The 72,089-nt window shown below is 39.9% G+C and overlaps 2 protein-coding genes across 4 annotated transcripts in view; one reads left to right on the plus strand and one right to left on the minus strand.

The window, feature by feature from the left end:
• The window catches only part of drd1b (dopamine receptor D1b), a 5,986-nt gene extending 2,798 nt beyond the window's left edge, over positions 1 to 3,188 (minus strand). The window contains exons 1-2 of one of the 2 annotated variants that reach the window (XM_030746035.1): positions 1,421 to 3,188; positions 1,175 to 1,356 (exon numbers count right to left, since the gene is read on the minus strand). In XM_030746035.1, coding sequence (XP_030601895.1) covers positions 1,315 to 1,356; positions 1,421 to 2,503 — 1,125 coding nt within the window. In that variant the 5' untranslated portion in view covers positions 2,504 to 3,188 and the 3' untranslated portion in view covers positions 1,175 to 1,314. The other variant, XM_030746034.1, reaches the window with a different exon arrangement.
• Positions 3,189 to 21,537: 18,349 nt separating this feature from the next.
• rad50 (RAD50 homolog, double strand break repair protein) lies at positions 21,538 to 56,876 on the plus strand. 2 transcript variants are annotated; one of them, XM_030747130.1, is made up of 28 exons: positions 21,538 to 21,771; positions 22,709 to 22,846; positions 23,014 to 23,097; positions 23,579 to 23,730; positions 23,859 to 24,044; positions 24,170 to 24,374; positions 25,751 to 25,879; positions 27,295 to 27,460; positions 28,841 to 28,899; positions 29,197 to 29,331; positions 30,028 to 30,234; positions 31,375 to 31,557; positions 31,811 to 31,968; positions 32,080 to 32,255; positions 33,224 to 33,461; positions 36,215 to 36,404; positions 36,952 to 37,078; positions 39,277 to 39,470; positions 39,757 to 39,867; positions 40,274 to 40,366; positions 40,645 to 40,758; positions 41,013 to 41,140; positions 41,322 to 41,423; positions 42,845 to 42,967; positions 55,023 to 55,108; positions 55,216 to 55,358; positions 55,526 to 55,659; positions 56,224 to 56,410. In XM_030747130.1, exons 2-28 carry the CDS (start codon positions 22,718 to 22,720, stop codon positions 56,408 to 56,410), a joined length of 3,939 nt encoding a protein of 1,312 aa, XP_030602990.1. In that variant the 5' UTR covers positions 21,538 to 21,771; positions 22,709 to 22,717. The 2 variants fall into 2 exon arrangements, with proteins under 2 accessions (XP_030602990.1, XP_030602991.1); XM_030747131.1 differs by lacking the exon at positions 21,538 to 21,771 and having other exon boundaries at positions 22,718 to 22,846; positions 56,224 to 56,876.
• The last annotated feature ends 15,213 nt before the right edge of the window (positions 56,877 to 72,089 follow it).

Genomic DNA, 72,089 nt, shown 5'->3' on the forward strand with positions numbered 1-72,089 from the left:
AAAGGACTCTGCTGACAGGGAGAAGAGTGGAGGAAGGAGAGAGGTTGGTATTACTCAAGAAATAAGGGCAGCATGAAGGGGGACAGGAATTTGCTGACTGACGAGAGGAGAGCAGGAAAACAGATAGGAGAAGCAACTGGAGGGCTCCAGAGAGGTTTTGCTGAAGAATGGCTGCGTGGAGACAAAGCCAATGAAAATAGAGAGTAAGCAGAAGAAAATGGAAGGAACTTCAGGTGAGCCAGCCCGGTCAGTCCCAGTTGACCGTGGACAGCTCACAACACCATACATGGACAGTAAAGACTTTCTCCATTTCCTTGTCTCTTTCTCTCTCAAATACAGATCATTGGGATAATAGTGGGTGGTGCAGAGGTGGGAGGATTTGTTAAAAATTGCATTTTTGACAATTTGTCTTATGGTATCAAACTCAGTTGTTGGTTTCAATTAGAATGAGAACAGTGTCTCTTTGGTGTCTGTATTTTTTTTTACCTCAAATAAATTGCCACTGGACTATAGCTATTTTGCTTTTGCAATAATTAGAAATGCACTACAGGGAAAAAAAAATGCAATAACAATACTGACTAACAATACTGTAGCAAAACCAATTTACCCACTCCGTTTGCTCTTTCATGAAACACATACAAAGCACCTACCTACAAGATATTTTACTAATGCTATATTTTCTCCCACTGTATATACTGTGTTTGAGTCCCTCCAGAATAGTGTCATTACTGTACAGTATACACATGCAGATGTATACATCTTTGCAAAGACTAGAAAAATGTATACATGTGCACATAGGTAGTCTTCAGCTGTTAATATTCACATTATCAACATTTATCATCGAATATGTCAATGTCATCAATAAATGCTGAACGTATTTTGCAGATAGTTATATCCAATATAAAGTGCCTTTACTTTAGAACATTCTGTAGGTTTTTCCATGTAGATTTTTTTCGGTTTGACAGTCTTAAGGTCTCGTATAACACAGTCACTGGTTTCTTGTTCTTATAGACATCGGTGTCCCTTTGTTTTTGCTGTCCTCCTGTGTAATCGTTTCTTCCGTGTGCATACGCACATGCCTCACTGTATTTCAATTCACCTTTGCCTTTTCTCAACATGACACGGCTTTATGCTGTCCATTCTGTGTTATGGGATTGATCTTTTCCAGTGTGACTTCAGCATCGCTGTCTAAATTCCCAGAGATGGCTGGTGAGTGTTTCTCAAGGGCATTGTTTGCCACGCCCACCTCAACCTCCCCTCCACATCCATCTTTCTTCTGTAATTCCTCCTCCTGACACAGGATGCTGTGAGGAATCACATAACTGGCCGAACTGTTGCCTTCCTTTGGGATGTGACTCTTGGGCTCATACTGACAGTTGGGGTTCGAGGTAGGGGCACCCATATTGTTGTTAATACTGACGATCTCAATGGCGTTACTCCCCGGGCACAGCCGATGGCAACCCAGGAGGATGGAGAAGGCCTTGCGGAAGTCGGCATTGAAGGCATAGATGATTGGGTTGAGTGAAGAGTTTGCCCAGCCAAACCACACAAACACATCAAAGGTGGTGGAGCTGATACAGGGGAATTCTGTGGACCCATCTGGCAACTGTGTTTCACAGAATGGAACCATGCAGTTAAGGATGAAGAAGGGCAACCAGCAGCACACAAACACACCCATAATGACTGACAGTGTCTTTAAGACTTTGGTTTCTCTTTTGAATGACATTTTAAATGAGCTCTCACTGTCCATGTTTGAAGTATTTCCCATGCTGCTGTGACGGTTTTTGGCACTCTCTGCTGCTCGCTCCAGAGCAGATATTCTCCGTATCTGTGTCTGGGCAATGCGGTAGATCCTGGTGTAGGTGACAAGCATAATAGCCACGGGGATGTAGAAGCTGATAAGGGAAGAGGAGATGGCATAGGTCCTGTTAAGACTGAAGTCACAGTTGTCAGGGGGCAAATCATCAGGGTAGGTTCCATTTAGCTCCGCATAGCTGGTGGTCTGAGCTTTGTGCCAATCAAGCTGAACAGGAATGAAGGAGATTAGAATGGACAGGGTCCATGCCACACTGATCATCAGACACGCTACTTTAGGGGTCATCTTGCGTTCATAGCGGAATGGACTTGAGATGGCCCAGTAACGATCAACACTAATCACACACAAGTTCAAGATGGAGGCAGTGGAGCACATTATGTCAAATGCCACCCAGACGTTGCAGAACGCACCAAATGGCCAAAACCCTACAATCTCTGTAGCTGCCTTCCATGGCATTACCAAAATAGCTACCAGGAGGTCCGAGATGGCCAGCGAGATGACAAAGAAATTGGTGACCTTCGACCTCAGGTGTCGGAACTTGGTGACGGCAGCGCACACAAGGGTGTTGCCTAGCAGCGTGGTGAAGATGAGCAGGGAGAGAAAGCATCCTGTCAGAACACGTTTAGATGAGTCTCTCTCTGGTGTGAACTGCTTTCCATCTCGAACCGTTGAGAAATTCAGATCCATTGTTTATAATACAGTGTTAATAAAGTGAGAGAGGGGATGGGTAAGGGGGATGTCAGCAGTCACCCCATCACATCCCCAGCCTGCAGCAGCTGTGCTTCTCCGAGGAAGACTTTCAGATGGAGAGCGTAGCCGGTGGAGAGGTGAATTGTCTTGGCACCAGCTCTCTCACTGACTGGGTCATCAATAGGCTTCTTGTCACAACCACCATTCTTGCACAAGAGATGCTATAAATACTTAAAAATTCTCTCTTCAGAAATTTTCCACTCAAAAATCTCTGCTTCATAAACTCTTGCAGCAGCAGTACAGACAGCAGACATTCTAATTTGCAAAGGGAGAAGAATATTCCAGCTGTTATTTGCAATTGTTTTGTTGTTGTTGTTGCTGTTGTTGTTTTTTGTTTTTTTTTTCAGTCACCACTGGAGTCCTAAAAAACGAGTAAAGCAGCAGTAAAAATGATTTTAAAGAAAAGTTCTCGCTGTTTGTTCTCCTGGCATTGCCTCAGCTGTAAAGCCCTCAGCAAAAGTTTCACAGCATATTGTTGCTAACCTTTTGTAAACAGAGCCTCAGCCAATCATTAGCCTTATATACCAACTCATCAATAACTTCTATTGATGGTTTTCACGCTGCGTTTATCTGATTTGTTTAATGATCTCCGAGGCGTGTCCCTGTGATTATATTGGTCCCAGTATTGACGCTGATCCACCCGTCTACGAGTTATTGTCCTTTATGTTATTCTTTTTAATTTATCTTTGAATGCTGCTCTCTCTTAGTAAATGGCACAGTCCCCAGCTAAAAATAACACCTGAGTGGTGAGCAAAAAAAAAAAGCATTCAAAAGTCAGTTCGTTTTGAAAGCAGCGAGATACAGATTAAATGACAAAAACATATGCAAGAGAGATCACTATTGCAGCTCTTTATATACTGACATGTTGCTCCAATCCAAGCGCGTTTTGCTTCCTTTTGGTTTAATTTGTGGCAATTTTCCAAGTCTCCTTTAAAAACATTTAGGTTTTCCCTGCCCACCAGCCCAAATTATCTGCCAGTGTATTCCCTGTGTCGACGTTTTTTGAAACAAAGGCTTCATTTATTTTTGTTATTATTTTTCGATTTTTCTAGACCGAGTGCGCTTCGCTCTTTGGATGTGGATAGCTCCGGGCAGGTTTAAGCGTCTTGAGTTAGCTTTGAAAATAACTGAATCCAAAATGAATCAATCATATCATCTCATCTAATTTAGCGAACTAATAAAAAAAAAAAAAGTTCAGTCCCGAATCCACATTTCTTCGGCATACATCCAAGTTGTATCTTGATAGTGAAGGAGAAGGAGCTCACCCTCTCTGCGCGCTCCTCCGTGGCAAGCCAGTCACGCTGTCCCCTTTGCGACGTTTCCTTAGGTGTTTAATCAGTCTTTATGCTTTTCTTTTTTGTGGGGGGGTGTCATCCTTTGTGGTGCAACATTCAGATATTCTGCGCTGTGTCTTCGGTCTGAGTGATCGGCGGAGAGAGACGCGAGTGACTCTGGTCTCTCCAAGAGCGTTTTCCTGCGCGCTCCTCTCTCTCCGCTCAGCTGCTGCTGTTGCTGCCTGCTGCTGCGCGCCACGGTCCCTGCCACAACTGTTCCATCTATCCAAGGAGGATGAGAAGGGTAAAGCTGCACAAATTCACCCTATACCGCACTCGTGTTTAACCACACAATTTACAGTGACCTTTAGGACTGGAATTTATAAGTGTCAAACAGATGCAAGGTTAATTCTGACAACAAAAAAAAAAAACAAAAAGAACAATGGAATTTAGGTGATTCTTGTTTTATGGGCTGTTATAAACACATTTAATATTATTTTCTAGTAGGCTACCGAAAACAATGGCGTTGCCGTCTTCTTTTTCTTCCTCTTCTTTTTTGTTGTTTGTACCTCACCTACACAGACCTATAGAAAACTACCACTACCATAAAAGAAAAGATGAGCTAAAAACGAAGGTGCTGCGATGTCCTGGGATGAACTTGTAGCCAGCAGGCACACAGAGGCACAATGAGGCCATCTACAGGATGCAAGACTGTAGGAGGTTAATGTGAGAGTGGGAGCTGACAGAATGAGCCGCAGCGTTGCATTAACGTCACCTCAGTAAACATGACTGACCAACTTTGAATTAAATTAGATTCCCAGGAGCCGAGCTGCAGCAGGAAGACCTATGAATTAAGAGGTACAGAGTGTTGAGGGGTGTGTGTGCGTGTGTGTGTGTGTGTGTGTGTGTGTGTGTGTGTGTGTGTGTGTGTGTGTGTGTGTGTGTGTGTGTGTGTATGTGTGTGTGTGTACTTGTGTTACCTATGTGGATACAATTTGTTTACACTGTTAGTTGTGGGAACATCCGGTTGGGGACAAAAAGCAAGAGGCCATGAAGTAAAATGTAAAATTTTGGCTTTGGTCATCAAAAGGGTTAGGTTAAGTTTTCAGGAAATACATATAAGTCAAAGTAATGTCCTCTGAAGTGATGTTTGTGTGTGAGTCAGTGACAGAGAGAGACAGAGAGCTATGCTATCATGCCACTGGCTGCCTGGCAGGCTTGGCCGATTTGAATATTAACTATTTAGCAAGATGAAATCCTCAATGGATGTGCTCCCACTGTGTGTGTGTGTGTGTGTGTGTGTGTGTGTGTGTGTGTGTGTGTGTGTGTGTGTGTGTGTGTGTGTGTGTGTGTGTGCATGACTGTGCACATCTGTGTGGGGGTTTGCAGATGTGCATGTGTGTGTGTGTGCACGTGTGTGAGTGAGTGAGTAATGCATGTAGACAAGCCAAGTGTAAGAGGCCTAGCAGACACAACGCCCACATTTCCCTGTAGCACAGAGCCAGGGTGTGCGTGCAGCTGAAAAAGTTCAAACCAAGACCACATCACACACGCAAACACACACGGTCTCGCTCATTCACTCACACATGCACACACAACCAGCCATGCAGTGTAATTTATGTCTGCTCCAAAAAGCAAATAGAATAGAATAGAATAGAATAGAATAGAATAGAATAGAATAGAATAGAATATGGTTTTCAGAATAAGTTTCTGGTCTTTAAAATTTCTCACAGGCATGTATTAAAATTTTTTTTTTATATTCTGCCTTTTTATGAGTATGATGCCTTATTTTATGTATCCTTAAATATTTATAAGTATGGCTTTACTATTATATTCTCTGTATATACATCAGAACACATTTCAGTTGTAAGCATCAAAAGTAATTTTGAAATCAGTGCAATATTGTCTGTGAGTTCTGTGAGGTCTGCTGTTTTATAAGACACGAAATTCTATAAGCACATGCTAATAAACAGACGCTGCAAAACTTTTCATGACACCAGAGTGAAAATACTCTGCTGACCCTCAGTTATTCCTAGAGGCAATGATTTAGAGGAGATAATCTAAAAACTGTCCAAAAAGCTTCTCATCCTGACTCCATGGTCTGTGCTGATCTCTGTTGGGGGCTTTTTAAGGCCCATTTAAAAATGTTTCCACAGTGCATGGATTCACCCGTTCAAACCTGGAAACATCAAACAATTCAAGTTGTCAGGAGGAACGGGGGCAATAGCTGTAAGCTCAGCTTCAAATTTTAACACTCACCACAAAAAAAAACCTGACGGTTGAATAAGATTCAGAAAGCAGTACCTTACACATTTTTTGTGCATTGCTGTCATGAAAAACTAATGTCAGAAGGGACGTGATGCCCAGCTGCATCATCAGCACCACAAAGATGAAGGTATATTAAAACTAGACTTTGCACACTGTACAGGATGTTTTTCTATTCTAATTAAAATATAGCTTGTTTTGCGTGACAGCTTACATAAGAGACTGTCTGGTGCCCAGTTTCTTTTCTCGAAAATAAATGTAGCAATTACTGTGCACATGCATGTTTGCCTTGAAACTCTATAATCATCTGTCAAGCTTGTGCAAATGCTCTGTTCTTCACTGCAGTCTATTCAAACTTCTATACAAAATTGTGTCATTTAGAGTGAGAGGAGGAAAAGTTGTCAGCTGTACTGATAATGTGTTTTTCTTTTTGTTTTTTTTTTAAACAGTTTAGCATTTGAAATTATTGGGGGAAAATGTTATCAACAGGATGACTCCCATCTGGCAACCAAATGTAGCAAACAGGCAACCTGCATCTGTCAACAAATTGGTCTTTAAAAAAAGCAACACCATGTATTCTTCTTCTGAGCTTCTTTGATGTTTTGCTGTCAGCAGTGATTGCATTTTAACAGCATATTGTTTTTTTTCTTTGTGGTGCAAGAAGCCCACTTTAAATGGTGATAATGAAACATCAGTGAAAATCGATGAGGCTTGTGTCAAGGTGATTTTTTTGTAAGATGACACTGTTTTTCAGGCCTGTCAACTGCATTAGATTATTTTCTGTGAAATGACCAAACTGAAAATAGAATTTAAAAGCAAGACCTGTCAGGCGGTTCTGATTCATGGTTTTCCCGTTTTTAACTGACATCATACGAGGCACGGAGGAGCTTGTGTGTGTTTTCATATGTGAAGGGTGAGAGGCGAGAGAAAGCGCGATGAAAGACTGCAAGACTAATATGTGACAATGATGTCTCTCAAAAAATACAAAATAAAAAAAATAAAAAAATCCATCCCCAGCATGAAGACTGACCCTGTCTCTCTGTGTCACACACATTTTCACTCTTTTTTGCCTCTCTGCCCTCCTCTAAATCCTCTGTCGGTGTGACATCCATCAGGTCCCACATTGTGCTTGTGGAGCCTTTAACCTCCAGACACGCATCATGAGCAAAATGTTGTGTGCTAATCCCACCACTGAGATTTACCAGCTTACACACACACACACAAAAGCTGCCGTTACATTCGACTATAGCTGCATAATTATCCTCACTGTAGAAATCTGAGGCAGTCTAATCAACCTATAGTGTTTGTGCATCTATGCATCATAACATCTATTTGCTGCCTTTTGCAGTTTGTGACAGCTTTTCATGAATTAGGACACAGAAAAGACCTCTAGATGATCTCACTGAGCCATTAGCCTCCTGATTAATGCTGTAAATGAATTCCCTCAGAGCTACAAGGGTATTTATCTATGCCAAATATGATAATGAGGACAGAGGTGAACGCAGAGAGATGGTATGCTTGCATGAGCATAGAACATATTATCATTAGTTAATAGGCTTTAAAAGTCTCTCTTATAAAATATAAATTTAGAACCAAAAATGACATTTAATACATTCAACTTTCACATCTTATTAAAAACTGTACTTCCTTTGGGGGGAATAATATCAGTGGATACCTTTATAATCACAGGGAGTTTTTATTATCAAACACACACCACGACCTGTTGAGATTTTATATCCTTTTCGCCTTCTGTGTCTATTTTGTCTCTTCCTTTATATCCTGGGATAAAAAAAAAATCACTGCAGTTGATATCAGGACAATCTGTCTGCACTTTCATTTGCTAGAGTAGGTTTATAAAGAAGGGGAGGCACCAGTCATGCAAAAAGTTAATCTCTAAGCATTCTGCAAACACATTTTTATTACTATTTTTCTGAGGACAGTCACTAATACAATGCAAACCCAAGTCCTTTACTCCAACTGTGAGTATCACAACTAAATGCCTCACTCCAGTTTTTACCTTATACCCAAAACCAAGTGTTATCCTTACTATCACTATCACTATCTCGCTAGACCTTTATGGCAAAGTGACAGTTTCCCACAGTAAATTTTTAGATTTGCCATTTTGTTCAGCTGCTCGTTAACACAAATATCTAATCAGCCAATCGCATGGCAGCAACTCAGTGCATTTAGCCGTGGCCAAGTAGAACTGCTGAAGTTCAAACCAAACATCAAAATGGGGGTGAAAGGTGATTTAAGTGACTTTGGACATGACATGCTTGTTGGTGCCAGATGGTCTGATTCAGAAACTACTGATCTACTACACATTTTCCTGCACATCCATCTCCTGGGTTTAATGAGAGAAAAAAAAAAGAGAGAGAGTGAGGAAATATCTAGTGAGCGGCAGTTTACTGGGTATAAATGTCTTGTTGATGCCAGAGGTCAGTGGAGAATGGCCAGACTGTTTCAAGCTGTTAGGAAGGCAACAGTAGCTCAAACAACCACTTGTTACAATGAAAATATGCAGAAGAGCATCTCTGAATCCACAACACATTGAACCTTGAAGCAGTTGGGCTACAGCAGCAGACCACAACACAGGCTGCCACTCCTACCAGCTAAGAACAGACTGGCCTGCTCTGATGAATCTCGATTTCTGCTGTTGATCCATCGTGGTGGTGATGATGTGAGTACCTTTAGTGTTTAAACACCACGGCCTACTTGAATATTGTTTCTGGCCATGTCCATCCCTTTATGACCACAGTGTACCCATCTTCTGATGGCTGCTTCCAGCAGGATAACCCACCATGTCACAAAGCTCAAATCATCTCAAACCAGTTTTCTGAATGTGACTAAGAGTTCACTGTACTCAAATGGCCTCCACAGTCACCAGATCTCAATCCAATAAGGAACCTTTGTGATGTGTTGCAAGTGGAGGTTCACATCATGGATGTCTAGCCAGTAAATCTGCAGCAACTATCTGATGCTATCATGTCAACATGGAACAAAACCTCTGAGGAATATTCCCACCATGGTTCTGAAGGCAAAATGGGCCTGAGGTATACTAGCAAGGTGTACCTAATAAAATGGCAGGTGAGTGTACATTCAAATTGGCCAGTCTGGAAGCAAATTATTGTGATTTCATTTCAAGAGTGCCAATCTAATTACCTGTAGAGTTTTATCTGCCACAGCTCAAAAACAGAAGTGTGTGCTGGAGTTACCTCATTTTCAAACAGGTTTCACACATTTGCAGAGTTACAGTGAGAAAATGTGTTTAAATCAGATTTTGTCAGCTTCTTGTCTGACAGCAGGTTTCTTTGTTTTGTTTTGTTGTTGTTTCTTTGTTAAAAAAAACAAAAAAAAAAAACACAGCCTTGTTAGGCCTAACAATGATAACAACTTCACTTTTGATAGCAAAGGATTAAACATAGCTTTGTCCTTGTTTGTTTACAAGGAAATGTATTTTAATTCTCAAACCTAAAATAATATTTCATTTTGTTTGTGTCAACTCGTTACCCGTGATTGTGCAAACTTGTCCGTTATCATTCATTTTCTTCCACTTGAGTGTCTGTAAGAGATACTTTTAATTGAAACTGACTGGATAAGCGGAGGGCAGCGTGGTGGTTACCACTGTTGGGACTTTTCTGTATGGAGTCTGCATGTTCTCGCTGTGTCTGCGTGGCAACCCTGAATTGGATAAGTGGAAGAAAATGCATGGATGGATGTTTTGCATAATCGCATTTTTTTCAGACCTAATGTAATTTATCTTAATTTGCTTCATTTTTTTTTTTTTATTTTCACATTTCTTCAGAACTCCTTACAAACATCCAGCTCATCACAAGAGTTAATTTCAAATCAAAAAATCAATCAAACCTGATGCACATCAGTGTCAACTATTCCAGCAGAACTCACAACAGTACTGTGACACTTCATTCAACATTACTCAAAAACACTAATAGGAAGCATTAAAATACTTGGCTTCTACAAGCTACCGAAACTAATCAAAGATTAGCCAGTAATGAAAATGTGCGTTAGGTGTTGGTTGCTATATTAATGTTGGTGTTTGATATTTTTGTTTCAAGTTATTTATAATTTGTCTCTAGACTTTGGATGAAAATGCAACTTTTTTTGCTGTAAAACAAGCAAAATGCAAAGAAAGCTGCAGTTTAATCCACACTGACTTCTCTTATGCTGACTGTGTGAAGAGTCTTTGTCTTAGCGATGTCCTAAGGCGTGTCATATGCTGTTAGAGTTCACCAAAGGATTAGGCAGCAAAGGAAAATCACTTTTGTCTTGGTATTGCTGTGGCAGCACAGCAGGACATCATCTGCTTGTAGATTATGGTGAAAATTTTATGGCTTTTTATGAATTTTAATTGCTCAAGGGATTTTTTTTTTTTTTTTATTTCTGTAAGCCGAACTTTATCTTTTATCTTTGCCTTTCTGTGTCTCTCTTTTTCTTTTTCTTTGTGTTTGTGTTGAGCTGACCTTGCCCCTGTGTTTCAGAGACGGGACTCATCTTGGGTTCCCGCCCTTTTGCTCCACACACCTGGAAGTATCGAGCTCACCTGTTCATGATCATCTTGTCTGCTGCCATGAAGACACAGAAAATGGAGACTGTCACATTCATTTAATGATAATCCTGAATGCTGGCAAGGCAATACAACAACAGCTATAACTAATGCAAACTGTAAACACATTTTGATCATTTTATGATAGCTCATGATCTGGATTTAGAGAGTTTATATAAAGCTGCGTTTGTCAAGATGCAGATTTCATTACAGCAGCATAATGTTCAGAGTTCAGCTGTGGCATTAATAGTCTTCATTGACTATTGATGACTATTTACATAATCTGCGCCACTTTGACATTTTTTTTGTTTTTTTTTCATAAACAGACAACTCACTATCAATTGGTAGACATAAAGGAAGGTTCAGTCCTAAACAAAGTCCTAAAGGAAGCACTGAACCACCTTAGTATTTGGAGGATTTAAACAGTTCTTTTAATGGCTGCCACACAGATACATCCAGGTCAGGTAAATCAGGTAGGAACCTTCCTAAGTGATATTAGCTATTCAACTTCACCCTAACAGAAGGATGGAAACAGTCCATCCATCCATCCATCCATTTTCTTCCTCTTATCCGGGGCCGGGTCGCGGGGGCAGAAGCCTAAGCAGAGAAGCCCAGGCTTCCCTCTCCCCAGCCACCTCTTCCAGCTCATCCGGAGGGACCCCAAGGTGTTCCCAGGCCAGCCGAGATACATAATCTCTCCAGCGTGTCCTGGGTCTACCACGGGGCCTCTTCCCGGTGGGACATGCCCGGAACACCTCACCCAGGAGGCGGCCAGGAGGCATCCTAATCAGATGCCCGAGCCACCTCAACTGGCTCCTTTCGATGTGGAGGAGCAGCGGCTCTACTCTGAGCCCCTCCCGGATGGCCGCACTCCTCACCTTATCTCTAAGGGAGAGGCCAGCCACCCTTCGAAGGAAACTCATTTCTGCCGCTTGTATTCGCGATCTTATTCTTTCGGTCACTACCCAAAGCTCGTGACCATAGGTGAGGGTAGGAACGTAGATCGACCGGTAAATCGAGAGCTTCGCTTTTACGCTAAGCTCCCTCTTCACCACGACGGACCGGTGCAGCGTCCACATCACTGCAGAAGCAGCCCCGATCCGCCTGTCGATCTCCCGTTCCCTTCTCCCATCACTCGTGAACAAGACCCCGAGATACTGGATGGAAACAGTGCCAATAGATAAGAAGTAAAACTGACAGCAGCAGGCAATAAATACAAAATTGAACTGAACAGAGTTAAACAAAAACTCCACATCATGATAAATAGTCATGATGCTCGTGACACTCGAGCAGTTCCAACAGAAGCCTCACTTGTGACACCAGGTCCCACCAATTTCTCAACTACGTGGCTTTTTGACACGATTCTGGGCATAACTAGTAACGCTGAAAATCTTACTAGTTAACTTGTGAGCTCAAACTGTCATAACTCTGAATTTCAGCTCTAGTTAACTAGTGAAGAACAAAATGCTTACACACAACAAACCAGGGATGTTCTGGTTTAAGTGCTCTAGCAGCACTAATGAAGAAGACAACCATGAAGCAGTCTAAAATGAAGAATTACACAGAAAATGATGATGAATGAAGCATCTTTAAACACCATTCTGATTAAATATTTTGCTCTCGACAAGACTAAGTGTATTTCTGAAGAGGAATTTGTGGTGTGGCTTTTGAATATTAACTAACATATATGAAATCAGTGCATCTCTGCGAGGGTAGCAAGAGAGAAGCAGCCACAGGCTGTAATGAGCAGTGATGAATTGAAACAGGAGAGGCAACTATTTGATGGAAAATGCTAAATTGGAATTGGCACAGAATGAAAATACATTTTCCAGAGATGATTATCCTGGATAATAGTTTATTACATCAGTAAAATTGGCACGACTTGTGCCATTAGTAGTCATTAGGATATCAGATAGGACATTTGCTGCATGCTGTCACTACACAGGTCAAACACATTCTCATATGCTGAGGTAGTCTTACACAGAATAACAAGATGAGACATAAAGACACATGCCAGCGCACACATGTACAAGCAGATTCAAGGAAAATATATTAATTTGTCCTGTGCATGATTTTAAAAAGTGTAGCAGCTTTCATTACATTCAAATGTAGATAAGTCAGTATTTTGGCCGAGAAGGATTTACTGAAGCAAACTCTTAAGCCATGATTATACATTATTATTATACAGACAAGGTCCACATCACTGAGAGTATTCAGGAAACCACATGTACAAAATCCTTCCATTTGCGTAGCAATTTCAATGACAAATTGGTTGAACTAGTTACTGTTGGGACTTGACAATATTCACTTTAAGTCAGCTTTTCGTTCATCACAATGAATGGTGGCGTTACTTCTTATTTGCTTTGAATTGTTTCAAAGAAAGGAAGGGACGTCGACTGGGCTTTGAGGCTCAAAACATCCATGAGGAAAACAGCAGTTCAGCTGTTTTCATCCACTGCTATGAAAGCCACACTTTCATCAGCGCTGTTGTCACTCTGATACCGGCTGTCGCAGGATGTCATAGAGCCTTTAATAAACCTAAATAAAGGAGGTGTCAGCACCTGTGTGCTTGGTGAAATTGTGGAATGTCAGGCACAAGGTGTGATAATCAGTCCATGAATCATATTAGATGTTAGCATCACAACTTTTTAAATTCACAATTTCCAGTAGTCAGTGTATTCACTTCACTGAGTACAGTTTCTTTAAATAGAAATTAGAATTCTCAGAGCGCTACGCACAAAAGAGTTGAAAGCTGAAGTTACATCTGTTTCACATATCCATGGACTGGATGTAAAATACTATTAAATGAAATATGATGGTCAGTATCTATGATAATGGCCTTACACCAAAAAAACATATAATACATTAAACATGAGCTACCAAAAATATTTGGCATTGTGACAGTTCATCATATAGTTGCCTCTTATTTGTTGCATTTATCAGTCATTATTATTATATTTGTAAATACAGCAGATGTATCTGTGAGACCTCAAATTTTTAACCCAATCCACTGTCAACTATACAACAAAGGTTCAGAGTCTTAATATTATTTTTTTTAATAGCAAGTAACCCACCAGTACATCCATGTACTGCTTTCTCATGGTCTCTCACTGTCACATCACTGCTTCCTGTGGATTCAATCTGATGTAGTTTTATCATATTTTACTTGTACTGAAAGAGAATTAATATGTGGTAAATAATAAATGCACATAGCATATTATACATAGTTCTACTTCAAGCTCGTATCTTAGCTGTCTCTGACTGTACTTCTCAACAGAAACCTCAGATGTTATACCTGGAATCAGCTGCAGCCCAGCTCAGGGTCAGAACCTCTTTTTTTTCTGCTTTCAGTGGGGACAGTTGGGAGGAATGTGGATAGTGGACAGCTATACACTCACCAGCCACTTCATTAGGCATACTTGTTCAGCTTCTTGTTAACACAAATATCTGATCACTCGGTCACATTGCAATGCATTTAGGCATGTAGACACGAACAAGATGATCTGCTCAAGTTCAAATCTAAGTATTGTTTAAATGCCACAGCGTACCTGAGTGTTGTTGATGACCATGTCCATTCCTTTATGACTACAGCGTGCCCATTTTCTGAAGGCTGCTTCCAGCAGGATAACCCACCGTGTCACAAAGTTCATATCATCTTAACCTGGTTTCTTGAACATGACAGTCAACTCACTGTACTCAAATGGTCTCTATATTCACCAGATCTTGATCCCAACACCTTTGCCCGCAGTCCATAGTCACCTGTGGGATGTAGTAGAACAAGCGATTCCCAGCATGGGTGTGCAGCCAACAAATCCGAAGCCACTGTGTGATGTTATAACATCAGTATGATTCAAAATTTCTGAGGAATGTTTCCAGCACCTTTTTGAATCTATGCTGTGAAGAATTAAGGCAGTTCTGAGGGCAAAAGGGGGTCCATCCCAGTACTAGCAAGCTATACCTAATGAAGTGGCCAATGAGTGCGGAGAGGACTTGAAGATACCAGGAGAAGTGTCTATGCAGCAAATGTCCAGGCCAGCTGGGAATTGAGCCAGGGGCTCACTCCTTGAAGACATTTGTGCCTATGGCGCCCTGCAGCTCAGCTTTTAGGTTGGCCCTGCTGGCCGTTGCCGCTGTAACCATGGGGGCTACTTCGTACATTACCTTCCACATTTGTTCTAGTTTTTCCTTCATTCCCTGGTACTTCTTCAACTATTCATGCTCCTTCTTCCTAATGTCACTGTCAGCTGAGATTGTCACATCTATCACAAGTACTCTGTGCATCTTGTCAGCCACCAACATGTCTGGTTAGTCTGTCTGGAGCTTGAAGTCCCGCAGGACTTTAACTCTGCTATTCTTACCCACTTTGGTTTTGTCTTCCATTGGGATTTGAGGACTTCTAACCCCATACTTGGCACAGATGTTCCTTTTCACTGTTCCGGTTACTTTGTTATGCCTGTCAGTGTTTGCTGTCCCAGTGCACAGCCTGGACCTCATGTCCTGTCTACCATGGTAGAGCCTGTCTCTGTGTACTTAGGCTCTGTCTTTCTTCTGCCATGATCAGAACCTATGAGCTGTTCATCAAGCAGCCTCTTCCAGCCACAGTTTGTTTGTTTGTTTGTTTGTTTGTTTTGGAAATGTCAGTCACCTCTTCCCTGCGCTCCGTTGAATAAGAAGAAAAGGGTGATTTGCACAAAATAAATGCACAGTCAGCAGAGACAGTTCAATACAGCTTTGTTCTGCGCTAGTAACGAAACATTTTAAAAGAACAGAAACATCATTAATATTTATAACACCTGAGCCTTTCTGATGATAACAAATCACTGAAAAATGACACAACAGAAAAATCTAATGAAGCCAATGTTGTCAAGACAAATAGTACACATTTACTCTTGTTTCTACTAATTCCCAACATGGTAATAGTATGTTAAGGTCTTCAACAACTTCTTTTTTTTTAATTCTAGCAAGCACTTGGCTTTTTTTTTTTTTTTTTTTTTTTTTAAGCTCCTAGGCTACAACAAGTTCACTCATTTTAAAAAGGATGAAGTGGGTCCTTCATCAGCTTCCCCTTTATCATCAGACGACTAAGTGCTTCTTTACTGAATAGTGACGCCTCTTCCATCCTGTTATGTGTTCATTTAACAGTTTATTCAGGTTGTTTAGCTTGCCTTGGCATTTAATGTCAGATTTTATAAATCAAAAGCAGGCTTCTCGAAAGCAAGATTTGAATTCATAGTTTTGTTAAATTGTTTGGATTTCTTTCTGTCATGTTTAATTTTACAAACTAAATATCTGTCAGTCTGGATTTTCCCAGGTGTTTCTCAAATACCAAACCCTCCCTAAAACTGTTTCTTAAAACTGTTTTAGGGAAAACTGTTTAAAACTGCTTAAAAGTTTCTAAAAACAATTTTAGGCTCAGACAGTAGAAAAAGAGTAATTACTAATGTTAACTACTTTCTCAAAGGGCTGTGTTCAAAACCCCTCTGTATAAGCACAGAATGGCTTAAACAGACCTTTTACATGAAAGTGTCTTTCTGGGATAAACACAGCTGCAGCTATGATAAATAACGGCTGTGCCTGATACAGGTGTGCCAGTGTGCAAGCACTGAATAGTCAGTTGTATTGTCAAGCAAATATCAATAATTAGCCTACCTAAATGAAGCAAGCACATTAAGTTTATTAGATGCAGCTGCCCATTATATGTGCTTACGTGGATTTTATACAATGCTACATTGTTAGTAATCTTCAAAGTAATTTCTAGAGAATGAAAAAAGATAGTCAACTGGACATACTGCAGATATACAGGAAGGACACTTCAGCAACCTCATTATTGCTCTTCGCCCACACTAATTTTCATTATTTCCATACTCTAACCATTTCACTTGTTTATAGCCACCAATCCCCCCCCCCCCTCCCCCACCCTAATAATTACTTGGCTCAAAAATCAATGAGCTCCACTTCTCTAATGATTAAACAGTCACCAGGAATGGAAACACACCCAAGGGTAGGAAGGCAAGCATGCAGATAAGCAGTTGCTTAGTAAGAAGCATGTAATTGCTATGCAGAGCAAAACAAATGCTCCAGCAAGACCTATTTATTGTCCAGTTATGGATTTGCCTTTATTTGGATGCAAAGGACATCACTGAGATGAAATGAAAGTATGCAGATATATTGAGTGGGTAGAAATTGATGGCATATAGAGAATCAGCAAACAAGAGCACAACTGAGCAGGTGCCAATGCTCAGCGTTGGGGGTGTCAAGGTGCTGTTATAGTAAAGTCAGTGTGTGAAGTTTGACGGGTCTAGCTTGAACAGTATGCATCTACGGTTTGAATTTGAACATCCTAGGTCACATTGTTCTCAAGTTATCACGTTCACAAGATTTTTAGAAACCTTGACCTCTGACCTTTACCTTTAGGTCAAGGTCACTGAGATTTGAACTTGTCTGGCACAAGCCAGACGGTTTATGGCACAAACTTTCAGAAACACTAAAAACACTTTGAATGAAGCCTGCATGGGCACCTTTGTATTTTCTCCTATTAACTTCTGATTGGGCTTCTTTCCTCTTCTGCTGTCATACTCCATTTCTAGCTAGAGGATTTCTTTTCACCAAAATAGTTTACTTTTCATTCCCAGCTCATTTCCTCTATACACAATTTTTAAAAAATCCTAAATGTTTCCAGTAATTGGGTATTGGATATTTGTTCTTCGGCTTCTCTCTAAACAAATATTAGACAAATGGAAAATACATTTACAATTATATTTAGACACAGACTAAGTATGCACTGCACAGACATTAATAGGTGGACTGAAAAGCCTGCCTTCATGAAGACACCTTGTTTGTAAAAAATAAAGATAGATAGATTCACAATATTTTAAGTCTGCCTTAAAAATATACTTACAGCTATGTCACTGCAGCTACAAGTGTGGTGCAAAAATAGAAATCCCTAAAGTAATGTACAATGAAAAATTCATTTTTGTACCATTCATTCATTAGTGTTTTACACAGAAATGAGCCATGACAATGACAAAGTCATTTATTATGACGAATGCTCTTAATGTTTTCAGTTTGCCCAGGATCAGGAGTGCTTCAACTGAAAAAGTCCCACAAACAAACAAGTGTAAAACTGTAAAGCTGTGCAGAGTTTGCACAATAAGCACAAGAAAGTGACTGTGGCCAGTGACACTGATTACTGTACTGACTGAATTTGTGTTTGTCACCGTGTGGGGTGTTTGCAAAGACAAGTTGTTTGAAATACTAAATGCGCTGATCACTGCTTGATAGCTGACTTTTCTAAACGCTCCGTTATGCCTGTTAATTTTGGTGGTACAAATGAGTGCAGTTCCCTTAAATAAAGAGTGTCTGAAACACTGCACCACTCACCATGTATGTGTCTTCACATGCAGCACTTTGCTGTCCCTTCTCTGAAGCTTTGTTCTCAACATAAATTTGCCATTTGGAACTGGTATAAACAGTTAAGCAGCTATGAAACACAGTTCAAAATCACCTTTGAACTCTGTTTGTCTGTCTTTGTTGGCAAAGGTATATTCAGCTGGGGACTGCTTAGCTGTTTCCTCTTTTTAATCTTACATAATATTTAATCCTGTCATCAGTCATGTTCTTTGCTGCTTTTTTGACCCAAACTGAGTGAATAAATGTGTAGCCATGCATGAAGACAAAGGGCAGAGTCTTTACTGAAGAACAAAAACAAACCAAAAAGAGAAAGAAAGGAAAAGTCTGACTATGCCAAGGGAGCATTTCTGTTCATGGTAGCCAACATTAGCAAAATGAGGTCCAAAAAGTGCATCATGAATGGAGAGCTGAAATAATCTAATATAATCTAATGAGGCCTTATTAATAGAAAAAGTCAAAGAGATCAATTGATTATTACTTTTTAATGCTTTAAGCAAAACACAAACATTTTTTGTTCATGTTCTCTATTTTTATTTCCTCCCCTAACCTGAAACCCATCAAGTGGTTTTTTTTTTAGGAGCGACAGACTCCTCCAGTAAAACTTAAACTCCTTTTGATAAATCCTGATTGTGTGGGAGGTGCTGTGCTGGATGTACATAAACACCAGGACTTTGAAATCATAAAGAAGGAAAAATGTTCATGCCAGTGCTGCTCATACTATAAAGCCCTCAGCATGTCATGAGAAGTCAGGCAGTCAGAAATGTCACTCTGACACAGTCGCGGTCTGACAAAGTCAGCTGTTTGTGAGAGCACCAGGAGACGATTAACTTCGTATCTGAAAATGTAACGCACGCATCACAGAGGTACACTTTAAACGGCATGCTTTTTTTCCCTTGGTTTTTAAAGGGATTTCAGTCTACACTGTAAGTTAAAAATACATGTAGAAAGAAACAGTAGAAAAAGCAAGGCTGAGGGTGGCAAGAAGAGGACAAGTCACTATTCATTGGATGCTGGTGAGATGATGGGAACATGCTTTTTCAGAATGTGTCTCTATTTTTGACTCAGAACACTCTTAAGGCCACTGACCAAAATGAACCCTTCTCAAAGCACTCAGTGGGGTCAAGACAAGTGTAAAGATCACTGCAAAAGCATGTCTTTGAAAATGTTGCCTCTAAAAAAGATATTTATTGCTGAAAACAATTGCTCTTGGTAACTTTGAAGTGAAATGTATAATTTGGTTCCGTCACACAGCATTCAGACTGACCGAACACTCCCGACACCCCACCAAATCTTGGAGCTCTTCTTCTTTTCAGCTTTCTCTACTTCAAGCTGCTTTCCTGTGAGTGGGCAGCACCGAGTCCCTGAGGATTTACTAAAATATTGGTGCTTCAATTTTTGTGAGACAATTTTTGAAATGTGAAAAAGACAGTTTGGTCAAAGGTAAGTCTGTCAGTCTGGCTTCTGAAACAGTGACTCATAATGAATGTCATATCAAAACATTTTATTTATTAAGTCAGGAGAAAAATATAGCTGCTGCCTTTATATCAGTGCATGTACTTTTCCCTCTACAATCTCTTCTCCTTGGTTTTTTTTTGTGTGTGCCCCCCTCTCTTTTATCATCTATCTTTGCTTGTTCTCCCACTATATCTCGATAAATTAGGTTGGAGAGCTTACTCCCCACTGTGATGATCAAAAACTCAAAGTAAATTACTTCAGTTCCATTTAGATGGAAAGGGTGACCAGGGGGATATGGGATAGGCTTTTCACACCACCTCACACACATAGTAGTACACATAATGTATACCTCCAGTGGTTCAGCGCAAGGCACAAGGTCATGGCATTTTCATGTCAGGACAGGATGAAAATAGAAAGAGGGCCAGGAGCTGGACAGATTGAGGCACAATGAGTCATTGGTCTGATAACACAGACAGACTGAATCAGTGAGCTGAGAGCAGAAGGCAGTTTGTGGAAGTGTATGTGTGTTTGTGTGCGTGTGTGTCTGTTGCAATTTTTCAAAGGGGAGGGAAATCAGAGGACATCAGAGAGATGATGTTCTTGGGTTTTAGGGGGTTAGCTGCAGGTGGGGAACACCAGTCCTGCAGGTCCCTGCGGATGTCTTCAAACTGTTCTTCAACCCCAAACACATGCCGAAAATAACCCCTGTCCCTTTATTCCAATTACATTTATTTTCTCCCTTCTTCTATCACGCCATCTATTTTTCATTCAGTTTTACCTAATGACTGCAACATGAAAAATGTGTTTTACTACTGCTATATGTGGTTTGTCTTTTACGTTACATTGCAGTTGCTTGTATCTGATCATGCCAAATATAGAAATGCTTGTTAAAAATAAATGCCATGGGCATCTTATCTGATCGAACTGGCTGGGATACCAGTGGCCAAACTCTTCACTACAAATGTCTCAGCAATACTGCAAGAAATGGATGTCATGCGAGAGGAGAGGAGAGGAGAGGAGAGGACCTTGGTGTGGTGCAAGGTTTGGCAGCACTAACTTTTCCACAGCAGAACACTGCCCTCTTGTGGTATACATTGTGAGACAAAAGCTTGTGACGTGGAAGACGTCAGAAACTGTTGACAAAAAGAACATATCTGTATCTGAATGATGTGATAAATAGCTTTTTTCCAAACAGGCATAAAACGTAGTCAGCATTCAAACAGATACCAGATACTAGATAACACAAAGACTGAAAGTGGCACAAAAATGGCATTTTGTCAGACAAGAATGGTTAATGTTTCCATCCCTGCATAAAAAAAGAAAATTCACTTAGCTAAGCTGGTCATAGGTTTGTTATTTATGCAGAAACCTCTTCTAATTATATTGATCAATATACTGTAAGTGCGGTTAAATTTGCATATAAATGAAAATCAATAGATTACAAGACAGCATGCATGTGTGAATGAGAGGGAGACCGGTGTAACAATCAAGCTGCAAGGAGCTGAAGTAGTGACAGTGGTTTAAATAAGTTTAAAGTTTAAATACCTAGGGTCAACCTTCCAATTCAGTTCAATTTTATTTATATAGTACCAAATCAAAACAAAGTCACCTCATGGTGCTTTATATTGTAAGGTAAACTATAGAGCGTACATATAAAACTAACTCAAAAAATCTACAGGAAATGCTTTTAGCCTTATTCTCCGTATTACACCCATTCCAAATATCTGCCTCTAAAAAAAAATGCCCGAATATTATAATAAAAAAGAGTATCTTAACTGATACAGCCAATTATTACTTTAGTAACAATACTAAAAAGTACATTGAAACTAAACATTTTAATAATAAAACCTAAACTGCATGAGTCATACTAAATTGATTTGGAAAACAAAGATTACAAATGGGGAAAAAACGTATTGAATCTAAATACATAAACACAGGTTTTGGATCTATGCTGTAAGCTCGCTGCTCTATGTCGACGTTCCTCCTCCCGGAAGTCAGCCGGAGCCTCGCACGCTGTCTCTTTCCAAAGCGGCGCGGAAATTGTAGTTGTACGTCCAAGTTTCTCAAGGCTAAAAACTCAGTCCAGTGAGTTGAATTCGTAGCGTATCTGTGGCTGTGCATAACTACTGCAAGCGAAATTAAGTCTTGTGTCACACTGCTGTGCGCCAGTGTGTCGCTGTCTGATAAAAACACTACGACGTAGCATGAGAGCTAGCCTGCTGAGTTGACAACACATAGTGAGTACTCTGCTAGCTTTGTAGATATAACTTTAATAATTTGCTGAACATCGGGATTTTTAAAGGTACAAGTTAGAAAGATGTCTGTGTTATCTAAATTCACCTGAAAATGACGTTTATTGCATTTTAATGAACTCCGAGGTACCGTGGAAGAAATTAATAACTGGTAACTTGCAATTTAAGCTTCATTATTGTCGCCTGTTGAAGATATTAACTAGTGTAACGCCTGGAGTTGGTAGTTTTTGTCTTTGTGCGGTGACACCGGATTTGTTTGAGTGGACAAGTATCATTTGAATGTAATTTTTGAGATAATAGACAAGCAAAATAATGCGGATTCAGTAGGTATCGAAATACAAATGTTGTTGGTGATATAGCAAAAAGCCCCTGGGACAAATTCATTTGGAGCAATTGGTTCCTACTGTGGGAACAAGTGGTACTCAAGCTTGTCCAATGTACAAAGCAGAAACAGCCTACGATCCACAGTGATCAATATTCAGATGGTTTGTTCGCAAAAACAGTATTGCTTGAGATTGAAGGGGCTCTGCATAAAAAAAAATAGCTCCTATAATTTAAACACTGTGAAACAACAGCTGGAAGTTTCAGTTTTCAGCACAAGTCTTTGTACTATATGGTGGGATTTATTGTAGTGGAAGGTTTGTTTTGCTGAAAGACTTCAGTGTAGATTAGTGGCTGCACAGCACAAGCTGATGGCTCTGGAAAACATCAGATGCTGCAGCGAGCACATCATCTGATATTAGTGGTTCTTATGATAAGACCTGTTTGTTATTGTGGCTGCATGTTATTTTTTTTAACAAGTAAAACTGCCTATCAGCAGCCATTAATTCATCACCGCTCATACTTTTCGTTGATCTCGCAGTAAAGCGAATCAACGCTGTGTGTCCCATTTTCATCACATCGCTTTCCATGTCTCTTTCAGAAAGCAAAAATGTCAAAGATCGACAAGATGAGCATCCTGGGGGTGAGGAGCTTTGGGATTGAGGATAAAGACAAACAAGTTATATCTTTCTTCACTCCTCTGACTGTGCTGGTCGGGCCCAATGGAGCAGGGAAAACAGTAAGATAACATTCCTGACAACAACAACACTTGGCTTGTTGAACATGAATGTTGACAGTGTGCCTCAGCACTTATATAATTTCCAAATGGTAACTTTAAAAGTTTGAGAAAATATTTCAGAATGATAAATGCTACTGTTGTGTATTATTTATTTTTGATGCTTTCAGACTATTATTGAATGCCTAAAGTATGCAACATCAGGAGAACTCCCCCCTGGATCTAAAGGAGGTGCATTTGTTCATGATCCGAAGGTTTGTTTGTTTGTCTTGATACTTAATGTCAGATTGAAGTTCTTTTACTTGAGCTGACTGGTCTGTCAGTTTTTGTGTTCTCATAATAGGGGCGATGATTGCAGTGATTAACCTAGAACTCAGTATGATTTGTGGGATGTTATTGTTGCAACATATTTGTTTGTATATTTGTAAGATGTAATATTTTAATCATGCAGACTTCATGATAGAAAAAATAAGACAAGGGTAGAGTGTTTTAAAAAGTCTAAATCACCTATGAAAAACTCTTAGCTTCTCTGTACCAGTGCTAAAAGTCTTTATCAGGAAAAGTTCCTACCATTAGTTTGTGTTCCTACATTTGAGAACCTCTGTGATTCCACAAATTTATAATTTTCTGAACATGTTAACGCTCTGTCTTAGTCCTGACATCCTCTTCAGGTCTTTGTCAGATGATTTTTACACCTTTATTCATGTGTAACAATGCTCACTTATATGATTGCAGGATGCCCATGAGACGGATGTGCGAGCACAAATTCGACTCTTGTTCTCAGATGTCAATGGAGATAAAGTGACCATCCAACGCTCTATGTCCTGCACTCAGAAGGCGAAGAGTTACACCTTCAAAAGCTTAGAGCAGGTCATTACCAGATTGAAGTAAGCCAAAGTCTCACCTTTCTTAAGTAATGTTTTATTTAATGTTTAATTTTTTTTGTGTGTGTGTATTGTATATTAAGGTTTCCTTACCCCTTTTTTGATGTGACTGCCTATTATAATTCATCCAGAGATGGCGAGAGAGTGAGCTTGTCTTCGAAGTGTGGGGAGCTGGACCGGGAGATGATTTCTGCATTGGGTGTGTCAAAGCCTGTGCTGAATCATGTCATCTTCTGTCACCAAGAAGAGTCTAACTGGCCTCTTAGTGAGGGCAAAGCACTCAAAGACAAGTTTGACTCCATCTTTGCTGCAACCAAGTAAATGAATACCAAAGTGTTACATTACCCAATTTCAATCTAAAGCAAACTTCTACTTCACTCATGCCATTCAGATATTACCAGTAAAGAGAGTCTCTGTTAATGCCAGTTTGTCTTTCTCCAAGGTATATCAAAGCTCTGGAGACAATGCGTCAGCTGCGTCTCGCACAGAGTCAGACAGTCAAAGAGTGCCAGGTGGAGCTGCGCTACCTGAAACAGAACAAGGAGAAGGCCCAGCAAATTCGAGAAACTGTGGCCACCAAGGAGGCACAGCTAGTTGCCTCAAAAGACAGCGTCCAGCAGATAGAGAACCAAATTGAGCCACTTGAGGTGAGTTGACATTGTGTTGGTATGTATATATTAAAAATCTCAGCCAGAGAACACTAGTGTAGGAACTGCCTTAATTCTACATGGCAAAGATGCAGCAAGGTGCTGGAAAGACGGACATTTTGGTCCATATTGACATGATCATGCATCATGCAGTTGCTGCACATTTGTGCACATCCTAAGGGTGCTCTATTGGACTGAGATTCGATGACTGTAGAGAACATTTGAGTACATTAAACCCATTGTCATGTTCAAGAAACCAGATGATTTGAGCTTTGTGACATGGCGTGTTATCCTGCTAGATGTAGCCATCAGAAGATGTGTACACTGTGGTCATAAAGGGATAGACATGGTCAGTACTCAGGTTGGCTGTGATGTTTAAACAATGCTCAGTTGGTACTAAGGGGCCCAAAGTGTGCCAAGTGTTCCAGTGGTATGATGTTCTTTTGCTATAGCCCATCTGCTTCAAGGTTCAACATGTGCATTTAAAGATGGTCTTATGCATACTTCATTTGCAAGAAGCAGTTATTTGACTTAATGTTGTCTTCCTGTCAGCTGGAAGTAGTCATTCTCCTCTGACCTCTGGTATCATTAAGGTATTTTCTCCCAAAGAACTGCATTGATGATATTGGATAGTTCCTCTTTTTCAGACCATTCTCTGTAAACCCTAAAAACTAGACCAGCCAGTCTGACATTAATAACCACACCACATTCAAAATCACTTAAATCACCTGTCTTCTCCATTCTGATACTCAGGTTAAATATCAGCAGGTCATTTGGACCATGTCTACATGCCTAAACACACCAAGTTGCTGCCATGTGATTGGCTGATTAGATACTTGTGTCAACGAGCAGTGGAGGAGGTTTACATAATGAACTGTGTGCATACATGCATAAATACAGTGATGTAAGCAACTTTTTTTGTGGGAGCAGTTGAGGTACATTGATAAATTATTTGTGTGTTCTATGATTTTTATTTGCAAGTTTTTGGTTTTTTTTTTTTTTTTAAATCCCGCGACAAAATGGATGCATACATTGAGCATCTTGGGAGTATAAAATACATCCTTATAGCAGTCAGTTGATTAAATTCACTTAAAAGCTAGTTTTGGCCCTCCCTTTTCAAGGAGATGCTTATAATTAGCATCATTATTATTATTTCATCATCATTTCAGCTGTTTTAGTGAAAGTGTTTCCCAAAATTGTATAAATAGATTATTTCTCATTGCGTTTCATTATACTTAAAACAAATGAACAACCAGTAGTGCTATAAATAAATTCATTCACTCATTTACCTGAATGAAACTAACAATATGTTAATCTTTACGGTATGATGTAATCGCCCTTGTGTTTATTATTTAATGTTTAAAATTCTTTTTCAGAATCGACTGATCGATATTGACCAGAAATTTGGGAAAGTGATGAAGCTAGATAATGATATCAAGGCTTTAGACAGCAGGAAGAAACAGATGGAGGAGGACAACAAGGAGCTGGAGGAAACAATGGAACAGGTAATGCAATAATATGTAGTAAATACACCAATTAGGCATAACATTATGACCAGTGACAGGTGCCGTGAATAACACTGATTATCCCTTCATCATAGCGCCTGTTAGTGGGTGGGATATGTTGGGGAGCAAGTGAAGATTTTGTCAGAAGCAGGAAAACAGGCAAGTGTGAGGATTTGAGCAATTTTGACAAGGGCCAAAACTGCAGCTCTTGTGGGGTGTTCCCGGTTTGCAGTGGTTAGTATGTATCAAAAGTGGTCCAAGGAGGGAACAGTGGTGAACCAGCGACAGGGTCATGGGCAGCTAAGGCTCATAGATGCATGTGTGGAGTGAAGGCCTGGCCCGTGTGGTTCGAGCAAACAAATGAACTACTGTAGCTCAAACCGCTGAAAAAGTTAATGCTGGTTCTAATAGAAAGGTGTCAGAATACACGGTGTGTTGCAGTCTGTTGTATATGGCATTGCATGGTCACAGACCAGTCAGGGTTATCATGCTGACCCCAATGATGAGCACATGAGAATCAGAACTGGACCACGGAGAAATGGAAGAAGGTGCCTTGGTGGGTGTGTGTGTGTGACGCATACCTGGGGAAAACCTGGCACCAGGCTGCACTATGAAAAGAAGGCAAGCCGGTGGAGGCAGTGTGATGCTTTGGGCAATGCTCCTGCTGGGAAACCTTGGGTCCTGCCATCCATTAGGATGGTATTGTGATGCGTACCACCTACCTAAGTATTTTTGCAGACTGTGTGCACTTTTTCATGGAAACAATATTCCATCTTTCAGCAGATTAATGCACCCTGCCACAGAGCAAAAATGGTCAGGAATGGTACCACAGAACAATTTGAGGGGTCTAGTGGAGGCCATGGTCATAATATTATGCCTTATTGGTGTATATTTTTATTATATTTTCTGCTGAAAAACTTGAATCAGGAATGAATGTTTTACATAGGTGAGGAAAATCCAGCAAGAAGATTAAAAAAATAATAAAGGATTTAATGAATGAAATGCATGATCAAAAATGATGAAGTTGTAAATAGGATGACATGCAACAATTCATTTTACTCTAGAGTCCACTTTGTATGACATGTGATCATCTTAAAAGAGAAACTAATAAAAAGACTATAGATGGTGAATGAGGTTGTTGAACCTTTGTAACATCTTTTATAAATGTTGGGTCTTATAGCTTCTCTGTCTGTTGGGTGATCAGATCTCTTCCTGTAATTATCTGTATCAGGACTGTGAATCATATCGAGCAGCCAACTTTGAGGATCTGGGTCACATTTTTGGCTGTGAACGACCAAATTTATTGCCACTATCTAATGTTTTGATTTTAAATGGGCTATAAAAGCATGTGGAAAAGGTCAATATTAATTGTACTCAGTGAGCCACTCTGAACCAGTTTACCTTGTGTGCGGCAGGTGTTCCAGGGTTCAGATGAAGAGCTGCAGGAGATTTACCAGAACCACCAGAGGACAGTGAGAGAGAAGGAGCGAAGGCTGACGGACTGCCAGAAGGAGCTAGAGAGAGCTGGCAGAGAGTGCCAGAGACTCAATAGAATCAAGGCTGATCTCCTGGTAGAACAAGGTACTCACACCTGCACACATACACCAATTTATGAGCCAGGGTAGGTAAACATCTGTACCCTAATGTGAAAGTACACATGTATGATTGAATATATGTCAGTATTCTTTGATAACACATACACTATATTGCCAAAAGTATTCACTTACCCATCCAAATCATTGAATTCAGGTTTTCCAGTCACTTCCATGACCACAGGTGTATAAAATCAAGCACCTAGGCATGCAGACTGCTTCTACAAACATTTGTGAATGAATGGGTCGCTCTCAGTGAATTCCAGCGTGTTACCGTGATGACATTCAGTCATGAAATTTCCTTGCTACAAAAATATTCCACAGTCAACTGTTAGTGTTATTATAAAAATGTGGAAGCAACTGGGAATGACGGCAACCATGAAGTGGTAGGCCACATAAAATGACAGAGTGGGGTCAGCGGATGCTGAGGCACATTGTGGGCAGGTCACCAACTTTCTGCAGAGTCAATCACTACAGACCTCCAAACTTTATGTGACCTTCAGAATAGCTCAAGAACAGTGCATAGAGCGCTTCATGGAGTGGGTTTCTATGGTCAAGTAGCTGCCTTACATCACCAAGCGCAGTGCAAAGTGTTGGCACGTCACCACTGGACTCTAGAGCAGTGGAGACGTTTTCTCTGGAGTGACAAATCACGCTTCTGCATCTGGCAATGTGATGGATGAGTCTGGGTTTGGAGATTGCCAGGAGAACCGTACTTGTCTGACTGCACTGTGCCAAGTGTAAAGTTTGGTGGAGGGGGGATTATGGCGTGGTGTTGTTTTTCAGGAGTTGGGCTCGGCACCTCAGTCCCAGTGAAAGGAACTCTTAACGCTTCAGCATACCAAGACATTTTGTAGAATTTAGTGCGTCCAACTTTGTGAGAACGGTTTTGGGATGGCCCCTTCCTGTTCCAACATGACTGCACAGCCATGCACAAAACAAGGACCATAGAGTCATGGATGAGCAAGATTGGTGTGGAAGAACTTGACTGGCCTGCACAGAGTCCTGACCTCAACCAGATAGAACACCTTAGGGATGAATTAGAATTAGAGTGGAGACTGTGAGCCAGGACTTCTTGTACAACTCCACACAGCACTTCTGGAAGAATGGTCAAAAATTCCCATAATTCAGATACTCCTAAACCTTGTGGAAAGACTTCCCAGAAGAGTTGAAGCTGTTATAGGTGCAAAGGGTGGACCGACATCATATTAAACTCTATGGATTAAGAATGGGATGTCAGTCAGCTCATATGCATTTGAAGGCAGATGAGTGAATACTTTTGGCAATATAATGTATATCCTTGAGTACACTTGCAGAATATCACACTCATGCCTAAAAAATAATTAGGACTGGAAATATTCTCCCCCAGGTCGTCTACAGCTAGAAGCTGACCGCCATACACAAAACATCAGGAACCGTGACACTCAGGTGAGAGACAAGAAAATCCTCAGCACATTAGACACTTCAGCACAAAATACACTCTTAGTGCATTATTTTGAAATAGATTTTGACAACTAGCAGTTGTTCCAGTGGAGGCTTTAAATGAATGTAATTAATGAGTGATAGAGAGCAGGTAAATTTCATCATATACAGCCAACAGTGTCAAACTAATGTTTTGTCTGTTTTTTTAATGTATAATAATCTGAAAAAGTGTCAAAATTCTTCCTTGAATGAGTAACACACATATATTGGGATATTTTTCCTCCCATCCCCTTTGCCGTGCAGGTTCGCTCTCTGTCATCCTACTTGGAGATGGAGGGTTATGACCGACCACCCTTCACTGCTCTTCAGCTTGAGAGCTTTCATTGTCATGTCACACAGAGACTGGAGCAAGAAAAAGAGACTCTCAGCCAAGTTATGGTAAGAAATCCTCAGTTTCTAAAACCAAATACTTTTCCCCAAATCATGTTGTTTACAAACTGAGTTATAAGACGAAACAGGTAAAATTATCTTTTATTGCATTTCTGGTTAATGCTGTTAAGGGGTGACGTTTTTGTTTTATGTTTGCCTGATCATTTGCAGACACTCTTTAAGACAGGGGTGCCCAAACTCCCAACCCGCAGGCCTCTTCCAGCCCCGCCCCTACTTCCAGTCCACGAATTGATGTCAAAAAAACATACAATTTGGCCCTTTAAGTTACTTTTTTTTTTACATTTCGCTTAACCCTCTTAATTGGAGGGGAAAGTAAACAAGGAAATATACCTTGTTTACTAATTTGTGTCTTAAAGGTTTTTTCCATTTTAAAAAAAAAATCAATAACCCAGATATAAAACTTTTTTTTTTTTTTAAATAAATACACATGCTGTGAGTTTGCAGATTTGTTTTTCAGACTTTAACCACTGAACACAAGAAGCCCCTGAAAAGCCCGCTCTGAGTGTATTCATAGAAGTTTCTACATCACTCACAAATTTTGGATCATGCATGACAGAAACATTTAAAAGAATTGCAGAGGAATGTGAAATTTGCAATAAGAAGTTCCTACAAAAACACATTTCATTAAGCCTGATGAAAGCACGAATGAATGCACTATTACTCCCTGTATTCTTGTGTAATCAGGCGGACCTGCAGGAAAAGGAGCAACAGAAGCAGCAGTCTATTGATGAAATGAGGGATAAGAAGACTGGCCTGGAGAGAACAGTGGAGTTGAAGAGAGACTTGCAGGGGAAAAAGCAGCAAGAACTGAGGAGTGTCAGAGCAGACCTGCAGAGGCTGGAGGGTTCGTCTACTCGGCTGCAAGAACTGGAAAATGAATTGGCTAAAGCGGTGAGAGTACACACATTTACTCTGTTTTTTTGCTTGTGTTGTCAATTTTAACACTTGATTGTTTTTTTACATTCTATTTTTACTTTGATAATTTTTTTTTTTTTTATTTCTATTTTTATTTCTATTTTTGGCAGCACGGTGGTGCAGTGGTTAGCACTGCTGCCTCACAGTTAGAATACCATCTGGAAGGCCTGGGTTCGATTCCACCTTGGCCCAGGCCTCTCCCTCTCTCTGTGTGGAGTTTGCATGTTCTCCCCGTGCTTGCGTGGGTTCCCTCCGGGTACTCCGGTTTCCTCCCACATTCCAAGGACATGCACTTACTGGGTTGGCTACTCTAAATTGCCCATAGGTGCGAATGAGAGCGTGAATGTGAGTGTGAAAGGTTGTTTGTCTCTCTGTGTTAGGCCTGTGACAGGCTGGCGACCTGTTCAGGGTGTACTCTGCCTCTCGCCCTATGACAGCTGGGATAGGCTCCAGCCCCCCCGCGACCCTGAAAAAGGATACGCGGAAAGGGATGGATGGATTATTTCTATTTTAATTCATTTAATTTGTATAGCGCTAAAGTCACAACAGCAGTCGCCCCAAGGTGCTTTATATTGTAAGGTAAAGACCCTACAATAATTACAGCGATTTCCCCCGCCAAAAAAAAATCAGCAAGCACTTTGTGACAGTGTAAAGAAAAAAAACTCCCTTCTAACAAGAAGAAACCTCGGGCAGAATCAGTCTTCTGTGTACATAGAGCCGTCCCCCCCAGATTGTACTGTGGCACCGCGGGGGACGGTCCCCCTGCAACACTTTGCGTGGTGGAGCATGATGGAAAAAGTTTGAGAACCACTAATTTAAACTAACATATTCATCCTGCTGTAACCAGGTTTCTGTAAGGCAGAATAAATCAATTTGTTGATCAGTTATTAAGTCATTTATTAACAGGGACTAAAGACAAGCGAGACCTAATGTTTAATAATCCACATTTAACTGTTTCACTCTTCGGTGCAGTTGAGGATTATTTGTGTGAATGAAGTTTTGAAGATTTTTCATAGTGAGTATTGCTGAAACTATCCTGCTGGTGCTGCACGTAACACAAAGTTGCTTTTTGTGTTTTAACGACCCTGTTTTTTACATGCTTGTCTTCCTGTTTAGGAGCGGGAGCTGCAGAGTGCAGTTCAGAATTCCAACGTGGAGGAGCTGAAGGCTGAAGTTTTGGAGCTCCAGAGTGTAAAGGTTGAACTTGACCGCAAACAGAGACAGCTTGACCAAGAGATGGAAACACTCAACACACACACGACTGCACGCACACAGATGGACATGCTGAAAAAGGACAAGGTAAGGTGTAACCTGGATTTGATGTTGACTATTTACCCTTCTCTTTTTCAGAGTTGACCCTTTTGAATGTGATAATATTAAAAAATTTTTACAGAAACTCATCTAACTTTGCTGTGCTGTGGTAATGGGTGGTAATCTGGCTTTTTTTACTCTGTAGTTTTCTGTTTCCCTTCTTTGTTTTTCACTTTCATGCCCCAACCCTTTCCTCTCTCTCTTGGATCTCATTTCTCTGTTTGCTCTCTCAATCTTCTAGACCGAAAAGGAGGACCAGGTACGCAAGATCAAGTCCCGTCACAGTGAGGATCTGGTGTCCTTACTGGGCCACTTTCCCAACAAGAGAGAGCTGGAAGACTGGATCTATTCCAAGTCCAAGGAAATCAATAGCACCAGGGACAGACTTGCAAAACTCAAGTTAGTAAAATGCATTAACATTAAAATTCATTAACATTAATGAAAGAAAATATTTTAAAATAAGTCTCTCTGAGGGACTGACCAGTGTTCTGTTTTTTTCTTACATGTCAGTAAGGACTTGGCATCAAGTGAGCAGAACAAAAGCCACATTTCTGCTGAGCTGCGTAAGAAGGAGCAACAATTAACCGGTGATGAGGAGAAGTTCTTCAATGTGTGTGGCAGTCAAGATCTGGAACAGGACCTGAGCAAACTGCAAGAAGATCTGGAGAAGATATCCAAACAAAGAGGTTAAAAAAATAAATTAGAATTAGCTTTGTGGACTTGACATGATTACTAATTATGATGTGGACCTTAACTGTAAACTGTATGAAAGATAAATATAGTGTCCAAGTCTGAGAAGTGAGACAAATGGCCACCAGAGGGCGACTCTGGCTACAAAAAGTCAAGTTATATGCCTTGACCTGCTGAGGTCAAAGATCAAGAGAGCCATAGGGTCATTTTGTCATAAATATTTTTCATAGTTTCAGCTGCTAGTTTCAAGTCTTATTGGTGTTCATTTTGTAAATGATGATCCAGTTCAGTGTAAAATGATAAAGCAGAGTATGCTTTACGGAGTAGCCACTTTATTATGGACGGGTTAATACTGCCCTTTATCATCATGTGTGGTCTAAAAAAGCCAAAATAGCCAAAGTGGCAAACTTTATTCTTTAAAGTAATAGGTGACATTATTGTGAATATGTCCATCATTAATGTGCAGCCTTCACCTTTTATTCGGAGAAGATCTTACAAAGTTGAGCATCCACTGACGAGGTTCATTATAAAATCTTTAGTGTTGCTGGATTTAAATAGCCCTCTGGTTAAATAGCCCTTCTATGCTTCTGACTACATTATGGATAAATGTAAAAACTAAAATCTTCCCATTTAAGCCAAAGCCTCCAAAATGAATCAACTGTGTTGTAATTAGTAAACATAAAATCATCCAACAATAGCAAGAAAAGTGTTGTATCCATAGTTTTTTGCTATACAAGAGACAATCCTTTATTATCATGGTGGCATGTTTTATGTGTAACTATGTATATAATCTGTGCATGCAGTAAGTTAACCAAGAAGCTGATTACTAGACTTTCACTGCTCATTTTAACTAAAGGCCTAATGTACAGTGTGGTTGGCTGGTTGGCTTTTTTTCTAGTAATATTTTTCATGTTGATTACATATGATTTCTTTGTTTTCTCTTTCTGCACCTGTTCTGGTATAGCCATGCTAGCTGGAGCCACAGCAGTGTACACCCAGTTTATCAGTCAGCTGACAGAGGAGAGGGAGCCCTGCTGCCCTGTGTGCCAGCGAACGTTCCCCTCTGAGTCTGATCTGCAGGAAGTTATCAACGATATGCAGTCTAAATTACGCCTGGTGCCGGACAAACTGAAAAACACAGAGCAGGATCTGAAGAGGAAGGAGAGGAAGAAAGATGAGATGATGGCTCTCAGACCTGTAAGGTACTGAACCAGGGGGGGAGGGGTGTCTCTGAGTTTGATTGTAACCATTCTTCTCCTGCCTCTAAACGCAACTAAAATTTGAAAAACAGATAATACTCTGTCAATGGTATTAGAAATAGAAAACAAAATAGAAAAAATATAGAGCAATAGAAAGAATAGAAGACCAGCGCATACTGTTACCTGTGTTCAGCAATGCCTTTTTTTTCCTGGTTTATAAATAAATACATCTTAATTAAGAGCTTAGTTATCCATGTTCAGGACAATTTAAAACACAAAACTGCAAAAAAAGTAAAAAATAAAGATATTTCTTCTGTAGTCAGTTATAACATGAAACACTGTAGAAACTAAAAAAAAGATGTTTCCTGTTCATTGGCTGTATCCTTTTAAGCAGAACTGCATATAGAAGAAGGATAATCACCGGTCTGCAGGACTCTGTAGCATAAGGATCCTATAAGTTTATTTATGAAAAATAAATACATGGCCATAAAAGTAAATTTAGAACGTTCATCTTTAATTGTTTTTTTCCCACATTTACAGAGTTAACTTTTTCCTAACAAGAAAAAAAAAAAGAATGATCCAACTGTGTTTTCAGATTTTTATATAAATTAGTGTGTGTGGAGTTTCTTGTCCTCTTTCCTCTCTGCACAATTAGAAAGCAGGCTTTATAAAGATTTCTCCATAAGATGGAGCTAGAGCCTCATAAAACTGTGTGTGTTAAATCTCTGAGAAGAAATTAGTTGTTTAGTGAGCCAACAGACACTTTTTTTTTGTGCTATTTTTAGAAAGACAACTGTTCATATTATTCATATTATTATTCATACTGTTATAGTGAGTCTGATGCTAATCAGAGAAACTATTCAAAGAAGCACTTCAATGTCATATTCACACCTATTCATATCAAAATAGTCACACACTTAAACTTTCCAGGGTTTTCAGCCCCACCTTGTGGCCCCCACGTGTAGATTGAGTTTGCTCTTTTTCTATTTCATAGTGACAGAAAGCTTTTATCAGCTTTTATTTATTAGATAAACAAAATAGACTTTTGATAGTGTGTTTTTCTTAAACTGAAATTAATTCCAGGGTTAAAATAATGAAATAATAGAACACAGAACAAACCAAGCAGAGAAAAAAGTTTAAATTGGCGGTAAAGTGATTTCTGACAGCAGTGGGGTTCCTGCTGCCGTCTTTTGGATAGTATGAAAATTCTGTTACAGGGGTTCGCTGTACAACGATATCTCTGCACAAATAAAGAGATCGTGGTAGCTGACTTTATGCCTACTTAATTAATTCATGGGGCAGCACGGTGGCGTGGTGGTTAGCACTGTTGCCTCACAGCTAGCAGGTTTGGGTTTGAATCCACCTTAGCTCAGGCCTTTCTGTGTGGAGTTTAAATGGGTTTCCTCCCACAGTCCAAAGACATGCAGTTACTGGGGTTAGGTTAATTGGTGATTTTAAATTGCCCATAGGCATGAATGTGAGTGTGAATGGTTGTCTGTCTCTCTGTGTTAGCCCTGCGACAGGCTAACTGGAGTGATATTTGTGTGATTTGTCTTAGCTGATAACCTTGCAGCAGAGTTCTGAATAAGCTGCAGCCTACTGAAAGTCTTTAGGAAAATCAGCAAAATGATTAAGCAGTAATCCAGTTTAATAGAGAATAATTCATGAACATGTTTTTCAGAGTCATTGTGATTCAGGAAAGTGGAAGAAGGTCATCGTGTTAGTGAAACCAGTGTGAGGTTTAAGGCTTGAGTCAGAATCCAATTAGAAGAATTTCCATTATGTCTTCCTTAAGTTAAAAAAATAAATAATGCAGGCATTCATTTGTTAATGTCAGTTAAACATAGGGCCAGAAACATGTAGCTGTGGATCATCTGCATAGTTATGAGTGATTAATACCCAGAGGTGATGAAGAATTTCCTGTCAGTGATATGATTTGAACCACTGAAGAAGAGAAAAACCTAGCCACTGTTTTAGCTAGTGAATAAGGACATTCAATCACATCAAAGGCTCCACTTAAGTCGAGTGAAATGAGGATGGCATCGTTAGTCTGAGGACACTTGTGCTGTGATTTGCTCTATAACGAGACTGGACACTTTTTCCAATACTTTACTAACAAAAGGAAGATTTGAAAGTGGTTTATAATTATTTAGTATATCAGTGTCTTACAGCCATTTAATACAGGTGTTTTAAATGAAGGAAGGACTCCTGTCTGAAATCATTTATTAATGATTATTGTGACCGGCTCAGAAATACAGCTCAAATATACAATTCAGAAAAGTTTGGGGATGGAATCTGTGAGATGTGGCGTCTGCACCGCCTCACAATGGCAAAAATTTCTGTGACAGCAACAGCAGAAAAGGTGGTTTTTCACAAGATGAACTGTGTGAATTGTGGGGGTTTGCAACCTTTTTTTTTTTTTTTTTTCTCACACCCCCACCAACTGCTATTACACAAATGTACTTGCCTTTAGAAAAAGCTTTTTAAGGCATTTTTTAGGGGAAATTGATGCCTTTTAATTATTGATACTGCTGAAGAATATTGTAATAACTGCAAGTGTGTATAGGACGTGACTCCAAACCTCTTCAGTCATAAAGAGTTATGTGATAGTTATTTGAAAGTGTGTCTGCAAATGTGTTTGGAGGATTTAATTGCAGTGTTTCAAAGAGAAGATATTATATCAACAGTTTCTAAATAAATGTTACATGCCCCCTTTACTTTCAAAGTATGTTTATTTTCTTTGTCATGTCTCCCAGGCAGTCCATTGTACAGCTTCAGGAAAAGGAGCTACCAGAGTTGAAAAACCGTCTTCAGACTGTGAATAGAGAAATAGAGAGGTTGAAGGGTGACATTGAGGAGCAGGAGACTCTGCTTGGTACCCTGATGTCTAAGGAGGAAACCGCCAAAGCCTGCTTGCAGGACATCTCTCTCATGGACAGATATATGGTAGTACCCTCCTGTGTATCTTTCTGAACCTGCACTAATATTTACACCTAAGAAAAACTGGAGTGGAGTGGTGGCCTAGGGGAGAAGAAGAGGGTTCGTCACTGAGAGGACCCTGGTTCAAATCCTCGGGCTGGCATCACTGTGGGTCCCTGAGCAAGCCCACCCCCCCAGGTTGCTCCCCGGGCGCCCTTTGGCTGCCCCCTGCTCCATGCTGTGCTGTGTGTACTACATACTCCATGTGTGTGATGGGTTAAATGCAGAGAATGAATTTCACTGCATGTAAATGTATGTGACAAATAAAGCTCTTTCTTCTTTCTTCTACCTAAACTTTCTGTACCCTGTCTAAACATTTGAGGGCCTTCATTTTCTCAACCTTCTTCATTCTCTTCATTTTCGTGATGTTTAATTAGCAAAAAATAACAGCATCAAACAAGAAGTGTGATTGGATTTTGATTATAAGTAATGTGACTGTGACCATCACCTCCTGGAAACTGATAGCCTGTTACTCCATGGCCTTGTTTGCATCTTGTTTTTTTTTTCTTTCCAGATGGACCTTAAGGAGGTGGAAAGGAAAATAGCTCAGCAGGCAGCAAAACTCCAAGGAGTAGACCTAACCAGAACCACCCAACAAGTCAGTCAGGAGAAACAAGAAACTCAGCACAAATTGGACACCAGTAAGATGACACAATACAGGATTATTATACTTTTTGTAAAACTGGACTTTAACAGTGCAGGAAAGTCTCAATCACAGGAAAATGTTAGCATGCAAAACTAAAATAATGAAGCAAGACTTATTGAGATCCACCACTCCATAACTTTCCAAAAAGATTACCCAACATTTTGTTTTATTTTATGTGGTGAGAGGGAATGCAGGTAATGCACTCCTCTTTATTTGTTTCACATCTGTTTGTGGAGCACTGAATGGGAACAACAGTGTGACACAGTATTAGTTTCTCCCAGGATTGTCTGAAAATGTGCTAAACTATAGGTTACTCCTACACACCAGGAGTGTGAATGGGGGAAGATAAACCAGTTGCTATTAGAGATGCACTGATTGCATTTTTTTTTTTTTCTTGGCCGATGCCCGTTGTTGCGGGTCGTTCAGTCCCTGTACAACCGCAGCAAGAGCTTGTTTCGTATTGCTGGCAATAAGTTGGACTCGTTTCCTGTGGGTTTTGGACTCCGTCAGGGCTGCCCTTTGTCACCGATTCTGTTCATAATTTTTATGAACAGAATTTCTAGGTGTAGCCAAGTGGTGGAAGGCTTCCGCCTTGGTGGCCTCAGAATTTCGTCTCTGCTGTTTTTGGATGATGCCATCCTGTTCATCAGGTGGTGGCCTCCAGCTCGCAGTGGAACGGTTCGCAGCCGAGTGCGAAGCAGCTGGCATGAGAATCAGCACTTCTGAGTCTGAGGCCATGGTCCTCAGCCAGAAAAGGGTGGAGTGCCCTCTCCAGCTCAGGGACGAGTGACTGCCCCAGGTGGAGGCGTTTAAGTATCTCAGGGTCTTGGTCACGAGTGATGGGAGAAAGGAACGGGAGATTGACAGATGGATATGGGATGCATCTGCAGTGATGTGGACGCTGCACCGGTCTGTAGTAGTAAAGAGGGAGCTGAGCGTGAAAGCAAAGCTGTCGTTTCACCGGTCGATCTATGTCCCTACCCTCACCTATGGTCACGAGCTTTGGGTAGTGACCAAAAGAATGAGATCGCGAATACAAGTGGCAGAAATGAGCTTCCTCTGAAGGGTGGCTGGCCTCTCCCCTATAGATAGGGTGAGGAATGCAGCCATTCAGGAGGGGCTCAAAGTAGAGCTGCTGCTCCTCCACATCGAAAGGAGGCAGTTGAGGTGGTTGAGGCATCTGACTAGGATGCCTCCTGGGCGCCTCTTGGGTGAGGTGTTCCGGGCATGTGCTACTGGGAGGAGGCCCCAGGGCAGACCCAGGACACTCTGGAAAGATTATATCTCTCAGCTGGCCTGAGCAATGCCTTGGCGTCTCCCTGGATGAGCTGGAGAAGGTGGCTGGGGTGAGGGAGGTCTGGACTTCTCTACTTAGGCTGCTGCCTCCTTGACCCGGCCCTGGATAAGTGGAAGAAAATGGATGGATGGATGGATAACAGTTTATTTTTTTATTTGTTTACATTGTGTGTGACCTGCTGATAACAGTTTTTTTTTTTAAGAACTTCAACTAGTAGAATTTTCAAATAAAAATGCTAAATGATATTTTCATAATAAACGTAATTATTTAACTTTACAGTTTCCCCCAAACTGCAGTAAGTTACAAGATCTTCTCTCGCTGAAAATAATGAAAATAAAATGCTCTGCTTCTGGAAAGAGGTACAGATAATTAACTGAAAATGAGTTGCTGTAAACCCACCTTTAACTGACAAATTTTACCTTAAACACAAACAGGTGCAACAGTTTTATGCAACAAAACAAACATCAGGCACTTGTGTCATTCCCCTGTATGTTTATAACTTCACCAGAGAACAGGACATCAACCGTTTTCTCTTTTTCCACTTGTCACTGTTTTACTGCTTTGATCCTTTTACTTTCATACTGAGGCTCCCGGCTTGTGACTGGCCAAGCCACTTTTAGCTTTAGCCACTTTGCACTTTAAGATGTCCATGTTCAGCCTGTTGGTGGTGATTTAAATGTCTAATTAGATTTGTTGTTATGAATGTTTTTGTGATGTCCGTGTGACTATTTGCCTGCACCACTGTGTGCATGTTGCTCATGAGTGAAATGGATGTACGTTTCCTACCTAAACCATGCACACTTGAAATGGTCTGATTTCAGTCCCTGGTCAGTTTGTCGGTGCATCTCTAGTTGCTGTGTTTGTTTTTTCTTTGGTTTCACCTTGTGTATTTTCAGCTTCCAGCAAGATGGAGCTGAAACGGAAGCTGATCCAGGACCAGCAGGATCAGATTCAGATGCTGCGAAGTGGAGTGAACGAGACAAGAGCGGAAAAGCTCCAGCTGAGCAGCGACATGCAAAAACAGCAGCAGCTGGAGGAGCAGTGTGTCGAGTTCACCACAGAGATACAATCCTTCACCCGGGACATCAGGGTATCTTTTTTTTTTTTTCCCCTTTTGTATTACTTTTATATTTTATGGTCACATGGATATTAAAATTTTTCACTTTTTTCCATACTCATGTTACAACATAATACAAATATACCATAATCATGCAAGAAGGCTCATTGCATATTCATTATAGATGGATACCAATTATTCATTTTGAGCTTGATGTGCTTAATCCGTACATTTACAGTTACTTATTTTTAGTTGCCAAAAAAAGGTTTCTATAAATTTTCCATGTTCTCCTTCTTTTTTCCACTTTGTGGTTAACCAGGAGGCAAAGGAACAACTGTCCCCTCTGTCTGCTGCCCTGGAGAAGCTGCAGCAGGAGAAACAGGAGTTGTTGGAGCGCAAAACGCAGAAGCAGGAAGAAGGGCAGGAGAAGGTGGACACACAATCACTTTTGTCTGTTTTTGAATGTGCTTTCTCTGTACTGAGAAAGCAGCACAGTTTAGCAACATTGTTTCACTCAACCTGCAAATTTGTCCTCCATTCCTTGTTATCGGTTTGTTCTTTAAGTGGTAATTTGGGCCTTTCGTGTGTTTCTTTTTCTTACTCTTCATATCATATCGTACCTTTTAATGCCTTTCATATAAGCCTTTGTTACATAAATAGAGAAATGTTAATTATCAGTGAATCAACATTGTTTTACATGCACACGCATGTGCACAGACACGCTCAATGACTGTAGTAAAATGATAGTATTGAATTTTTATAGGGCATTTTTTTGTGGTACAGATGACCTTTGAGTGTCTACTTATCTAATTTAGTCTGAATTCTAACTCTGGCAGATCAGCTCCATTAAAGAGAAATTAAAGGCGATTACCACCTTGGAAAAAGACATCACTAAATACGTCATTGAGGGCAAAGATGAGTACAAAGAGGTAACATGTTTGGCACTGTTGTACATGACACACACACACACACACACACACATCCCAACCCCATCCCCATCCCCCATGGTTTGTTTTCTGACATTGTGTAGTACACTTCATTTGCACTATTAAATAAAAGGTAAACATGTTTCTTTAACTTTGAAACAACAGCTTTTTCACTGTACAACTTTAGCAGTTTCCTCTGAGATCAACTGTAGAAGCTTGACTATAAATATCATGATTTAATAATTTAATTTTTAACCCTTTCATGGGCATTATTGTTGCAGCAAAAAGAGTCTGAACTCCATGAAACTAACACTCAGCTCCATGAGGCTGAGAAGAACAAGGAGAAGATTAATAAGGAGATGGGAAACATCCGTCAGGACATAGATACTCAAAAGGTACAGGTTTTTTTATATCTTTTTTTCCCCATTTTTTTTTCTTTTTTTTAAAGAAAGTTGTGAGCTCACTCCAGCATATGGTTTGCTGTTGCAAACCTTAGTTTAAACTATCTACTTTTGCAGGTATTTGACAACAGAGCAAAAATTGTGCTGTGTGTTCTTAACTTTAAAACACTAGGTTTCAGTCTCAGCTTCACCTGACTCTAGATGCGTGGGTAAGGCAATCATTTTAAAACCTTGTTAATGAATCTTAGGTCCAGGAGCGCTGGTTACAGGACAACCTGACCTTGAGGAAGCGTGTTGAAGAGTTAAAAGAAGTTGTGGCAAAACATGAAGCTCTGATTAAAGACATGGGCAACATGCAAGTCATGCAGCTGCGCCAGTAAGAACACTGCACCATTAGCAGTTTATCAAATGATCAGTGAAGCCAGTAAGGAAACTGTTAAAAACATTTGCAGTCTCTTTCACGTCAGAGATGTCACACTTGATATTTTGTCAATGTTACAGATTTAGCTGTGTGTAGTATTTAAAATTATATCTTATCTCTTTCTGCGGTTTTCCAGAGAACGGCGTGAAGCAGAACGCAAGCTGGAGGATTTGAAAAAGAACCGCAGTATTGCACTGGGCCGTCAGAAAGGCTTTGAGGAGGAGATATTGCATTACAGGTGACACAGGTTGCATTTACGCTTACTCTATACATGTATGGTCATCCAAAACTTGCCAGGAAAATTGTGGAAAAACATGATATCCTAAAAGATTTTGGAAGATTTTAATGTAGCGTGAGCTGTATATTCTGAACATGTTGTTGTTAGAACAAACAAATATATTTTTGCTTACTGTTTAGGTTCAAATGAGATGAAGGAGCAGTGAGTCATCCCTTGACCTACATTTCAGACAGACATTGAGCTAATTCAATAGAAATAAATCTCTTCAGAGACAAATTCATTGAACAGAAGAATGAAACCCATAACCAATTACCATATAATCATCACACATTATGAGAGATGTCGGGCCTATGTTTTCACCTCTACTTAATCTGTGCATCTGTATGAATGCTGGGTGATTGATTAGACTGCTGCTATGTGCAACTGTAACCAAAAGCTATAGACTATCAGTCTTTCATATAATGCAAAATACATGATATTCTTAAAATCCCTGTCATAATATTAATATGATTACTTTTCTACTACCATGGTGTGTACAGCCAAGTGTGCCAAGTCATCTTGGTCACACCATATAATACATGATCAAGAGTTCACCAACCAAACTCACAGGTACATCTTTGGCCCCCAGAAGCTCTTATCTCTATCAGCTATTATGGCACCATCACATTGCCTAGCAAACAACCTACCAAAGGCCTAAAATGACCCATTTTTAGCATTTAGGCACCTGTGACACCCGTTAAAACCCTGGTGCCATTTAACTTTCACAACAGTAACATCTAATTTACATCCACAAAACTTGAATATTACGATGTATATGATATATTATGGCAACATCACCTTGAATTAAAATTACATTTATATGGTGGAGTAGGACTGGACCCACAAAAATAGTTTACTGTATCAAAAGTTTAATTTCAGATGAATAACTGTATAAATGTAATTAAGACAGTGGGATTTCAAGCTGTGTGAACTAGTCCAGGATACTTGTAACCATAAAGTGAAAATTAAGTTATGAAATCTTGCAAACCATTTTTCATTATAAAATTAATGCTGGTGGACATTGTCTGTTAATGAGTACAGTAGTGCACTTATGTTTCAGACAGTGGATGTTTGGCATGGTCCTTTAATCATACTTAGATGTAAATGTACATTTTGTTGTATATATGCATGCAATCAGTCTTCTGTTCTATTTACTTTTCTCACTGTCATTAATAGGTTTGCTAACAGCATGAACAGACCAAACAATACCATAGAATGGACATGGATGTATGAGTGTAGTAAAACTAGTTTAAGGTGAAAAATTGAAGTTGGGAAAACCCTGGATAATGCTGAGAAACATGAACAGAAAACCTCGTCATTATTTCTCTCTCATTGAACTTTTTTGTGAAATTAAAAGTGCTCTTTGAAATGATTCCTTACAGAAAGGAGCTGCGCGAGGATCAGTATGACAAAGCTGATGAGCGCTACAGAAACAAGATGATTACAATGAGGACCACAGAGCTGGTCATTAAGGACCTGGATCTCTACTACAAGGCTCTTGATCAGTAAGTCTTGTCTTGGCATGTGTGTGTGTATGTATGTATGTGTGTGTGTGTGTGTGTGTGTGTGTGTGTGTGTGTGTGTGTGTGTGTGTGTGTGTGTATATTTGTGATAATTTACAGTGGCAACTGGAAATGACAGTGTCAACTGATGTCAGTGATCAAAACTGTCTCTTCTGAGATTCTGCTGTTTTTTTTTTTCCCCTCGTGTCTGAAGGTGTCACTTGCAGAAACATGTCTAAACTGTTTAGTCAGCTTGGGAAAATGGGTATGTATAGTGACACAGAGTGAAACAGATGAGATTGATTAGTTTCATGGTAAAACCACAGATAAATTGCATTTCAAATGCACAGGCATGTATCAGGAGTTCAGACATATGGTCTGCTGTAAGTTGTGTGATTAAAATAATGACAAAGGAGTCAATAAAACTCTATTCATACAGCACTTTTTGAGAGCTGGGTTACCCATTATTCACAGTAACAAAGGAACAAATATAAGTTTACAACAAAAATACTTTTAGGAAAAGCGTAAACACACACTAGAGAAATTTAGGCCAAGGAAGCATCTATTATTGTGAATATTTTCAAAAACATTATGTTGTATAAAAATGCTAAATGGCTTTAAACCTGTATCTGTCTCTGGATCTCCAAAAAAAAAAAACTGAAATGTTTTTTTAGGTAGGATTTTATAGTATTATTAATATTATTCCAACTCCGTCCTGTTTTTCTTCATCTTTTTACACACACAGTGATGGTGCAGCATGAAAACACCTGTTTATTTATCTTTGAAGTAAAAAAGTGTAACAGCCAGTGCACCACGTCCAAGTCAAAATGTAGAGCATGATATGATCCAACAGCATGCAAAATATACCTTACCAACCCTATTTCCTACATGTAATCAGTAAGCTCTATATATATACTATACTATACATCTATGCACTGTTCAAAAAATGCATATAAAATATGTAAATCTTACAACCTTACAGGAAGAAGGGTTGGTAAGTTTTACGTACATCGTCTGTCTAAACATCTTTTGTAATTTTCCTGAAATGACACATCTGGTGGTTGTCTTCTTGAGCAGACCCTTAGAATTTAGGTCATCAGAAGTACCGCAGAGTTTTCAGGTTGATAACTGGGACATCAACAGCATTGTCAGGAGGAAGTGATGTCATTGTCTTCCAGTACTTCGAGACAGTGGCCGGTCAGGCTGAAATCTGATACAGTTTGACTGATATTGTGTAGTGATTTTAATTGTTTTAACCACTGCCCATTTTTGAAAAGTATTTTAAGTATTCCTCATTCACCTAAATTCTTGGGAGAAAAATTTATATATCATTAAAAAAAAACTTTACAGGACACTGCTTGCACTTTTATGCTAAATTCCTGTTAATTAATCTTTGCAAACAAATGAGGTGATTGTTCTGTTTGCATTTCCTAGAAGCAAACTTTAAGATCTTTCCCTCCGTTCATTGTACCTGCATAATGGATGTGCATAAAACTTAGAGCGAAGTACTCGACAGCTGAGAGATCCCTCTTTAGTCCTCTGCGTTGTTTTGAGTACAGCGCAGGTATTCTGACTGTGGAAAGATAATTGTGTGAGGGGATAACATCTTTTGTCCAGTGTGTTGACTATTTTCCTGAAGCCTTTGCTACTCACTGTGTTTAATGAACAGAGCAAAATGGAATGCAATTGTGTCTATGTACAGGCTCGCTTTCATTTTTTTTTTAGGTGATGTTGGTTTCACATTAGCAGCCACTGCAATGTTTTTGTTGGCCTTCGTGCATTTGTTTTACTGCAGTTTGTGGTGTGGTTTCATGTGGTTGAATAAGTTAGTTGTGTTGCTTTGCAGCGCAGATACAGCTGTGCTGCACTTGTTGCATGTGTTGGTTAACATTAGGTACCTTAAATCCAAAGAATTTCCAAACAGTGGATAATAATCTGCTTCCAGGGACAAGCTCTTCACCTTCTGCTGTGATTTTTTTGCTTTGACAGTCTGTAGTTTTATCACTGCAGTCGAGTGCATTCAGGAACCTTCACGCTGCACAGGGCAGGGAGCAGCTGTGATTAGCACGTGCAAGCATGTCATTACGCAGTGATTTAGGGAGTGCTTAATTGCTTTTGCTTTGCATTCTACTGGCAGAGCACAAATTTCAATATTATTTGATATTTAATTGTGGAAAGCAAAAATTATGATTAAAATTCGCTTTGCCACAGAGGGCACAGCTTCCATGATCTTTAAGTAGGTCACTAGAGAGGTCTTCACTTGATTTCTTAAATGACGTCAGTTTGCCCAGAGAGATTTTACATAGATTTTCATTTTATTGATGTTTCACAAGTTCTTATTTGGTTTAAGAGCAAGGTACAGTACTGGCCACAACATGAGTTTGTTTGTTTGTTTGTTGTTGTTGTTTTCTGTTTTTTTTTGTTTTGTTTTTTTTTTGGGGGGGGGGGGGGGGGGGTCTTATTTTATTCCAGGAGGCATGACTCTTCTTTTTTTTTTCTCTCTCTCTTCTTTTAATGTGTCTGGAAATTCTAATTATTTCCTTCTGTTGTGGTCCTATTGGCACCTCAGTAAAGCAAAAATAAAAGATGATTACTCAGCCACCTTCACAATGGTGTCATAGTCTTGTTAGAAGTAGGTAGCGATTCGCCAGTCATTCAGAATTTCCTCCATCTCGACCGTCTAATGTTGGCATGACCTTCATCTATGAATTAAACAGTTTGGAAATGAGTCGCGTCTTTCTGAGCCAACCTTACATGCTTTTCTATGTGAAGTACCAGGCTCTAGAATAACTAAAGAGGTTCTTGGGATTCCAGAGAGCGGATCAGTTTTTAATTAATGTATTAAAAAAACTAGTAACGCTGCTCAACACTGGGTTCTTTTTATAGCTGCCTTTATAATGCTGTTAATTTATCTTGGGATAACTTTTTTCAAGGCTCTATGTGACTGAATTCATCTGTGCTATGAACCACTTGAACATTTTAATTTGAAGTTTCAAAATCTGTCATTATTTTTGTGAAAGATCAGTGATTTTCAATTCTCTCACAAGACATCAGGCTACTTCTTTTTCTCTTTAGAAAAATATATTGTGTAGGGAATGTAACATGCCTAATAATGTTGGATTACCCATATAATTATGCTTAGCAGACTAATTAGCAGCTCTAATTGATTTCTCATCTAACTCAGAGTTAGGTGCAAAATGCTACACTGTTGGGTGCAAAGACATCAGCTATTCCTTGCAGTCACTGGTGTGAAATAAATGTTTGCGTGTATAGAGTGCAAATGCAAACACTTGTTTGAGTTCAGGCCACTAAAGCCTTTCATGAATACAAACCAATGCATGTTTTTCACTTTCACCTTTAGGCACATCAGTGGTTGCACATACAGTTAGTTTACTTTAGGGCTGTGCAATACTATAACACTATAATACTTTAATACTTTAAAGATGATATGTTATCATTCTGTATTTATTTAAATTTTTAGCCTTAAGTAAGGTCCCAAGACAGACTGTATCTGCCTCATAGATACTCCAGACCTGGCTTATTGTGAAGTAATGTAAAGCACAGATATCCACTGTGTGCAAAGCAATGATTAGAATCTTTCTATAGACATTGAGGTTTGTTTATGTAGGTGGAAATCTATACAAATGTCAGTAGTGATGGCACTGAACTTTCTCACATTCTCTTATCTTTCTTTTCATTGTAACACATTGGAAAATGTTGTAATGAATGTACAAACTCATTGCAGTGTTGTGATGATATTTGGTTTGGGCATTTTCTTGATGTAGTCTCACTTGCACTTGAGATATTAAATTTGCAACTGATAATCATCTAATAACTTTAATACTTTTTCAGGCAAAAATGCTGAATAATTGCAGAGCTAGCTTGTCCAGTGTTCTGCTGATTTTCTTTGTCATATATCATTATAGATTAAGAAAAGACCTTCCGACAAAGATGACCACACACACACACACACAAACAGTCAAAGCTTTACTGGAATAAATGTGGCAGGTCACCGCAGAGCTGCTATTAGCTTTGTACTTTTGGTGTGCCCAACACTACAGGGGCAGTTTTACTTTCATTTCTTTCAGAAGCCATTAAAAATGCCAATACCCTACTAAAACTGATCCACCCAGAATTAGCCCGGGAGAGATACTGTAGAGAAACAAGGCTACTTTTTTCCACCAGTGCAGGGAATATTTAACATGTTAAGCACAGTTTAATACCTGTGATTTCAACGGTGGCCAAATCAGATTACAATTGCATCTAAGGATGCTCTACGAGGCTAAATTGGGGCCATAAAGTTTGTTCGAAAAAAAAAAAAATTTAACTGAAAAATTATTTTGAACCCGAAAAAAAAAAATTTAAACAGGAAAAAGAAAAGTTTTTCCAACTGAAAAAATAAGATGTGAAACTGTAAAAAAAAAAATTCAAAACTACTTTTCAGATTCAGTGGGGTTTTTTTTAGGGGTGGGACTCGATTAAAAAAATTAATCGAATTAATTACAAGCTTTGTAATTAATTAATCGAAATGAATCGCATTTTAATCGCATTTCAATATTTGACATGAGAAATATTAATTTAAGTTTAGTTGATGAATGAATCAATATACATAAGCTTAAAATTCAAAATTTTGTTTATTTTCCCACCAGTCTACTACACAGACCAATGAAGGGTGGAAGTGCTCCTGTGATAAGCAAACTCCTGAAATTAAAGTTAAGCATCATAACTGGATAGTTTTATTCAACATTAATGTCTCACTTGTTATAGTTGGAAATTAATCATTCTCTCAGCTGTATTCCTTGATGTTGAAATGTGTTATGCTTGTTTTAACAGCTTATTTTGAGTTAAAGACTTAAAATTAAACCACAAAAAGGAGAAAAAGTTCGTTCTCTGTTTAACAGCTGCTTTTACACAGCTGTGCTTCGCACTCACGGTTGCTAGGCGACATGAGCTACGCAGAGGTGACGGCAGCTGATATGAAGGCTAGCCGCTCACTTTCGGCCTTTGTGGTGTTCGTGGGCTGCGAATGACGTGGGCCGGGTCCTTCGCAGGATGTGGCCCCTAATTTGGACATTGTGCGTCGATATAATCTGTATGCCGGGAACTCGTGCACTGAGAAACGTTCCACGGTGCAAAGTGCGATTAAAATGCGTTAAAATTTTTAACGCGTTAATTTCCCCGTAATTAATTAATCGAAATTAACACGTTAAAGTCCCACCCCTAGTTTTTTTTTTTTTTTGCACGTTCAGATTTTTTTTTTCGCATTTTCAGATTTTTCTTTTTTCCGAGTTCAAACTTTTGGCCCTGTTTTGGCGGGGGGGCAGAGCCTCAGATGACGGGGGTGTGGAATCATGATTGACAGCTCAACACAGTGGCTGAACAACATAGTCCCAGCTGTTGCATTCAGGGACTGTGGGATCTGGATATTCAACATCCTGCCCTGGAGCCCCGAGCTCCCCCAGAGCCGGAATGAGAGCATTTTGACCGGAAAATGAGACTCGGGGAAGTGCCCCACTCACTCGCACGGCCCCAGGGGCCCACCCTGAAGAACAGTCAATATTTCAGTGGGCGTCGGACCATCTAAAACAGGGATCCTCACATCCAGGCCTCGAGAGCCGGTGTCCTGCAGGTTTTAGATGTGTCCCTGATCCAACACACCTGAATCAAATGGCTGAATTACCTCCTCAGCATGCAGTCAAGTTCTCCAGAGTCCTGCTAATGACTTCTATATTTGACTCAGGTGTGTTGAAGCAGAGACACATCTAAAAGGTGCAGGACACCGGCTCTCGAGGCCTGGATGTGAGGATCCCTGATCTAAAATATGAAGTTAAATTTAAACGTCAGTCCTTTTTATTCAGAAAATCCACTCCCTTTGCATGTGGTTTCATTGATTTAAGGCTGACTTGCCACTTCCAATATGACGGACTAGCCAACGTATTGCAGTGACGCGGTCCATGTCATGCTGTTTCTGTAAACTGCTCAGGTATCAACAGTGAATGTGCCTGTGTTCCCTCCATGTCTTTTTATTACCTGATCACTGCTAGCGCTGGCAGATGAAGACGAGGCTTCTGCTTGCCTTTGAGAGCATGGGAAATCTCCAACACGGACTTAAAATGCTCTGCAAATCTGTCAAGATCATATTTTTTCCTCTGAGTTTCGAGTCGTGTATTCACATAAGCTGCGGAAAAAAAAAATCTGAAATTTAAAAAAAAAATGAATCTGAAAATAGTTTTGATTTTTTTTTTTTCCCAGTTTCCCCTCCCTTTTTGTTTTCAGTTGCTAAACTTTTTTTAATTTTCAAACTTTTTTTTTTCAGTTGCACAACTTTTTTTTTTTCCCTGTTTAAATTTTTTTTGGGGGGGTTCAAAATAATTTTTCAGTTTAAATTTTTTTTTTTTTTTTTAGAGCAAACTTTATGGCCCCAATTTAGCTCCATAATGCTCCACCTTTATTCACCGTAAGTGAATGTAGCCTTGACCAGAAGGAGTTGATGTCATCAAGCGGTAACCGTCGTTCATTTGGTGATTCAACCCTCAACCGCAACACCCTCTTGATGGTGGGTGGGCAGTAGTGGCCAAATCACTGCCCATCCCCTCCTTCTGGTTTACAGCTTAACTCCTCTCTCCTGCTCCATAACCAGCAAGAGGCTCCTTCCACTGCCTCCCCCATCCTGCGAACTGCTACCTTTATCTCCTTCCCTGTCACTCCGATGGCTGTGAGCATTCTCGACAGTGACTGGGCAGGGGATCCTCTACAGCCAACCTCGACTGGGAGCAGCCATGCCTGCCATCCTTTTCCCCTGCAGTCTTGCAGGAGATCTTGGTATTTGGTGCTCCTGTTTGCACCCCTCTTCCCACGGGACTGTAAGTTCAATGAGGATGATCTTTTTTTCCTCTTCAGACCAAAGTACCACATCTGGGCTCAAAGTTGTCTGGACAACCTGGGGGTACTGCAGCCTTCTTCCCAAGTCGACTTTCCCAGGCTACGGCCTTTTGTAGCGGGCTGTTCCTTGTTATTGTTGTGGTTGATGGCTTTTCCCCCTCCCTTACAAACTGGATGAATGTTTTTTTACCAGGGTGGGTGGTGTTTCTTGCTTCTCTCCTGCTCCAGGATGTTAGTGAGTGTCATGAGCACCTTGTCATGGCACCACCTGTAGTTTTACACGCGGACAGGGTGTGCGCCATGGTGCCCCTTTCCCCACAAAGCTTGCACAGCGGGTCCTCCCTTATGCCCCACTTGCATAAATTTACCAGAGTCAGGAGTGAGTCATAAACTGATTTCAGCAGGAAGGAAATGCAAAATGGCTCCAGTCTCCACAGTTCCGCCCAAGTGGCCTTCCTTTTGGGGAGGTCCCATTTGGTACAGACTCCTTGGGAAAGCTAATGACACTGCCCTTGATCATATTAACAACTAATGGAGAAAACCAAGTGATTCCAAAGATTGTACATGTCTGTTTTTAGTGGTGTGTATTGATGAGTTAATGGTCAGAAGTGGCAGATTAATCATTAGTAATAACTGTTAGTGTTAATCCATTTATGATGAAGTTGCAAAGTAAGCCTTTTTTAATAATTACTTTTTTTTTTTCAACAGATTTTAAATTAGAGCAAATGAAATACAGGCACTAGCCAAAAAAAGAATGTCAGAGAGCATAGGGTTCACTTCCTACCACATATCACCACGTTACTATCAATGCCATCATTTTTATGTGGTGTCAGCATTTTGCAGTGCTGATTTTCATGATTGAAATGTGCAAATAATTGAAAAATTATCAGTAGGTTAGCAAAGCGTGACATTGCACACGGCAAGGCCTTTGTCAAATGTTGGAGAGCTGTGTTTGTTTTTTTTTTATGTAGTTGCACCAGTAAGTTACTTTTGTATGTCAGTGCATAAGGCCTTTGACTGTTAGGCTGTTTCAGTGGCTTTCTTTCTCCTAATCCTTTCTTTCTGTTTGCTTTTCATATAAATTATTGGAAACCTATCAAACAAATGTTCATGTTGTCAAACTGTTTATTCTTGGAGATGAGGATACTTTGACAGAAACACTTAATAAGGATGAAAGGCCTTAGTAAGGATGTGTGAGCTCACCATCACTGATAGCATCTGAGTGTGGTATCTGAAGAGAGCAGAAGCATCATTTATCCGTAAGTGTGGGTTAGTGAAGGCATCACTGTCTGCAGGTTTATCAAGATTGCAAGCGAGCCTTCAATCAGACAATATATCCAGGTCACAGTTGAATACAGAGAAAACAGTTTCATGGTAAGATGTTTTGATTTGGACGTGGAAAAATTAACACTTAGTGTGCAAAAATTGTTGGTGCAGAACAGAGCAAAAGCTAAAAGTTATGTGCGCGCGTGTGTGTGCATTTAATATTGAAGAGTTGACATCAGTTTTGATTGTATTTTAAAAACATCAATCTAAATGTGTTGGATTGCCAAACATTTTTTGGCATGCCCCACATCAGAAGTCCAAGAACGTTCATGCCAATCATGAGAGATAAAAGATAAAATATCCAAGTGTAATTTTACTTTCTAAAGACCAGTACAAGAGCATAATTCAGGTTAATAATGAAATCAGATTTATTTAACTTACTTTCACTTCATATTTTTTAAATTAGATTTATTCAGCTTTTAATATATTCCGTGTGGTTTTTAAGTATCTGGGGAAAGGGAAGGTAGCTCGAACAGGTTCCAGGTTTACTGGGTCACAGAGAAGAGGCTCTGTAGATTTGTGAATGTAAAAGACAACAAAGGAAGCGACTAGCAGCTTCCGTAGAATGACAATGAGATTCAGCTTTCAGTGAAGAAACCACTGGTGACCTTTAAACCTTTTTAAAATGACTACCAATGAGGGTGCAGTACTCGTATACCATTTTATACTCTCTCAGGAAATCTCAGTGACAGAAATTACTTGTTGTGCTGCATCAAATAACAATAATATCCTTGATAAGTTTCACTCTGGTTTTTGCAAGATGCACTCTACAGAGACTGCCTTGTTAAAAGTCTCAAATGACACATTGATGGCTGCAGGCTCTGGTCAGTGCACTGTATTGGTTCTATTAGATTTGTCATTTAGTTTTGATACAGTCGACCACAAAATTCTGTTACGTCGATTGCAGAATGAGATAGGAATTTCTGGAACTGTTCTTAAGTGGTTTTCCTCCTATCTGAGCAATAGAACCTTTTCCATGTTTGCAAATAACATAACATCCAAAGTCACACTCCCTTCCTGCATAGCGTTCCTCAAGGTTCAGTCCTAGGGCCCCATTTTGTTCCTCTTATACATCAGCCCCCTTGGTAAGATTATCAGTAGCTTTAATAGGTGTCTTACCATTTGTATGCTGATGACATTCAACTCTACTGTTCCTTCAGTGATTCAGAATTACACAAGCTTGATGATTTACTCAGCTGTGTCTGTTGTATTAAGGACTGGCTAGCTAACAACTGCCTTCAGTTAAATTCTAGTAAGACTGAAACCACGATCATTGCTCCTGAACAGAAACTTTCTTGGATCAAATAACACCTCAGTTTTCTGGGCTCCTCCTCCCAGCCCAGCCTCAGAAATCTTGGTGTTCTCTTTGACCAGTCAGTGTCTCTGGACATAGATTCAAGACATCTGGTAAAAAGTTGCTGTTATCATTTGAGGGATATTTCTAAGTTGAGGGCAATTTTATCCAAATCTGACCTGGAGATGATTATTCATGCTTTTATTTCCTCTCGTTTAGATTATTGTAACTCTCTTTTTACTTGTTTTAATAAATCTGCCGTCACTCATCTCCAGCTGGTCCAGAATGCTGCAGCGAGGCTTTTGACAGAAACCAACAGAAGGGCACACATCACACCGGTTTTATCCTCTCTACATTGGCTATCTGTCAAATTTAGAATTGATTTTAAAATTTTAGTCTTGACTTTTAGAGCCTTTAATGGACAGGCCCCCCAGTACATCACCGAAATGTTGGCCCCTTTTTCTTCAGGCCGCAATCTTCGGTCCTCAAGCCAGAACCTCCTGAGGGTCCCTAAGACCCGGTTTAAAACTCGGGGTTACCTGTCCTTTCAGGTAGTAGCCCCCAGGCTGTGGAATGCCCTGCCCCTGTCTCTCTGTGTGGCCAATTCTGTTAATTCTTTTAAAAAGCAGCTTAAGACACTTTTATTCAGACAAGCTTTTTAGTTAAATGTTTTACTTATTGTTTTTATCAGCTATTTGTATTTATTTTACTTGCACATTGTAAAGCACTTTGTGATTTTTATCTGTGAAAGGTACTATATAAATAAAGTTTACGTACTATCTATAGGATACACAGTAGAAATACTTTTTTTTTTTTTTTTTTTTTTTGATTTTGGTTGGAACCACTTTGCCTTAACACGTTTCCCTTATTTTAATCAGTTAGTTACCATAACAGTCCAGCATTAAAGCAATGCAGTGCTTTTTTTTTTTTCAGGTTTCATCAATATATGCAACAGGATCTAAAAAGTGTAGTTTGTAACATTTTGTTGTCACCTGGAACACCATCACAACACAGCAGTTTTTACCAAAGCTCAGCAAGAAAACACTGAATTCTGCACTTAGCGTCCTGTAACTTTAAAACTTGATTTGATTCACTCAAACCGCTAAAGCCTTTTAAAGCTTTTACATCCATTGTACACGCACAGCAAGATGGATGATAGTGCACCCTCCCCTCTTCTTTTATATTTTAAGGACATTAGTAGATGATCCTCTGATTACCAGAAAAAAGCACAAGATGAATAAGTGTTATTTAACTTTAATGCAGAATCCTCATAATAAAATTATTTTATTATATTAATAATGCTGCATTATTATATTAGGAGATAATAAAACTCAAGATGGGATTACTTTTTAAAGGCATAAATATTACACTACCATTCCTTGCATAATAGACGTCAGCTAGTAGAGCACATATCCGCCCCTCCGACATCTGTTCATGGTTCATTTCACTATATATGGTCTTCAGAAATAGCATGGGTAGTTGTACTGTTATCACTTGTTTTTTGCTTACCACATTTCATGTTTCGCATCAGTTTGTTAGATTACAGACCAAAATTTTCTTGGTATTCAGGAAAGTGAAAAAAAAATCCAGTTGTGTTTATATCTTATTTATCAATTCATATCCTGTCAATATGATAGATGCATTTATTGGCAAAAGAAAAATTGCTGCGCTTTTCATTTTATAGTCAAATGATCCGAAAATGGTTTCTGGTTAGAAATGTGCAGTAGCAAAATAATTCAACCTATGCAAAGCTTTATGATGGCTATTCACTTGTTGCACTTTGAGATGAATTACTTGCCCTTTGGTGTCATCATCAAATGTTCTCTTTTGAAAATTAGAATTTTGTGTGTATTTGGGTTTTATGTTTGTGTCCACTCCAGCACATCATCTGAAGCAACTGTGCTCATAGTGAATTGTGAGAAAAACAATGGGAGATGCACACACACCGGAATTATGTATAATTATATTAAAGTGACTTGTTGACTTGAATATTAAATAAGTTCAGTTTCCTGTAGAATTTAATATTTAGTAATGAATAGAGGTGGGAATCATCAGACACCCCATGATAAAATATTATCACAATACTTGTCTCACAATACTTTATTATTGAGATTTTTAACATTTTGCTATATTCTGAGTATTGCAGTAACACATATTGTGATTTATCACCTTTTCTCAACTACAAATGATGTCCTCAAAGTTAAACTTCATTAATAAATGTTTTATCCAATGAGATAAAGTTACTGTGGCTAACTTCAGTTATTTTTGTTTTTGCTGCAAAATGAGATTGTCGATTATACTAACACTGTCACTAAAACCTGCCATAAGACGCAGTCAGTCTGTAACTCAAGTTGTCAATTACATGCAGTTTGTTTCTGATAATACAGCTGTGATAAATCATCAAAGGTCATGTATCTGCTGCTGTCTACTGAGACAGAAATGCACATTTAACAGAAATTTACATTTAGCTATTATTTTCATAGGTAATCATAATTTTTTTTTTTTTTTTTGTTATTGAGTTTATCCTTTATATTTTGATTTAATTTTTTCCCACAGAACCATCATGAAATTCCACAGTATGAAGATGGATGAAATCAATAAGATCATCAGAGACCTATGGCGCAGCACCTACAGGGGTCAAGGTGTGTCTCACGTAAAAAAGAGGGAAAAATTATTATTTTGTAGCATTTTCATATACATCGTTTCCTCGCTCACTGTGTTTTGTCTTTTCCTTCTCTTCTCTTTCCAGATATTGAGTATGTGGAGATCAGGTCTGATGTGGATGAGAATTCATCTGCTGGAGTGAGGCGGAGGGTTTACAACTACAGAGTAGTTATGGTGAAAGGAGATACAGCTCTGGATATGAGAGGACGCTGCAGTGCCGGCCAGAAGGTGACATAAAAGCATATTTTTTTCTCTTTAAGTGGATACATCACATGAAAACTTACATGTGATGTGCAGTAAAACAGCAAAATTTCCCAGTGACTCAAACAACATGTGGTTGTTTTGTTTGATCCATTTGTTTCTTCCTTTTTAAAAATGTGGTTATGTGTGTCCAGGTATTGGCGTCGCTGATAATCCGTCTCGCTCTGGCTGAGACGTTCTGTCTGAACTGTGGGATTCTAGCCTTGGATGAGCCCACCACCAACCTGGACCGAGAGAACATCGAGTCACTAGCACACGCCCTTGTAGAGTGCGTACACACTGATGCATTTTTCTTAGTGCTATACTTGTGAAGACCCTCATTAATAGGATGGAGTAGTCCCTAACATTAACAGTAACCCCAATTTCTACCTTTAGCCTTAAAACCAAGTCTTAATCTTTAAACAGCAGCGATCAAAGTGCACAGACAGTCACTGTCTACCATACTTGGTCCAGTTTATAGGCCGCCTCATCATGACTGTAACCTCGTTTTGGCTTAAAAGCCGTCATTAAACTCAAGTTAACTATGCACCAAAGAAAAGGCCCCTTTGATGTAGATGTGTTGCTATAGATATATATATAGTGTTACAGGATGCTAAAGGTTGGCATTTGTTCATTCCGGTCATTCATTTTTTTATTTATTTTGTCTTTACTGGAGCAGACAGTGTAATTTGAGGTTCATTAATAGACACACAAGGTGTATGAGGGATAAAGTCCAATCAACTAGGATTACCTGGCATGCTAAACATTAAACTCTTAGTTGTATTCCTTGCAGCCACAGTGGGAACTCTTTATACATTTCATGTAACGCTTTATTTCCTGCTCCTCTCTTCAGAATCATTAAGAATCGCTCTTGCCAGCGCAACTTCCAGTTGCTGATCATCACCCATGACGAGGACTTTGTAGAGCTGCTTGGGCGGTCCAGCTACATTGAACACTTCTATCGTATCCGTAAGAACCAGGACCAGAACTCTGAAATCAACAAGTGCAGCATCACCTCCCTCTCATCCTATCTTCACTGAACAGTGATTCTAAAAACTCCTTTGGAAATGTAAACTAATGCTTCATCTTCTTGCTTTGATTTTGTTTGGGCCAAGGCCACGTTCCGTTATGCTTTCCAGGAGGCGTGAAGAAAACTCATTTTCACATCATTTGTTCATTAACTGCTTTGTATACAATGTTTGTTTTTGAAGACACTCTTCAGTAACTTTAAATCTATTATATCCTCAATTATTCCCAATAAACTGGTGGAACAAGCTCCTGCAAAACCAACTTTAAAAGGCTTTTGTTTAATGTCAGAAATAAACATTTAAAGACAAACTGACACTGAAATGTTTGATCCTAATTGTTAGCTTGAACTGCATTCATGTGATGCTGGAATCCAGCCTGAGTGAAACAGTGATGCGTATTTGTTTTTATAGAAATGAAAACTATAAAACATTGTGGCGTTACTTGTTTGAAAAATAAAACTGCTGAAAAAAGTCAAAACTTATTGAAGTTATTTATAGTTATTGAAATTCTGCTGTCATTCATAGTCTTTACAGAGTGACCAGCAGCCAGCGGCCTTCCTGGGAAAAAAATTAAAGGAACATTTAAATCCTACATCAGATCGTGATGAGTAGAATATTCAACTTGAAAGTGTTCACTGGTTATACTGTGTCATTTGCTGAGAACAAAATGATGTAACAGGCAGCAGAAATCAAACTAAAATCACGTCCGATCAAATTAAGACTATTCTTAAAAGTTTATTTCAGAGAAACACAGATCCTTTATCATGACCACAACTTAATCACGAACCTTGTCACACAGTCACTACACTTTTTTAATTTTTTATTTTTTTTTGTAATTGGTGGACGTGGTGAGGGCGTGGGCAAAGCAAGTATACATAATCTGCTGTCAACCTCACAACAAACTGCAACCTGACAACTAAGCAAAACAACCACTTCAAGGGCTTCTGTTCAAAGAACCTTTTTCTGAAGGTTTTCAGCCTACGAACAACAAGTATGGAGATGATGGCGTTTGTGCTGGCGTCTGTCATGGCCGTGCTGATCGGCCCATGTGCTCTAAGTCCTGTCCATATTCTCAACCTTAAACATATCCTTGACCTGACTAAGGAATACAATAAAACTCTGCATGAGGTAAGGGCTCCATCTCATAACCACAACTCTTTTCTTGACGCTTAGCTTGAAATCTTTGTAACATTCTTGGTTCCTTACCTTGTTAAAACCTTTAAAGTGTGTTAAAATTGTTAGGTGACATATTTTTTTCTCTTAAATACGCCAGGGGTACTTTGTGGAGGATGTGACCAAGCTGGCCAACAATGGATGTGGGGTGAGAAGACTGTTTTTCACGTCTTTGAAACAGTTACTTGAAGTTCATTCAGTTTTATTGAATTACATTTTTGATATTCTTTCATTTATTTTCTGACAAATTGCAATAAAAATAGTCCCCACTTTGTATGATTTTACATGTAAATCTGTATTCTTTATCATGTTCCATACAGAATAACTTCTTCTGCAAAGTGCATGACATCCTGAACAAGCATCAGAGAAGTGAGGATGAAAAGATTGTGAGAAACTTGGACGTATTTCTTATTAAATCACAAGTAAGATATCTTATTGGCAGGTTTACCAAATGAAAACATCAACTCTGAGTTATAAATATGTACAAACCTCACCTGCTTCAGAACAGTGAGTGATAGCATACTGAACCCAGTGGATTTCTTCACTTTCAGGTGAACTGCAAAGAAGAACTAAAGAACGTGGAGGCTACAACAAACAAAAAGCCGATACCGGATTTGCTGACAAACCTGGCCACCTGTATTGGCCAGAGAAACTTCACAGGAAAATAGAAAACAAAATGCCTGAATATCTTCCAGATCTGTGAACTGTCTGAATCGTGGTAACGTTTTCAAGTGTTTCTCATAATTCTGTTTCTCACATGAAACATTGGGTATTATTATTATTTCATGTTATAGCTTATTTTATAGTTTAGTAAATTATTAATGAACCTTTTTTTATGCAGTCGATTGTTATTTAATATGAACTATATTCAGTACATTTAAATTTTTTTATTTTTTTTTTCGGTTGAGCTATGTTTAAAGTGCAATGGTAAAAATGTATCTGTAGCTGTCATTAAACAGCACAATAGTTAAGGTAACAACTACATGTTATTGTACAACTGCATATTTATTTTTTATATAAAAGAAGAAGTTAAGGGGTTATTTTAATATATTTGCATGTTTGTTATAAGTCTCTCACACTGCACTGAAACAAGTATTAACAAATCATTTTAGCCCACAAGTGGTGTTTACATGGAAATGCTTTGAACTTTATGTTGACACTTCACATTTTGATCATGTTTATTTGAATATTAAATTTTGATGATGCTGTACTTTTGACAAGCTGTCTTTTGTCATCCAGTCCTTTCATTGACTAGTTTTGGTCAATCCCAGCTCAGTATTTTAAATATTGGTCTCTATCAGAGTAACTTTGCATGATTCATGCTGCAGATCCTTAGTCCATACAATGTCTGAAACAAGCATTTTGCTTCAAGGCTGCACTCCTTTTAAGACAGCTTTCTTCTGATTGGCTATTCCTGTCAAACAGTAGGTTAGAAGTGCATTTGCTGTACTCAGCACTGAAAAAAAAAAACCCCTGACAAACTGAGCATTCAGAGTGGTTGGAAGCTTTTAGGATTACTTGTACATAAACTGACCTCATTATTTCAAACTTAGGCCATGTTTAATATGAGCATCCACCATTGTAACAGTATGTATATAAAATCACCAGCCATTTTATTAGGTACACCTGTTTAACTGCAACAACATGTTGAACCTTGAATCAGATGGGCGACAGCAGCAGATAACCACACAAGGTGCTGCTCCTGACAGCTAAGAGCAGGAAACTGAGGCTGCAGTTCACATGGGCTCACCAAAATTGGACTACTGTTGCCTGGTCTGATGACTCTTTCTGCTGTCGACATTCAGATGGTAGGTTCAGAATTTGGCATAAATGACATGAAACCATGGATCTATCCTGCTTTGCATAAACAGTATAGGCTTCTGCTGGTGGTGATGGTGCAATGGTGGGAGCGAGATTTTCTTGGCACACTTTGGGCCCCTTAGTACCAACTGAGTATCATTATGCATAAAAGCCTGATTCAATATTGTTGCTGACTGTCCATCCCTGTGATGACCACAGTGTAGAAATTTTCTGATGGCTGCCTCCAGCAGGTTAATGCACCAGGTCACATTGCTCAGATTATTTCAAACTGGTTTCTTGAACGTAACAGTGAGACAACTGGGGCAAAATTGCAGATTACAGATAACATCTGCTCAAGAATGTGAGAAAATTCAAACATCAGATCTTCATGAATGAAATACGCTGAAAATCTTTACTGTCATACTTTGTTACATCATTTTCCACTCTACAAAATACACAGTCATTGGAAAGCAAAATTATCTGCCCTGACAGTAGAAATCAAAGGTTTTCAGGTTTTCTGTAAATTTTTTGAACAGCATATTTCCAACTAACCACTTTTAGACCACTTTGAGTAAATGAGATTCTTAATTTCCCTCTCTCTCTCTCTCTCTCTCTTTTGTACTGCAACCCACTGCATAGACTCATTTCAGAGAAACTTCCTTTTTTTTTATGACGCTGCTCAGTTACCACAACTTCATGAGTCTTATCTCACAGTAGCTGCAGTAGCTGCATTTGGGGTTTCTTTGTAATTGGCGAATGTGACAAAGGCGTGGGTAAAACACGTATAAATAAACTGTTCTCAGCCGAGGCCTCACAACATCTTACAAGCTGAAAGTTGAGCACAACAATCACTTCTGCTTGAAGACGATTCTTCCACAGGTTTTCAGCCAACGAACGAGTATGGAGATGATGATGTTTGTGCTGGTGTCTGCTGTGGCTATGCTGATCAGTCCGTGTGCTGCGAATCCTGTCCATCATCACAATCTAAACCATATCATTGACCTGGCTGAGCAATACAACAAAACTCTGCATGAGGTAAGGGCTCATCTTGGAGGCACAACTGTTAGCGTGGCATTCATACTGCATTTTTTTTTTTTCTTGTTGCTGTTTTGTTTTTGTTTTTATCCTGCCTCGTTTAGCAGACAACACTTGTTTCCTGACAATTTGTCTCAAATGTTGCAGGTGTACTTTGTGGAGGATGTGACACATTTGGCTGATGCTGGATGTGGGGTGAGAAGATTATTTATCATATCTTTGGAAAAGTGTCGCTTGTTCATTCACTTTTCTGTTTTCTGGGCAAACTGCAATAAAATCAGTGATCTCTTTTATATTTTAAATGTATGAGGGTTTTTTTTGAAAAGCTAATGTTTTCTTGCTTATGATTCATGTAGGATAAATTCATCTGCAAAGTGCATGACATCCTGGAAACGCACATCACTAATGAGAAGAGACAGAAAGAGAAAGACATCATGAGAAACTTGGAAGAATTTATTAATGCCACAAATGTAAGATATCGTCTTTGACATATTTCCCATATAAAAATGTCAAATCCATGTTGTGAACATTTAGAGACGATGTACTAACCTCACTTGCTGTGAGACAAATTAATCTGCAGATGGTAAAACATATTGTACTGAACCTAGCTGATTTCTTGTCTTTCAGGTGAACTGCGAAGAAGTACTAATGACCGTGCCAGAGATGAAAACTCAAAGGCCACTACTGGATTTGTTGGAAAACCTCAAGAAATGTATCCAGAAGATAAACTTCAATGGAAGCCAATAAAAACCTGCCTGAATAGCTTCCAGATCTGTGAACTGTCTCACGGGCCATGGCGCTGTCAAGTGTTTTTAATTTTTTTTAAAGTCATAATTTGTGGCAATTCAAGCATTGGATATTTATTTCAATCTATAGTTTAATAAGTTATTGATTTTTTTTTCTTTTTATGCAGTTGATTGTTATTTAATAGCAAATATATTCAGTACATTTCCAAAGAATGGAATAGTAAAAATGTGTGTGTGTGTGTAGCTGTCGTTAAATAATACAACAGTTAAGTGAGCAACTTCATGTGTTATTGTACAACTGCATATTTATTGTGTTTAAGACAAGTTAATAAGTTATGGTTGTTTTAATATATTTGCATAATATATTTATTGTAATTCTCTCACACCGCATTGAAGTAAGTGTTTACAGAGCAATAAATCAGTTTTGCCCACAAGAGATGGAAATGCTTTGTGCTTTATAGTAAGACAATCAGCTTTAGCACACATTTTGATCCTGTTTATTTTAAGATGACATTTTGAATATGCTGTCATTTCCAGCTCTGTGTTTTAATTCTTGGTCTCTATTAGAGTAACTTTGCATGATTCATTTATAGTGGCCATGCTGCAGAGCCTCAGTCCATCCGCTGTCTGCCATGAGCCTTTGGCTTCAAGGCTACACTCACTGTAAGCCAGCTTTCTTCTGGCAGAAGGTTTGAATTGCAGTTAGATGGAGCTGCTGTGTACCTGAGATGATCATAATAAGGATTAGTGTTTAGAGCAGTTTGAAGAATTTGGGATTACTTCTGCATACTCTGACCTCATTATATTAAGATTAAGATTAAGATAGTGTTTATTTGTCACATGCACAGTTATACACAGTACAATGCACAGTGAAATGTATTTTGTACCTGCAACCATATATACACACACATATAAATAAGAAGAATAAAAATAAAAAAAGTAATTCACACTATACGCTATACTCTATATACTATACACTATACACACTTTTATAAATTATAATATTTACATTGTGCAATAATGGTCCAGTTAGGGCTCAGAGTTGAGCAGACGGATGGCTTGTGGGTAAAAACTCTTCTTCAACCTTTCAGTCTTAGCCCTCGGGCAGCGGTAACGCCGGCCTGATGGGAGCAGGGAGAAGAGAGAGTGTCCGGGGTGGCTGGGCTGTTTTAGGATCTTCATGGCCCTCAGCCTGCACTGCTTGGTGTAAATGTCCTGCAGGTTGGGGAGGGTGGTTCTGATGGTCCGTTCAGCTGAACGAACCACCCTTTTTAGGGCCATGAAGTCCTGCTTGGTGCAGTTTCCCATCCAGGTGGTGATGCTCCCACGCATGATGCTCTCGATGGTGCAGGTGTAAAAGTTCCTGAGCACCTTGAGTGGGAGCTTGAAGTCTCTCAGCCGCCTGAGGAGGTAGAGACGCTGTCTGGCCTTCTTCACAGTGATGTTTATGTGATGAGTCCAGGACAGGTCCTGTGAGATGGTCACTCCCAGGTATTTGAAAGTGTCCACTCTTTCCACCTCAGCACCACTGATGACAAGTGGATGGTAGTCCCTCTGCTGCTTCCTGCTGAAGTCCACGATCAGTTCCTTTGTTTTGCTGACGTTGAGCAGGAGGTGGTTCTCCTGGCACCAGTTCTCCAGGCGGGAGACCTCTCTCCTGTAGGCTGTCTCCTCATTGTGAGAGATTAGTCCCACAACAGCAGTGTCGTCAGCAAACTTGATGATGACGTTGGACTCTGACGTGGCCTCGCAGTCATGGGTGTACAGTGAGTACAGCAGAGGGCTGAGCACACAGCCTTGGGGGGATCCAGTGTTGAGGGTGAGGGAGGATGAGGTGAGGTGACCCACTCGTACCACCTGTGGTCTGCTGGTCAGGAAGCTGTGAACCCACCTGCACAGGGATGGGCCCAGGCCCAGGTCCAGCAGCTTAGAGACCAGCCTGGAGGGAACTATGGTGTTGAATGCTGAGCTGTAATCTACAAACAGCACTCTCACATAGTTCCCCTTACCAGTGTCTATGTGTGAAAGGGTCTTGTGGAGGAGGAAGGATATGGCGTCATCTGTGGATCTGTCTGGCCGGTATGCAAACTGTAGTGGGTCGAGGGTGGTGGGCAGTGAGGAGGTGATGAATGTCTTGATGAGTCTCTCAAAACACTTCATCACCACAGAGGTGAGTGCTATGGGCCTGAAGTCATTGGGGCTGCTGGGGTGTGGTTTCTTTGGGACAGGGACTATGATGGACTTTTTAAAGCAGGTGGGAATCATACACAGTTTCAGTGAGAGGTTGAATATCAGTGTAAACACAGGTGCCAGCTGGTCAGCGCAGGTCTTAAGGACACGTCCACTAATACCGTCTGGTCCAGCCGCTTTCCTGGTGTTTACACGTCTAAACGCCCTCCTCACGTCGCGCTCCGTCACAGTGAGTGTCTCCGCCCCTCCGGCCGGGAGCGCAGCGGGCTGTCGGCTTCCCGACTCAAAGCGCGCAAAGAAGATGTTGAGTTCATCAGCCAGAGAAGCGTCGGCACTCACCGGGTGTGTGTGTGGTGCTTTGTAGTCCGTGATGGTGCGTAGTCCCTGCCACAGTCCCCTGGAGTCAGACTGTTGTAGTTTCTGTTCCAGTCTGCGGCCGTAGCGATGTTTAGCCTCTTTCACCGCTCTGCGGATGTTGTATGATGCAACCTTGTAGTCCTCCATGTTCCCAGAGGCGAGGCCGGAGTTGTAGGCAACGGTGCGGGACCTCAGGGCGTCGCGGACAGATTTATCCACCCACGGCTTCTGGTTGGGAAAAGTCCTGATGGTCCTCCTAAGTGAAGTGTCATCAACAACTTTCCCAATAAATCCCACAACAGTTTCCGTAAACTCCTCGATGTCTCCGCCCGCGCTGCTGCGAAACATGTCCCAGTCGGTTGAATCCAACGCACCCTGCAGAGCGGCCTCTGTTTGATCAGACCACCGTGTCACTTCTCTCACAGCAGGGGGTTCCTGCCTGAGCCGTTGTTTGTATTTCGGCATGAGAAGGACAGAGGTGTGGTCAGACTTCCCAAAAGGCGGAAGAGGCTTTGCTTTGTAGCCCTCTTTGAATGGAGAGTAGCAGTGGTCTAGGGTCCTCTCTCCTCTGGTGGGGCAGTCGATGTGTTGAATCAATTCCGGTATCACCTTTTTCAAGTTTGCACTGTTAAAGTCCCCGGCTACGATGAGAGCCGCATCACGCTGGTTAGCCTGATAGGTGGAAATAGCCTCATGTAGCTCAGATAGTGCAGTGTTTGTGTCCGCCTGAGGTGGAATATAGACGGCGCTGAAGATGACCGAAGTGAACTCGCGGGGCAGGTAGTGGGGACGGCATTTCAGGGTTAGGAGCTCCAGGTTAGGTGAACATGATTGTTTCAGAGGGACAACATTCCTACTGTCACACCAGTTGTTATTAATCATTAGGCACACACCTCCTCCTCTTGATTTTCCAGACTCACTCGTTCTGTCCGTGCGATGAACACTGAAGAACTCCGACGGCTGTACGGCGTGGTCCGGTATGAGGGGGGTCAGCCATGTCTCCGTGAGACAGATGATGTTGCAGTCCCTTATGTCCCTCTGAAACTGTATCCTGGCCCTGAGTTCGTCCAGCTTGTTATCCAGTGACTGGACATTAGCCAACAGGATGCTCGGCAGTGGCGTTTGGTGCGCTCTACGCCTCAGCCTCTCTCTTACGCCGGCTCTTTTCCCTCGGGGCCTTGTCCGTGACCTGGGTGCTCCGCGCCATCCTTTGTTTGAGCTGGCCCACTGGAAACGCAGGATCTCCTGGGGCCAAGCCGGGTCGGGAGAAAAAGGTGTCAGAATACAGCCAGAGTGCTGTATTCTGATATTAAAAAGAGTCTGTCTGTCATACGTGATATGACACAGAGCAGGCGGAACATTTGCTCTGTTTCATATATTTGTTACACTTATATTGCCACCATTGTAACACTTAGTATGTATACATGTACGCTTGCTGGCCACTTTTTTTTTGGTACAGCTCTTCCACTGTTCATTAACACAAATATCGAATCAGTCAGTCACGTGGGAAATCCCAGTTATTTAGGCTTTCAGACGTGGTCAAGATGACCTGCTGAACTTCCATCTGTCAAAGCAGGCGGTGTGATGGGCAGGGATCGACCCAGATGTAGGACTCCGAAAACAGACGTAACTTAAAAAGTGTTTATTTGAGTAACAAAAAAACCTCTTGGGGGCCAGGCAAGGAGCATAACCAACAATGAGACGAGACCACACCACCATGAGAAATCCAACAACACGACAACAAGCAGAGGAAACACAGGACTTAAATAACCAAAGGGCTGATGAGGGGAGTGGAACCAGGTGAGGAGCACAGCTGAACATAATTACATTGACAAGCCAGAGGGAAGCAAAACTGAACACAACACACAGGGACCAGACACCCATCAAAATAAAACAGAAAGTGAGACGAGGGAACAAAGACGCAGACCTGACACAGAACACTGGGAAACTAGAAATCAAAACACAACCAAGAACAGAAACAAAAGAAACTCAAAGGAAAACATGATTAAAAAAAAAAGTCACAAACCAAAATACTGGGTCAAAGGACCCAGGACCATGACATAAACTGAGTCTCAGAATGAGGAAGAAAGCTGATTTAAGTGACTTTGAATGTCACACGTCATTAGTGCCAGATGAGCTGGTCTGAGTATTTCAGAACCTGCTGATCTACTGGGATTTTCCTGCACAAACACCTCTAGGGTTTCCGAGAATGGTCTGAAAAAAAAAAAATATTCAGCAACAGTTCTCTGGGTGAAAATGTTTTGATGATGCCAGAGGTCAGAGAAGAATGGCCAGACTGCTTCAAGCTGATATGAAGGCAATAGTAACTCAAATAACCACTTGTTCACTTCTTACAACCAAGGTATGCAGAAGAGCATCTCTGAAAGCACAACACTTCTTATGCTGTAGCCCATCTGTGTTGAACCTTAACACAAATGGGCTACAGCATCAGAAGACCACATCAGGTGCCACTCCTGTCAGCTGAGAATAGGAATTTGAGGCTAAAATTTGCATGAGTTCAACAAAATTGGACAATAGAAAATTTTTAAAAGCATTGCCTGATCTGTTTAGTCTTGATTTTCTGCTTCGATATTCAGATGGTAGGGTCAGAAGTTCAAGTAACAACATGAAGGCATGGATTCATCCAACAGTTCTGACTGCTGGTGGTGTAATGTGCAGGGCATTATCTGGTGACACAATCTGGATGCTCAGTACCAATGGCCCATCCCTTTATGACCACAGTGTACTCATCTTCTGATGTCTGCTTCCAGCAGGATAGCGCGCCATGTCACAAAGCTCAGATCAACTCAAACTGGTTTCTTGAACACGACAATGAGTTCACTGTACTCAAGTGGCCCCCATAGTCACCAGATCTCAGTCTAATAGAGCACCTTAGGGATCTTATGCAATAGGAGATTCACATCATGGATGTGAAATTTGTCACCAAAATGTACACTGCTGTAATTCATAGTCTTTACAAAGACCAGACCAGCAGTCAGATGGCTCTCTTGGCAACATCACAAGTTTTGTTTAACAGTTTAGGGCAAAACTGCAGAGATACTGCAGTTAGATACTGCTCAAAAAGTACCAGGCAAAACTTTGGGCACATAAAGTTTGTGTCCGAACTTTTGACTGGAACTGTAAAGGGAACATTTCATTCATGTATCAGATTATGATGAATGTAATATTCAAGTTGAAAATCTTTGCTGCGTACACTGTGCAATTTGTTGAGAAATCAGAAATCAAAGATAAGGTTTTTGAGCAGTATATTTCCAAGTAACCACTTTGAGTGGCTGCTGGTCTGTTAAATTTCTATGAAAATCCTTTTTTTTTTCTTTTGCGCAATGATGCTAACGCTATAGGTTCTTTTTCAGAAAGAAAAAAAAAAGCTCCTTTTTTATGAAGCTGCTCAGCAACCACAACTTGTCTTATCTCGCTGTCACTGCAGACTGCATTTTGGGGGTTTTTTTTGTGTGTGTTTTTTTTAAATTGGTGAAGTCACAAAGGCGTAGGCAAAGCAAGTATAAATAATCTGTTCTCAGCCAAGACCTCACAACAGCCTACAAACTGACAGTTTCAACGGCTTATGCTTAAAGACAATTCTTCCAAAGGTTTTCAGCCAACGAACAACAAATATGGAGATTGTGATGTTTGTGCTGGTGTCCATGCTGATCAGTCAATGTGCTGCAATTCCTGCCTGTCCCAACCTAAACCGAATCATAGACCTGGCTGAAAAATACAACAAAATTCTGACTGAGGTAAGGGCTGACCTCATAAAGTTAGCTTGATATTTTTGCTCTTTTTTTTTTTTTGGTGCCTTATTAAAACGTGTAATGTATTAAAAGTGTTTACTGACAGAAGCCATTTTTCTCTTCAATGTGGCAGAGGTATTTTGTGGAGGATGTGACCGATCTGGCTGACGCTGGATGTGGGGTGAGAAGACAATTTGTCATGTCTTTGAAAGTGTTCCTTGTAGTTGATTCAGTTTTATTGGATTGTCTTTCATTTGTTTTCTAATATACTACAATAAACACAGAGGCTACCTTGTATGAGTTTAAATGGATGAGTTTTTAAAAGCTAATATATTCGTGCTCGTGTTCCATACAGAATAACTTCTTCTGCAAAGTGCATGACATCCTGAAAACGCACGCCAAAAACGACAAGGAGACGGAGATCGTGAGAAACCTGGAAATATTTATTACTAAATCAGATGTAAGATATCTTTTTTTGACATATTTCCAATATAGTAACATCAAATCAGTGTTGTAAATATCTATAGACTATGTGCTAACCTCACTTGCTGTGACTTTTGTGTCTGTAAAACAGTGAGCAATGTGCTAAAGCCATTTTCTCATCTTTCAGATGAAGTGCAAAGAAGAACTAGAGAACATACGGGAGACAAAAACCGAAAGGCCACTGCCTGATTTGCTGGATAACCTCAAGAACTGTATTCAGAAGAGAAACTTCATAGTAAACAGAAGACAAAATGCCTGAATACCTTGCAGATCTGTGAGCTGTGTGACGTGTGATGTCTCTTTTTTTAAGTGTATTTTCTAATTCGTACTTTTTCACAATTCAAGAATTATTTCATGCTATAGTTTTCTTTTTTTAGTTTAGTAAGTTATTACTGATTTTTTTACGCCTTCATTATTTAATAGCAACCATATTCAGTACATTTACAAAACTGTATTTTGATTGAGCTATGTTTAAATTGCAAAAACAAAAATGTATCTGTAACTGTCTTTAATCATGACAACAGTTATGGTAGCAACTTGACATGTTATTGTACAACAGCATTTAAAAAAAAAAAGTTAAGGTACGCTTGTTAAAATATAGTTGTATTATTTGTTTATTTGAACTCTCTTACACCACACTGAAACAAGTGTTTACACAACAATTAAAAGTGTTTTTCCACAAATTGTTATGTGTGAAATGTTTTGTGTTGATCAGCTTTAACAAACATCATCTTTATTTTAATATATTATTATTTTTATCATTCTGAACTTTCGGTCTAATTCTTGGTTCCCTCATGCTAGATCATGAAGACTCCCAGGTCATCCACTCTCTGAAATGAGCCTTTTTCTTTAAGGCTACGCTCCCTTTAAGCCAACTTTCTTCTGACCAGCTATGATCATGTTAAGGATATCCCCTGGTAACACTTTATGATACAGCCTGTGACTAAGGGCATAATTACAAATTTAAAAATTACTTATGCAGTACTTTAAATTACTTAATTACTTACTTAAATTTGTTTAGAGTATAATTATTTATGTTTCCTGCAAAAATCTGACTCGTTAACCCCTTATTCTGGTGTACTTATCTTTAAGTATTTGTAGATAAAAATATTTATATTGTAGTTTCACATAAAATACATTGAAATCCCATTTAATCACATACAAATAAAGTCTTACCACATATTTTGTTCATTTTGTGTGCAATCCTATTTTTCAATTGGCTTTAAAAAAATTTTATAGAAGTTGATTCTCTGGCACATGTACGTGCTGCAGTATGAATCATACCTCAGCAAATATGGAAATCAGAGCAGATATAATAAATATAAGATATAAGATAGAATAAACATTCTCACAACCATGCTTCACTCTGAGGTTGTGCCACCATCTCTCTTTACAAAACTGTTTGACCCTTTTCATCTGTTTAGATGTAAGTTGGAAACTACTAATCATCTGAGTCCTCTACTACACTACTTGCGTAGTGCTATTTATTAAGCTGTGCTGCTGAAAACTTAAATAAAAGGTAATCAATAGGTGCATAATCATTTACTTGAACATCTCAAGAAGAAATCCATCTTAAGGCCTGCCTTGCTGCAATAGGCTAGGAAATTGGGTATTTGTATATGTTAATTTCCATTTTTATTGGAGATCTGAGGCCATTAATTATTTGATGCGTATGACATAATGTAAAAGACACATAGACTGAGTGCTTTTCTTCCTGAATCATATATCAGCCAACTTTGTATCTCAGGCTCCTCTGTCAGTTACACCGTTATCATTCTTCCACTTTCAAACCACGGTACGGTTTCTCATCAGTAGATCACAGACAGAATGCTTCTTAGTATTCAGGAAAACACTTTATCAGATTCACTGATATGTTTCTTATCAATGTTTGACTACATTTTGATGTTGACTGTATTGCAGCATGAGCAGTTTATAAATATTTTGACAAATGGTTCAAAGACAAGAGGAACATCTGAAGAAGACTGTTTAAGTTTTTCTTGCGTGAAACTTAATAGTTTTATATTTGTCTCAGCTGCATCGTGATAGGATTACCAACTGTAGAAAGTCTGTAGTTATCACGGGGGACTGGAATTCATCACAGTCTCTGTGTGTCAGCGTTTTGCTACATTTGACCTTTTCAGTGGTACACTGGGGCCTTGTTTCAAAACTTTCTTGAAAAACCGTCCGTATTTCCAGTGCTATTATTCTTATATGATAGCTGATACAGCCTCGAACCTTTTGGCCTCTTCCTGAAAGAAAGCTGCTCTCCTCCTTCCTCCAAATGTTTAAGTGATTAGAAGTGGCAACAACTTGTTTTGTGTTTTGTTGGTTCTGCTGGTTTTGATAGAGTTCTCTTTTGTTAGTGGAAGCTTGGTAGGGGGTTCTCTGCCATTTTTGTTTGTGTACTTTTTTCTCCTGTTTTGTGTCCAGTCAGGGAGCTTAGGTGTAGTCTTTTGTTTTAACCCAAAGCTTAGGTGGTTTAGGGTCCTCACTTTGGTGGCCTCAGGATTTCTTCTTTGCTTTTTGCAGATGATGTGGTTCTGTTGGCTTCATCAGGTGGTGACCTCCAGCTTGAACTGGAGTGGTTCATGGCCGAGTGTGAAGCGGTGAGAATCAGCACCTCTAATTACAAGACAATGGTTATCAGGCAAAAAAAGGGTGGAGAGCCCACTTCTTGTCAGGGATGAGTTACTACCCCAGGTGGAGGAGGAGTTCAAGTATCTCGGGGTCTTGTCCACGAGTGAGGGGAGAGTGGAGCATGAGATTGACAGACAAATTGTGACGTCTCTGTCTCACAGATTATACCAACATGTTGTGATGAAAGTAGCATAAAAGTGAAGCTTTCGATTTACTGGTCAGTCTGTGTTCCTACCCTCACCCTGCGGTCCTCCTTCTTGAAGATAGGAACCACCCCAGTCTGTCAATCCAAAGGCACCACCCCAGAACTCCACGCAACTTTGCAGAAGTATGTGAACCAAGATAGCCCCACAACATCCAAGAGCCTTCAGGAACTCAGGGCAAATCTCATCCACCCCAGGTGCCCTGCCACCAAGGCATTATTTAACCCTCTGGAGTCAACAGACATGCTGGCATGTCCAAATTACATCATCAATTTAAGATGATATATCAACAGGACACAGCCTCAGTGAGTCTCAGTTTCAATTTGTGTCGGAAGTGCAGACTTCAAGCTATGTACCAGTTTTTAAATTGTGTTTAAGTAAAACCAGAGTTATGATCAATAATTTATGTCATGCCTTTTCCTGTATATTGATGCACATTTGGCCCAGGAAGAAACAGTAAAAATGGGACATTCACAAGCAGGAAGTGCTTGCAAGCAAAAAAAACACAAGATCCCCTTTCCTATTGGTGGAAAAATGCATTACATCAACCAATCAAACAATTATATGTGTGGCATTTGGCTGCTGAGGAACAGGTGAAAGCTAGCCAAAAAGGCCACCAAAGTCAGATTCAATTGGAAACACTGTCTCCAGGTGTACAACAGGAGTGACACCCTGACCTGTGACGTACCCCTCTGTCTGGACAAGAACTGTTTTTGGAAGTGGAAAAAATAATATAATAATCTTATATTTGTATTTAAGATTATAAAAAATGTTTGTTGAACATGTTTGTGGTTTTCCCAGTAAAAAACAGAACTTTTTTTCTACTTGGATTTTAAAATTCACTGCATATACAAGCATACGCAACAAGACCTGAGTGTGCTTCTTAAAACAGTTGCTCTCCCAGTCAACAAAAAGACAAGTAATAAATAAAGAAGTAGAATTCGTAATTTAAAAAACTGAGTACCGGTAAGTGCACACAGAATCCCCAATCAAATGCAGAATTCCTTCCACCGTTTGACTATATCCTCAGTTGAAGTGTACACCATGTGAGAAGAGCATCACTTTCCCCTTCTGAGTTACCTGATGGTTTGCCAGAATTGCTCTGAAGCAAACCGAAAGTCTTTTTCCACAGTCTCACCAAACTCCTTCCACACCTGACTTTTTCTGTCATGTATTGCACTGTGTGGCAGACAGGAGAGGACCCAAATGCAGCTCTCAGAAAACAGGACACTCAAAACAACTGACTTACAAATACTCAGGAGGTCAAGAGCCAACAAACTGAGAATTACAACTCAAAGATTACGTGGGAAACAGG

The sequence above is a fragment of the Archocentrus centrarchus genome, chromosome 14 (assembly GCF_007364275.1).
Source record: "Archocentrus centrarchus isolate MPI-CPG fArcCen1 chromosome 14, fArcCen1, whole genome shotgun sequence".
Taxonomy (NCBI): domain Eukaryota; kingdom Metazoa; phylum Chordata; class Actinopteri; order Cichliformes; family Cichlidae; genus Archocentrus; species Archocentrus centrarchus.

What these genes read in the sequence shown, in the direction of transcription:
- rad50 (XM_030747130.1), top strand. Translation starts at nt 22,718, where the DNA reads ATGTCAAAGATCGACAAGATGAGCATCCTGGGGGTGAGGAGCTTTGGG. An exon ending in TGGAGGAAACAATGGAACAG is followed by an intron (nt 25,880 to 27,294) that starts GTAATGCAATAA and finishes TGTGTGCGGCAG; the next exon opens with GTGTTCCAGGGTTCAGATGA. An exon ending in CCTTCACCCGGGACATCAGG is followed by an intron (nt 39,471 to 39,756) that starts GTATCTTTTTTT and finishes GTGGTTAACCAG; the next exon opens with GAGGCAAAGGAACAACTGTC.